At 41.7% G+C, this 72,089-nt stretch overlaps 2 long non-coding RNA genes across 2 annotated transcripts in view; both read right to left on the bottom strand.

The window, feature by feature from the left end:
• Positions 1-68, bottom strand: part of LOC131405407 (uncharacterized) — a 7,986-nt gene extending 7,918 nt beyond the window's left edge. Inside the window, exon 1 of the long non-coding RNA XR_009219963.1 lies at positions 1-68. This exon is cut by the window's left edge and continues 77 nt beyond it. This is a non-coding gene — a long non-coding RNA (uncharacterized LOC131405407).
• Positions 69-32,445: 32,377 nt separating this feature from the next.
• Positions 32,446-71,407, bottom strand: LOC131405406 (uncharacterized). The gene is made up of 3 exons (XR_009219962.1): positions 70,196-71,407; positions 33,440-33,533; positions 32,446-33,008 (listed from the first exon to the last, which is right to left on the bottom strand). It is a non-coding gene; the product is annotated as an uncharacterized LOC131405406 (long non-coding RNA).
• Between the last annotated feature and the right edge of the window lie 682 nt (positions 71,408-72,089).

The following is a 72,089-nucleotide window of genomic DNA, read 5'->3' as shown; positions in this document are numbered from 1 at the left end:
AGAGATTTCCTTCAGTTGCTGGGTGGGGGCTGGATCTGGTGAAAGTGTGATGCAATGCGTGACTCCCCAGGCCCTTCACACATGTGCATCTAAGATACAAGGATTATAGGCATAAACATAGTAGTGTTTGTTCTTACAGGAGAACCAGGCAGAAGTCAACTGCTTTTATTAAGTTGTGGGAGAGGGAGGGAGGGACTCAATGGGGTGACCTCACTGGTTCTCCAGCCAGCAGAATTTTTTGCCAAAAACAAGGGAACCATTGGAGGATAAGTCATATTGCCTAAAGGTCAACAGCATGGGCTTTGGCGTCACGCAGATCTGAGTTTGAACATCATCTCTACCACTCACTCATCACTTTGGGCAGTTTACTTAACCTTACTAAGCGTCAGCTACCTCATCTGTAAAATGGACAAAATAAGTAACTTCCTATGAGGATTGCCATAAGGATTAAATGAAATAGTTGTGTTAAGTACTTAAAACTGCCTAGGACATGGTAGGTGTTAAATAATAATAGTTTGGCAATGGCACCAATGGAGAGAGTCTTCAATGCCAGTTGTGGCTGCATGACCAATCTAGAAACAAGAGTTGTGGCCACCATCTGTATTTCAGATTTCTTGTCTTGCTACAGTATGTAAGAACTGGAAAAGTATCTTCTAATTCTGGTTTTTCTTTTCCCTTTTTAAAAAATGATATTTATTTTTTCATTCTAATTGTCTCAATCATATTCTGTTTTTCCTCCATTATTGTATACGAAGTGGGTAGGTGATAGAGTTACTGAATAGGCAATGGGTGGCAAATTTTTTCCATCTCAAATCAATGCCAATTGATTGGGGGTGGCTGCCTGGACCACTGTACTAGAAGAATGTTGATGCTAAATCCAAGCTTAGTGAAAAAGAGAGCTACAGTTGATTAGTAGTATCTTCAATGAGTGTTTGTCATGCCTCATTTTAATTCACAGATGGCAGAATGGTGAATAACAGGAGCAAGGCAGGATCACAATGGAACCAGGAGGAATGGACAGCAATGGTAGATTGTAGGTGGAGAGATTGATGAACACTCTTCACCAACTCTGAGACATCTTTTGATATAGTCGGTGTGTGTCTGTGCCAATTGCCCCTCCACATCCACCCTCTACCCTTCTCCTCCCAGCTCCCTCCTGGAGGCTGACCTGTATGCAGTATATAAATGGGCTGTGTGCCCTCTGGATCTGGTTGGTTTGGCCAGTGGGGAGCCCCAACAAGAGTTGTGAGTGAGGAAACAATGAGAGCAAGGTCATTATTTCCCTGGACCTCTCCTTGCAGGGTTGCCTCAGGCTGGCTACGTCCTTCGATTAGATGTCATTGATCCTCTCAAAGTAGTTGACTCTACATGATTCTTCTTCCAGGTTCCAAAACCATCCCCTCTTCCTATCCCTTTGCAACAAGAGGTGGTAGCCCCAATGCCACACGCTCTAGAGTACTGCACTGTCCTTAGTGGTTCTCCTCATCCACACTTTTATAAATAGCCCCTATATATATAAGTCTCATCAAACGATATTATTTTGAAATGATCACCTATCTCCTGTGGGAAGCCTGCCTGATACACTAGGCTGGCCTTTGGGTTGTCTTTATGTTGGAAGTGAAGTGAGCATCCACAGACATGCATGTGATAGAACATGTTAGGTAGGGCATCTTTGTACATCCAGGAAGAAGGGTGTGTGTCCGGCAGCCAGAGATGAGATGGACTGGAGATAGTAATACAGAGAACAATGTGGTCCTGCCTTTCCGATCATCTGCATTTTCCACCAAGCCTACCCTTCCTGTGGCCAAGTCCTATGATAGTTGGGGAAATAAATGCATCTCTGGTCTTTATTTTTTTTTTAAAAAAAGTAATACACTGTTTACCACCCCCTCAGTGATATAAGAACCAATATTTCATGATTAACGGTGCAGATAAAATCAGGACAGGAGAAGTGAGCCTGCAAATGTGACCTCTCCACCCTCAAGGTAAAAATGCTTATCCTTGAGTGTCTCATCCAGTGATGTTGTGAATCTTGCACTAGGCAATCACACCTGAAAACCCACATCTGGACTAAGATGATCCCACTCCTTGGTAGGAGGCAGACCCCTCAGAACCATTAAGCTTTCTCCCAGTGTCCAGCATCCAGAGATAAGCCAGGGCAAGCACAGGCAAGGCAAAGAACTACAGCTCTGACTTTCTCCTATAGAAAAGAAGGTGATAAGGCATCCCAAGAGAAAAGGTAAAGTGGGATACTGCGGAGAAGACAGGTTGTGAGAGAGCAATCAAAACACTATTTAGGGGAACAAAAAGGAGAGAAATTAGGGCCAAAGAGGGCTACAGGCCTCTGCCCCTTCTGCTGGGAGGACAGTAAACCTCACCCCCATTCTATTTCAGTAAGACTCTTTTTAAACTTCTCCAACTCTTCAATTCACTGTCTTCAATTGCCTTTTCATCTCTCAAGGTCCAGATCAAATGCCTCCTCTTCTGTGGAGCTTCCGTGACCCCAACTCTTCCCACTCTCAGTCAAAATTAACCATGTCTTTCTCTACACTCAACGCACACTAACCCTCTCTTGAGCACTTTTTACTTGGTAAGATATGAACATGTTTGCCTCTCCCAAATGATTTGTGAGCTTGCTAATGGCAAGGATCTGTCTTAATGATTTCTGAATAAAAACAGTCCCTGGATCATGCTGGAAGAGTATTAAATGTTCACTGAGTTTGACAATGACAGACTTTTGTTATCAATAGGAAATTGGACAGCCCTCCTTCACCCACCCCACTCTCATCTTTTTCCAAGTATGTCAATGGGGGAAAAGTAAAGGAATCTTTAATGCATATAGAGAATTTTCACCCTGTCTTAGCCTGGGTTCCCCCAAAAAGAGGGGCCTGAGACAAGGACTTCTGGGAACAGAAGTGGGGGTAAAGGGTGAAGAGTGGAACAGGGAAGGAAGAAAAGCCAAAATAAGATGTGTTATCAAGCTGGTCCCCTCTTGGGCAACTGGCGTTCTCTCCCACTGGGAACACCCTAAAGAGCCATGTAGAATGTACTCCAGATTTGTCCCCTCCAGGGAAAGAAGATGGGAGAGTTTATCCAAATGCTCCCATTACCCATTGGTCAGGGGTTGCCAAAGGCTCTTATTCTTCTCATACTTGAGGTGAGTGCTATGTCAGAATGGACTAAGCAGATTTCTGCAGGTGTCTCGGGTAATGGTAACAGAGATGCCTCAAGACAGTAAGCAAGTGATAAATGGTGCAGTTTCAGTGAGGTGGGATCAGGTTACACCTGAGCACAGCTGGTTGCCATGGCAATAACTAGACCAGAAAGGTGAGCCAAGAGGATGTGAGGCAGGCACAAGATGCGTCTGATACACTCACCTTATCATCATTTTTATCGGCCCTTTCTAATTTCTATGCACCTTAAAGAGTAAGTCGCACTAATCCTAGCATTAATCATTGTTCAATTGTTAACAAAAAGAAAGTGTTGGGTGATAGAACTGGAATTTTCCCAAGCTTCACCAGGCTGTGGGTAGAGAATCATAGTAAATACCCAAATTTCCATGGCTCTAACCCTCTAGCTTCCAACTAGCTCTAGCTTCTAGCTTTAGTCCTGGAGCTTCCTGTAAGCTGCTCCCCACTCCGAGCTTCCTGAAGGCAACTCACACATACTTAGAAATCAATCTGTCAGCTGTGGTCACCCTGTGGCATCTTCTATGTTCTTCTTCTTCAGCTCCAGAGCTCCTTCTGTCTGTCCTTCTGCAAGAAGCTCCTCCCTACCACCTCTGCTGCCCATGCCCACCATAAGTCTATACTGAGCGTGTTACCCTCCTTGCTCCCAAAGTCGCCAAACCCTCCGGATGCCAAGATGATACATCCTTCCATTCTCCATGTGCCAGAGCCATGCTGTAGCTCACACAGAAATAGGAAGATGCTTCTTTCTCCCCAGGTCACACTTTGAGCCAGGAGAGTACAAGCAGTGCTGCTTCAGACCCAGTGGCTTGGTCACTGAAGACAGCTTCCTCAACTTTAGCTCTGGTTCAAGGAATAATCTTCCTCTCTCCCACGTTCTCTCTCCCCACCCTCCACCATCACCACCAACGCAGCTCACACAAAATGGCCTCCTTCCTCCTTCAGTCAAAAATATATGCCCTCATGCAAATAAACTCAAAAAAGCCAGGAGCCTGAAGCCCACCCCAGCAGTGCACTGGACATGCCCAGGCAGGCCTGAACTCCAGCAGTGCCCACAGCCTTGGCACAGGCCATATCCTCACGCCTGTGAGATCTTCTATATGCCAGTGATTATGGCACTGAGGCTTAGAATCACGAGGATGGCAACAGTTTGGCACCAAAACTCCGAAGGGTTTTGTGGGGGTTTTTTCCTACTGCTACAAAATGAAATCTCACCAGATGTCCTAAATATGTTTTTATCCTGGCATTCTCGCACATCACTTCGCTTCAAAGAGAGAGTTTTTTTGGTTGACAAAGGTACCTAACCTCTAAGTGACCTACCCTCCAAGATCCATGTGGTATAAGCAACTCTAGTGCGCAAAAAGTTTCCCTGGATATATTTTTAAATGACAAAGTTCCCTACAAGTGAACTTAACAGACATACAGCATCAGTCCTTAATTGCGCCTATAGAAAAAATTGTTTTCACAATGTGCTCCAGCTTGGTCCAGCTCTTTGAAGAACAATGGCTGATGAAAGCCAAGAGCAAAAGAAAATGGCAATAAAATAAGGTGGCATATTGACAGTTGAGATCTAGTGCGACATCTGTGGGTGGTTCTGTGGCTCCAGGATTAGATTGTTCTCACTTCAAAAGAGCCATCCGTGAACTCTGTCAATCAGCAACTCCTTCCCCCACACCCTCCTCAAAAAAAAATCCTTAAAGACGATGCTAAGAAAACAATGTATAGATCCCATGAGTTTAGTGAAAGGCAACATTTTTCTCCTTGACTAATTGACCAAGTGAGCTTGAATTTTCATCCAACCTTTACCGTGCCTCACTTTTACAAAAGGAATTCAATTTATTATTCTCCTTGGACTTCCAATAAAAGAGTAACATCAAAGTCGAACAGAAAATGAAAGCTCTGGTTCAGACATTATTTTGTTTTCCTCTCCGAGTAAATATTTGCACTTGCTGGAGGAGCTTATGCTGATGTGTCTATAAACTGAACATATATTTTTATGAGATGGTAAGTAACCAGGAACAAAAGGATACAAAGCAAAGTTCCCCTGCGCTTTTTTCCAAGTGACCTCCAGCCGACTGTGCAGATGACATGTTTAGAAGGAAGACGATTTGGTCTCCATGGAAGCTCAGTTTGTGGGCTCTGCTTTGGCAGACTGACAGCTGTGCTAAATGATGTTGAAATTACATGTAATAGATTTTAGATTATGACTATTGTCCAGTAAGGACTGAAGAGCCCCATGCAGTGAGAAGGGGCTCTGTTTGGTTATCTTCTTAAGCTTCATTGCAGAGTGAAAAGGCATGGGCTTTTCTTATTCTAAATTGGCCCTTTTGTTTGTTGGGGGTGGTGGTCAGCACCAAAGCAGTTTCACTAATTAGAAGCTACAGGCCCAGAATCACCACTGTCACTCTTTTCTAGAATGAAACACAACCATGCTCAACACATTTCTGGACACAACTCCACCCCAATTTAAAGCTAGGAATAAATGAAATGCTCGAGTTTTCAGTGTCAGGATAGCACATTATTGTAGAATTAGCCCAAACTGGCATTTGAAGTTTGATTCTTTGCAGGACTGGTAGGCTGCTGACTTTCTCCAGATATTTATTTATTAATATGTGTGATTTTCTGTTTTGTTTTGTTTATGTAAAGGAGACTGGGGTTAGTGTGAGGATGTCCGGGAGAGAGGAAAGCAATGGAAATGCTGCAGGTGTCAACCCCCAAGGAAATGGAGCAGATGAGCCAGAACAGGCTTAACCTGAGCACAATTGAAATGGGCCCCCTGGACTCCCAGAAATGACCGAGGAGGAACTGAATGTCTGTATGAGAAGGCAGAAGTGTAATATCTGAGAAACATGGATTTTAAAACATTACTATATTTGTTCCCAAAGACTGAAAGCTGGGGGACACAGATTACCCTAAGTATCTGGCTTTAAACAGCATTCCCTTTGTCATAGTACACCATGACAGAGGTCATGCCCTACCTTTTTCTTTTTAGAGCAAAGTTGGTGTGTTGCTCAGTAATTAACATCCCTGCTCAAATGACTTGAATATTTTGCAAAAAACAAGCAGTTGAAGCCATTGGATAGAGAAGTAGGAAGGGAACAGGAGGAGAAAATAAGTGAGAAAGATATTTTACACTTCATCAAAACATGAAATAGCATTTCATGCTTATTTCCTCCAGCATTCTATTACCACCACCCTCCAAAATGAAGCATCAGCCATATGGAAACAAGCTCTTTTTCTGAACTAAACAGACCACTTTAGACAAGTATGTGTATTGGTTCCAAAAAGACATATCAGGAACTGTGGTCTGAAGTTCATTCAGTGGCAAGAGAGACTGTCCACGATGCCGTCTAGTCACGCCACAAGTTGTCTGGGGTCCTGCTACTAATGTGTGGCCCAGGACCAGCAGCCTCAGCATCACCTAGGAGCCTATTAGAAATGCAGAATCACAGCCCCACCTAAGACCTACTACACTGGCCTTTTTACAAGATCACAAGTGATTCATATGCACATTAAAATTCACAACCAGCTTAGATGACCAATCTTCACCCTTTAAAGGCACTGGGAGAGGGGCCAGCCCGGTCCCGCAAGGGGTAAGTACGTGTGCTCCGCTGCCGCAGCCCGGGGTTCACAGGTTCAGATCCCAGGCAAGCACCAACGCACTGCTTGGCAAGCCATGCTGTGGCGGCGTCTCATATAAAGTGGAGGAAGATGGGCATGGATGTTAGCCCACAGCAGTTTTCCTCAGCAGAAAGAGGAGGATTGGCAGATATTAGCTCAGGGCCGATCTTCCTCACAAAAAAATAAAAGAAAATAAAGGCACTGGGAGAGACAAAAAAGGAGAATTTCAAAAAAAAATTCTGAAAATAGTGAAAGTGGTATCTCACCCTTTCTTTCTTGCCTTTCCCATTAAGAAAGAAGCTTCCCAAGATACAAAAGAGCATATTTTGTGTAAGAAAGAAAGGGAAATTAAAAAAATATATACACACACACGTGCAGGCACACACACATACACCTACACAAAAAGAAATACAGGACAGATAAGATAGAAAACAACAAATCTGGTTACTAACAAGTTGTGAGGAGAGAACAGGGTAGAAGGGATATGAGGGAGTGACACCTCTCTATGCATAGCATTTGGTGTAGTTTTGACTTACGGAAGCATGTTAATATTCTGCATATACAAAAAATAAATGAGATCAACAATGATGGGAAGAGAAAACAAAAATCCTAAAACTCAAAAGCAAATTAAAACAAATGAACCAATTGTATTCCAAGTGAATTCTATAACCACAGTAAAAGGAAAAAAAAAAAACAAAGAACTTATCCAAGTTACTAATGAGCATAGTATTTAATTGTATACCCCCAGTCTTGGGTAAGAATGAGTGATGATGAGCGCTGCCAATCCTGAACTCTTAATTCATTTGTTTCTTGTAGAGGTATTGGCAAAGCAATTCTGAAACTATTTTAAATGTATTATAGGATTAAACAAATAAGTAAATGTATTGACGTTGTTGGTAGCCAAGGACCAGTGCCTGCTTGAGACACACACCAACGGCTACGGGGTAAGAGCCGTTCCCCTGAGCTCAGCATCAGTTATGATTTACATGAGAATCAAGACACATAATAAGAGACAGGCAGAGGGAGTTCCAGATAGAGGAGGAGGCAGAGTTCCAGAGAAGAAGGCAGTGTAAAGATAGAAGCAGAAACATAAGGCAGCCATAGTCCAAAAAACACCTGCAGCCACCACAAGCAGGAAGGGAGAGGAAGATTCACCCCTAGACCCTCCAGCAGGAATACGGCCCTGCCCACACCTTGATTTCAGACTTTCAGCCTCCAGAATTGGAGAGAATTAGTTTCTGTTGTTTTAGGCCACCAAATTTGTGGTAATTTGTTACAGCATCCCTAGGAAACCCGCAAAGTTGGTGTATTATTATCTCCACTTTCCAGATAAGGAAATAGAGGCACAAAGAGTTCAAGTAACTTGCTCCAAGTCCAGAACTAGTAAATAGTAGAGACAGTATGTTAACCCAGGAAACATGATTCTAAAGACAGCCCTTTATGACCTTTATTTCATACTCCTTCTACCATGTAGTCATTAAAGAAAACTATATAGAGTAGACATCTTTCCACATCAAAACATGATTGTATAGAAAAGCAAGTTTCAGAACTATATGTAGGGATGCTTTGGTAAGCAAATATAGAACCTCAGCTCAGGAAAAGTTCATAGAAGTGCTGGGTAAGGAACTAAAAGAAATAAATACCAAGCTGAGACTAAAAGAAAGGAAAATCCTCAAGTGCCAGAAATGAAAAAGGAACATAAAGGCAAAGCGATAAGCTTGCGAGCAAGGTCTGGGATTTAACATCCATGAAGGGGCGAGAAACTTAATCTTAGAATGCAGAAAGTAGAGAAGCCAGCCCCATGGCCTAGTGGCTAAGTTTGGCACGCTCCGCTTCAGCGGCCTAGGTTCAGTTCTCAGGCACAGACCTACACCACTCATCAGCAGCCATGCTGTGGTGGCAACTCACACACAAAATAGAGAAAGATTGGCACAGATGTTAGCTCAGGGCGAATCTTCCTCAGCAAAAAAAAATAATAATAATAATAGAATGTAGAAAGTAGGGAGTAGGGACTCTTGAAAGACTAACCCTCACTAAAGTGGGACCAAACGTAAGCTCCACACATCAGCTCAGGGAAAGTGTAAGAAAGCTTGTCTGTGCCCTGTATATGGGGAAAGGTCTCCGATTAGAAATAGCAGGCCCAGGCCTGTTCCACACATGTACGACGTGGGGTCTAAATTTATACAACCCGTGTAATATGGGAATGTCCAGCCAAGAAATTATTGTAAAAATGGGCCCCAAATAAGTGAAACCACTGGGGCTTCCAGCAAAAGCAAACATAAAACTGTTTAGAAACAAGTCTTCTAAATCCCAAAGCGTACAGAATATTCTAAGGCACACAAACACACGTACAAATAAATATATTCTGGCTGAAAATGAGCTCACAATAAAATATTATGAAACAGAAGAAAAGGAGTCACCATGAGGAAGAGTCAAGTCACTGCTGTTGGGGGAAGAGGGAGAATCCCCATCTGCCCCTTCCCTTAAGGTTCTTATGGCTGGCCAAATAATTAACAAGACAGGTTAGCAGGAGAAAATAATACCAAGTTTAATAACATGTATACATGGGAGAAACCAGGGACACTGCGTTTCTCAACACAATAGCAGAAATTCTCGTCTTAAATACCATGTTCAGCAAATGACAAAGGAGGATGTTGGGGGTGGGGGGAGTCAGTTACAGGAGATTACCACTAAAGCACAGTAAACAAGAGTAAGGTTATTATGCAGATTTAAGGCCTCACCTTCCACATTGATAAGTTTCTAGAAATGAGGTCATCCCCCCTCTTCCCAATACAGAGAGGGAGATACCTTTACAAATGGACATTTCCCTTATAAATGTAAATGTTTGTCCGGCAGCTCCTCACAGGGCCATCCAGAGAATGTGGCCAGAGAGACAGAACTTCTGATAAGGTAGGCTTGTTGGTGCCTTTCCTATTGTAACATCTATTTTACATTATATTACAGCCATCAGATAGAAGATCTGTTCCAAGGAGTTACTATGTCAAATTCTTTAGGCAGTTAGTGGGGGAGGTCAAATGTCCATCAGAGAAAACAATCCAGGTAAAGAGATATGTTTCAGGGTGGCCAGATCTTGATCTCCCACACTGCAAACAGGAAGATTTGCATGGTCAATAATATAACAACCTGAGAGAAACTATTAAATAATTATGTTTCAAAAGATAAAATTAAAAGACTTGAAACCCTAAGAAAAGAACAGGCATTGTGCAAAAGAACTGGCAGATCTGAAAATGACCAAACAGAACTTCCAGAAGTGAAAATGTAAAATTCAAAAGGTAAAAGAGTAGATGAGAGATGGCTGATGAAAATGTAGATGTGAGAAAATCATTGGAGAACCAGCGAAAGATAAAGAGATGAAAAAATACGAGAGAGAGGTTAAGAGAGATGAGAAATTTAAAAATATGTCTGATTGGACTTCCAGGAGAGAAACTAGTAGAACCAATAATCAAAATATAATGGCTGAGAAATTGTAAGAATTGATGAAAGAAGAGGGTATCAGTCAGGATGTAGGCAGAAAACAGGCAGCATTCTCAAACTAAGTAATTGAGAAAAGTTTAATAAAGCAGCTATTTACAAAGGTGAGAGCCAGCAGCAGTCATGGAAATTAACAAGGAGAAACACCCAGGAGCTAGTAAAAGTGAAAGCCCTTAAGTCTGAAAGGGCAAAGTGAGGGAGAGGTTACAGAACTCAAAGAGCTGTGAAGAAGGTTGCCAGAACAGTAGCTGTGCCTTCAGTGGAGGGACGCAGGCAACCCCTGATAAATCATCATGGAGGGAGCCTACAGAATAAACACATCGCCCTCACTCTGGCCCTTGGAGCTTCTGCTGGTCCCTCCCATTGACAGAACTCTACTGGAAGCCAAAGGGCAAGGGAAGATGCAACCCACCCATTAGCCTTCCCAGTTCAGAGCCTTCAGGTGAAGGAGTAGTAACAGCTCCCCACTGTAGCCCCAGGCTACTTTATCAGTTTTCCTAAACCCTGCCCCCCATCTTCCTAAATAGTCCCTAGGCAGTGTGCTTACTGCTTCCTGCCAGAACCTTGACAGCCTTTACTGGTAGGTGTGTGTGTGTGTGTTTTAAGTAGAAAGGAGACAGGGGGGAGAAAAAAACAGAGAGTCTAGAAGTAAATATACCATAATGCTAGCATTTTGGTGATTTGGGTTTTTTCTTTTTACTGACTACATTTTCTAATTCTTCTACAGTGAACATAGAGCACAAAGATGCAAAAGAACAATCTTTTAATAATGCTAAGAGTCTATAGAAAATATAGATTCTTAATGAATTCATTCCCCAGTAGACTGACATCATCCCTAATCCAGACTCCCTGCCTGATATCAGAGCTAGAGATGCAAACCAATGATGTAGCTGGAAAAAAAGAAGAAAAAAAAAAAAAGAGGGAGGATTCAAATCAGGTATTGAGTAATGGTTTGTAAACAGTGATTTTCTGACAGAGAGGGTTATATGTGGCCTTGCTTAAACTCGGTAAAACATAATTTCCCAAATAGGGCATGGCTAGTTTGCAGGGCTGACATCCAGGCCTGTTAAAGGAAAGAAGTCCTATGAAACCTAAGTTGTGTCTTAGGTTTCATAGATGGAGGAATAAATTTTTGTGTTTAAAAAGACAACAACGAAATTGCATCTCTGACTTTCTAGAAAGCTTCAAGAAATAGGTGAGTCTTCACCTCAGCCAAAATTAAAGCTTGAAGTTATATGTATAAATGCTTGCTAGATATTTTTATTAATCTACCCACATAGCTAATAACTGCTTGAAATTCAAATACCTGTATGCTGAAGCTTAGGGTGAAATCTGGCTTTTGATGGATTAGCAGGCAGGTCCTCATGTCATCTCTTGCTTCTGAATGTTGCTACCTAGAATGTGACATGCCCCTCGTCCGACTGCCGTACAGTCAACTGGCTTGGATTCAGAGGAAAGAGCGCCATCTACTGCAACGCCGCTCAAATCTAACAGTTCACTGTGCTTTCCCCGCAAGTCCTTCCACTTGATTGTTCCAGCTCAGACTAACTTTTGAGAATTAACAAGATTTCAGCTGCGGGCTGGAGGGAAGGGAACCTCTGGCCACAGATCAACACTTAACTGTATTAAAAATTCCAAGTCTTTGGCGAGAACGATTTGTTATTAACATTGTAATGCTATTAGGCAAGGATAATGATTGATGGAAGTCATTTTACTAGGGAGTCAGATACAAGTGCCAATTTCTTGGAGTTTCCATGAGAAATGACATCATCAGCACAATTCTCTGGTGAGGAGTGCAGAAGGATATAAAAGCCAGTAGAGCCAGCTGTAAGCCTTTTGGTCCTCAACAGGAGCCACTACTTCCTGACATCCATACCTGCTCCCCTGGAGAGAATACTCCCGTCCTCCTTTCATCCTTTGTCTGAGATAGAAAAGCACCTTCAGGTGAAGGAGACAGGAGGAGGCAACTACACCTATGGTGATCCTGCATTCTGCAAAAAGTAGACTTTTGTACATCTCAAGCAGAGCAGAATAACAGGCTTAAGCTTAGAGAGCAGGCAAGCAATGGGACTTCGTGGGTCAGGCAGGAGCACAGAAGATTCCACCAATTCTTGACAGAAAGGTTCACGAGGGAACAGCACTCAGTTCCCTATGAAATGAAATGCAAGTACAGCTGTCTTTGGGCTACAACTCAAACCCTGATTGGGATGCAAATGAACATATACCCCTTCCAGCTCTAAAATTCTATGGCAACTTACACCCACATTAAACCATGTGATAAAACATGGCTCAGAGGGGCACCAAGAGTCCCCTAAAATGCAAATCAGAACCACAATGAGATATCACCTCACACCTATTAGAATGTCTGTTATCAAAAAGACAAGAGATAACAGACGCTGACAAGGATGGTCAGAAAAGGGAACCCTTGATGAGAATGGAAATTGGTATGGCTGTATGTCAAAAAATTAAAACTAGAACTACCAAATGATCCAGCAATCCCACTTCTGGGTATATATTCTAAAGAAATGAAATCAATTTCTCAAAGAGATATCTGCACCCTCATGTTCATTGCAGCATTATTCACAATAGCCAAGATATGGAAATAACCTAAGTGTTAGGATTAACCTGCCATCTGTGACAACATGGATGAACCTGGAGAGCATTTTGTTAAGTGAAGTAAGTCAGACAGAAAAAAACAAAAGTTGTATGATATCACTTGTATGTGGAATGTAAAAAAAAGTCAAATTCATAGAAACAGAAAGTAGAATTGTGGTTTCCAGGGACAGGGGTTGGGTGTGGGGGGCAGGACAGGGAATGGGGAGAGGTTGGTCAAAGGGTACAAACTTCCAGTTATACGATGAATAAGTTCTGGGGAATCTAATGTGCAGCATGGTGACTATAGTTAATAGTACTGTGTTGTATAGTTGAAATTTGCTAAAAGAGTAGATCTTAGGCATTCTCACCAAAAAAAAAAAGGTAACAATGTGAGCTGATGGATGTGTTACCTTGATTGTGGAAATCTTTTCACAATGTATACATATATCAAATAATCATGTTGTACACTTTAAATATATTACAATTTTAGTTGTCAATTATACCTCAATAAAGCTGGGAGAGAAAAACAGAGTCCCCCAGCCCTTCTTACTGCTTCATGAATTACTACCCCATTACCCAAAAGGCTGGAGGAGTTTCCTCTTCAATAGCCATGGCTTTGGGTCTATAGTGGTCCCCTGGCTGTGTTACTTCTCTCATCAGATCCTCTTTATTATAGAAGTGAGAACTTAGGGTTTGGAAAAAAAATTATCTCAGTGCCTCCACAAAGAAAACTAATGTATATTTGCTTTGTATTTCATTCTTCTTGCCCAGTTAAGAGTCACCTCACCACTCACACTTTCACCCACTCATTTGTTGGGTTTTGCAGCCATCTGTGTGGAATTCTACCATCTGGCTGTCTTAGAGTGCAATGACCTAATAGCTGGGTTTTATGGATTTCCAACAGAGTGAAATACTCTCTACTATTTCAGCAAAGTTTTAGTACTATGAGTTGGCAGTATGCTTGCAACTTTTTTAAACTTATTTTTGGTAATTTTACCTGGGATTAGACTTTGAAGAGTCTGTCACACATACCCAGCGAATCCCCAGCGTGGCTCAGTGATGCTGCACCTTTCCATTCCACATCAGGACCGTCAGAGGGAGAAGCACACACACTTTTGCAGGGTGGGGAAGCATAAATTCAAAAGCCTTCTACTTTCCATGGTGCTTTGCAACCCTTCTATGTGTCCCATTCTCATTGTTCACATTAGCAATTTCTAAACTTTATCTCCCTTCCTAAGTCCCCTGTCTCACCGTCTCTCCTCCTTCTGCACAAAGAGAAAAATGGCAACATGAGGAATGAACTCCTTTAATTTCCTGCTCCCCATCTCCACCTCTTTGCCTCCATACCTCTGTCCCTGTCAGATGTTCCTTCTCTTGTCCAGGATTAATCTTTCCAGCTGAGCTTTCATCCCAACCATTCCCACTCCATCAGAGACCTTACTCTGTGAAAGAAAGAGAGAAAGAGAGAGACAAAGAGACAGAGACACAGAGACACGGAGAGAGACGGAGGGAGGGAGGGAAGGGAAGAAAGATGAAATGCAAGGGGAAGGGAAGGAAAGGAAAAACTCCCTGGAGTCAACATCCCTCTGATTTTCACTCAATCTCTTTCCTCCCCACACAAACTATCCATAAGAGAGTGCTCTCTACTTGTATCTCCATTTCCCCACCAACTACTCTTCCATCAACTCAATGCAGTCTGGATCCAGCCTCCACCACTTCAGTGAACCCTAATTGAACTATACTTGTGCCGTTGTACGTGTGGTGCATCGCACAGTGCCTGGCATATGGTGAAAGCTCAGTAATAAACTTCTCTGGCCAATCTCCCCAAATTGGTAAACTAGATGAGAACTTCCCATTTCTTCCTTTACTTGACATTTCTCCGTCAGTGATGCCTCCTTCTCTGAAATCTCCCCCATTGTCTTCCAGGTCCCTTCCCTCTCCTGGAGTTTCTCCTACCTCTGAATACTCCTTATGTCTCCTTTTCAGGCTCCTATCTCCCTATGCCTTAAATTAGGACCACTTTTAGTCTTCATCTCTTGGCTGTATACTCTTGCTGGGTGACTCATCAACTCCCATAAAATCACCTATTATCTATATGATCATAAATGTAATATGGTGTCATGATGACTAACAGGTCTATACTTGCGTCCCAGAGCTTTACTATTTTCATTCATTTGACAAATACATTATGAGTTCCTAACATGTGCCAGTTCTCTAGTCCTCGCTACTGGACATCTCCACTGGAATGATTCACAGGCATCTAAACTCAGCATGTCCAAAACTGAAATTGTCTCCCTAAACACACACACACACATACACACACACACACACACACAATTATTCCTCCCTCTCTATTTCCTATTTAAGTAAATGACACTACCCATCCACCAAATCAGCCAAGTGAGAAACTTAGTAATAATCTTAAAATTGCTTTTCACCCACCCCCACATCCAAAGAGTCACCATGTCCTATGGATTTTACCTCCTAAATTCTTTAGAATCACTTCCTTCCTCTCCAGTCCACTGGCCCTGCCTCAGTTCACACTTCATACTTTCTCGTCTGAATTACTGCAACCACATCTTAACTGGCCTCCCATTTTAGTTTTAGTCCCTGTCAAGCCACTCTCCACAAAGGCCTTTCTAAAGCATTGTCTAATAATAGCACTTCTCTGTCTGAAAAAATTTAGTGGATCTTACTGCCCCAGGATAAAATCGAAACCCGCTAAAGTGCCAATGATCTGGCTCCCAGCTACCTATCCAGTATCACATCTCAACACCCACCCTCCTACCCATGTTCAGTGCCTGTGGTTTCCCATGCCTTCTCATTCCTCCATGACTCTGTACATGTTAGTACCTCTACTCAGACCTCTTCACCCTTCTCCTTGTCTGTCCAGGTTTGCTCACATTTCCAGACTCAGGTCTGCTATCATCTCATCCCTTCTGCCCTTCTCCTCACTTCCCCAGTCTGAATTGGGTGCTGTTTTCTTGGGAATCCCAAAGCATTCTGTACTTCCCTCAACCGTATAAGTTATCATACTTTTGTGATTATTTATTTACTTGTTCATATCCTCTACATTTTAAGCTACATTGTAAGCTCCTCAAGGCCAGGGATCATTGATATTCAGTATCAACAGTACCTATCACAGTGCCTGAAACACAGTACGTATTCAATAAGTGTATGTTGAATAAACGTTTGTAGAAGTGAAAGAATTACAGAGCTTCCCCAGGCCTCACCAGCTATGGCACCAATGAAGTCATATTAACAATAATAACTCAAAGTCCAATGAATCTAGGCCTCATCTTTCATGTTAGATCTCAGACTCTGCAAATACCCACTCACACGCACATGCACACACACACAGTAAAATGTGCTCAGGAAATTGCTTACACATGATTCACTTAGCCTGCAGGCGCTCCGTGTTCCACCTGACCTCACCATGGTCTCCATCAGTCACAGATGCCCCTTTCTGGCACCTCACTGATGCCCCAAAGCCTTCATGATGGTGGTCCTTGGCAAAGGAGGAGGAGAGGAAGTAAGCAGACAAAGCCTATCTCCTCCGTTAAAGGTGCCCCCAAATAATACAGCTTGTGCCACAATTTTATTACACATCTGTGGATAAAACATCTTTTTACCACCACTTTGCACACCCCTGCTCTGCATGGAGCCCCAGGAAGGATCAGTAGGTGTTGATGGCTGAGAGAAATCTGAGTGGTAGACACTGAGCTGACTCAGTTACTTTTCCTTTCCAATAGTTAGGGCATTCTTCACAGAGGAAGCTGGTCTGCCTGGCTCTTCTATCCCTCTGTCCTGCCCCAGTGGTTCCCTGGATATGGCTGATTCTCACCTACACCAAACAGGGACAACTGTCCTCACCACACCATGCATCAGACACTGTGTTGGTATTGGGCACAAATGGTCAACAGTAGACATGCCATCATGGAGGCAACAGGGCATTAGGTGAAAGGCACGGGTGCTGGAGCTAGACTGCCTGGGTTCACATCGTGGCTCTGCCACTTTCTAGCTTGTGTGACTTTGAGCAAGATACTTTACCTCTCTATGCCTCAGTTTCTCCATCTGTAAAGTGGTGATAATATAGCACCTACTTTACAGGGTTGTTGTGATGAACAAGTTAATTCATGTTAAATACCACTGCCTGGCACATAGCAAGTACTCTACAAAAGTTATCTACTATTATTACAGTCTAGTGGGAGATAAACAGTAAAATTAACAGACATAAGCCAAATAATTACTGATTGTAATATGTGCTAAGAAGGAAATAGAGAAGCATAACAGACAATAACAGGAGCTACGAAAGTGGGTATTTTAGATGGGACCAAAGAAGACTCTCCAAGGAGATAATTTAACCTGAGACCTGAAGGTTGGGAAGAAGCCAGCCACAAGAATAGCTGGGAGAACAAAATTCCTGGCAGGGAGATGGAAGGAAGAGCAGTACAGAGTCCCTGAGACAGAAAGGAGTTTGGTGAATCCTAACACTGCAAGAGGGCCAGTGACTGAGCAGAGTGAGCCACGCAGAACGGCAAGGGAGGAGAGAGGGAAGATCAGATTGTGCAGGGCTGATGGGCTGCAGGAGAAAATTTCAATTTCATTCTATGCTAAGTGGAAAGCCATTGGAGAATTTTAAACCAGGGAGTGATGTTATCTAATCTACGTGTTTAAGATTACTCTGACTAATGGATTGAAGGGTAAGCAAGAGCAGAAACAGAAAGATAATTAGAAGGCTATTGCATCGTCCAGGATAGAGATGATGGTGGCTGGCACTAGGAGGTAGCAGTGGAAATACAATGAACCAATGGTTTAGAGTGTTATCTGCAGAGAAAATGCAGTGGTCTCTGCAACAGGGCAGAGCTGGCTGCAGCATTAAAGGTTAAGAGGAGGTGAACTAACTTCTCTACTATAACCTGAAAGGGAGAGAGGCCTTTATTTGTAAACACGATTTTCCATGGAAGACATACCATCATATTGCACACAACACAAAGCAATGATTCACTGAAAGCCCACATGGAATATAGCTCTCGGGTTGGTAGAAATGATTTTTTCCAGGATGGATGCACAGACACCTTCTTTTTCTTCCTGATACATGTCCCTACAACCACTGTTTTTTACGTCATCAAAATTATTTTTATAAATCTTCTGAATAATAAAAAAGCAAACAAAATAGGTATTAGCTGTAATAATCATGAAAGAATTAATTGACGTTTTAGGTCATTTATAAAGCAGTAGGTTTATATTTGATAGGTTATGTGTGTTTTGTAGTTCTCTGTGGGCTCCTATGTAGTAAATATATATGGTATATTTATGCATATTTTTTAGAAATTGGAATATAATTTTATTTTAAATTAGATTGATTTTATAATATTTTCCTTTGTAAATATTGATGACCATATACATGACTGTTTTTTATGTTACACTCTTAGTCAAGAATGTAGGCCCAAAGAGGGGAATGAAATTTCCTTGAGGAGAGTTTTTAGAAACCCACTCTGGCAACAGCGGGGCCTGCCTGTGGTCTCGATTTACTTTTTCCTGGCTCAGAGTCAAACATAGCAGAGGTTTTAAAGTCATCATTTAGTATCTTCTTTTCTCTGCTTCCAAATAATCGAAGATCTCTCTCTCATAATCTCTTTTGTCACTAAAAAAATCAAATCCATGTATGAAATGTATTACCAAAATATTCCAAGTAAAAGAAAAAATAATCAAATCAAATCTACATGTATTTATCAAATAACTAATACTTGAACTCCCTTCTCTATATATTTCATTTCCAAACTCCATTATTTCATCCCAACTAAAAATAAAGCACGTGTAGTACTGGGCCACCTAATAAAGTAAATAGTTTCTTAAATAGAGTGGGATAGAGCTATAGTCAGTGACAAACAAACGAAAATAAAAGAAAACCACCCAAACTTAAGGGCTACTGGCTCCCTGTCCGCTTCTCTCAGGATGGCTCTCAAGATAAATAAGCTCAAGGGAATTAACATTTGTTGAGTGTATAAACTTGGGGAACACTAAGCTAATGACCTTCTGAAGAAGGTCATATTTCTTACCATCCAGAGAATAGGCAAATTCAGCAAATGGGAAGAATGACACAATGAAGAGAATAAGCAGATCCAGCACTGGGAGACAGGACAGAGTTTGTGAGAAGTCAAGCCAATTTTAATTTGTTCAGACAATGCATGGATGAAGATTTGCAGATGGGAAGCCAGCCAAGGGACTCAAGGTTAAAATGTATACTTTAAGTTAACCATTATGCAAACAATAACAGACAAGCATTTGGCTGTTTAAAAATGTCTGAACTAGAAGGTTCTCAAATCCATTGCTGAGCTAGGAATTCTACATACTAAGTTTATAAACATATAAGAGGGAGGACAGAGGGGCAAGGCAGGGAGAGACTGCATGACTCCAAAATGGTCATCCTTCATGTTTATGTGTGGAGGACAATCTGCTTCTTGGCTGGCTGAGTTGATGTTGAAGGATCCCTTTCACCCATTTGGTCAATATCCAAGATGGCAGGCCTAACTGATTGTCTCAGACACTGACTCCTAGGGCCAGACTGGAAAATGGCCAAAAGCGCAGGGAAATTATCAAATCTAAATGAAAGCAGATTCAAAATGCTATTTTTAAGTGGGACACATGATTTTTGAAGGCCAAGAAAAAAATCAGGTTAGGGAAGGAGAGTAGGAGTGCAGAGGAATGTAGCATTGTTAGAAATCCCAACAGAATAACAGGATGCCCTTTCCCCAAAAAGTTTGAAGAAAGACCCAAGTGGTCTCCCTGCTTTTGCTCTTGTGCCCCTGCAATCTATTCTCAACACAGAATCGAAGTAATCCTATTAAACACAAATCAGATCACGTCCCTCATATCCTCTAAACCTTCCAATGACTTCTGACCTCATTCAGAGTAATTGCCAAATCCTGGAGGGCCCCATGTGATGCTAAATGGTGAGGACCAGAGCAGAAAGCTCCACGGAACATTTCCCCCTCTTTTAGCTCCCCAGCATCTGTACACCCTTCTAGGTTGGGGGAAATCCCCCCATGGTATGGTACTTAGTAGGAGGCAGGGCCTACAGCAGTGGAAGAGGAACTGTTTCCTGTCCCCATTCTTTAACCATCAGAGCAATCACATGAGCCAGACTAGGCCAGTCTAGTCTGTGTTTTTGCATCACTCCTTCAAGATTTAAAGACAGAAACTATTTGCAATGATGGAATCAAGGATGCAGGGACTGTCATGTTGCAAACGGTGGCGGCAGCACCACCAACAGCAAGTTGTCCGTCTCCATTGATGCCCACAGGAGCATCCCACCAGACCAATCGTGTGCATGACCCTGGTGACATCTGGCCTGCTGAGCTTTCTCTGGCTCCTGTCCATTTTCTGAGCCTAGTTCTACAGCCGCTCCTCTGATTCTGAGAGTTACTATGGCCTTCTAATAAATTCCTTTTTTGCTTAGATTAGCCAGAGTCATTTTCTGTTCTTTACAACCAAGAATCATGATCAGTAAGATGAGCTTTGTTGCACGTTGATGAATCTTTGAATATGGAAAGGAAGGACTAGAGTCTAGTAGGGTGCAGAGAGCCAACTTGCTCTACATAATGAAGTGGACGGAACTGAGTTTCTTGGGGCATGGGAGGGGAGGTGGCCGGGGGTGCAGTCTTGAAGGAGAAAGAAGTGTGAGTAGGAGGGCTGAGGAGCCTATGAAAGAAAGGGACCGGGAAAAAATCCCAATGAGCCACAAGATGAACAGCAAAGGAAAGTGAAATGGTAAAGAAATACTTCGTCAAAAATCTTAATCTAAACAGCCTTACTGTTTAGAATCCTACCTCCTACCCTGCATCTTATCTGTCCATAGTTCCTTTTCTTACTGGAACACTCTTTGTGAGGTTTGCAGTTGCAAAGCCTTGGGTGAGATTTCATTTACTACAGCTGAATTTTTTAAAAAATCAAAACCTAAGTAAATCTGACAATAAAAAAATAAAATACAGTGGCGTATGGGGCATGCATTATGCTTCTACAGGACTATCAATGGGTTTTGTCGTTTGGTTGAGTAATTACTGTCTTTTATTGCTCTCTGGCCATTATTCAGAGGTTGATTCACTGAAACATGAAACTCTGGAAAAATCAACAAAGAATGCTATATGGATGAGGTTTATGAGGTGAGTAGTGATAGGAATTCCATAAGTCCCACATGGAAGTCACTGTATTATCCAATCTCACCTCCTGGATTCCTCTCTGTCCCTGTCTCTGTCTCTGTCTCTCTTTTCCTACTCTGTTCTCCATGTGTCTGTCTCTGTCTATGTGTGTCTGTCTGCATCTGTCTGTTTCTGCCTTTTCAATTCCTCATCTTACATTCAAAAGGGGTTTATTGCATCTCACAAATAAGCATACAATAGAACAAAATAACAGAGACTTCAGGTAGATGAGACAAGAAAGGAAAAACAAAAGAAAGACACAAGGGGTCAGAAATGAGACTAATACAAAAACGCATCCTATGAAGCCCTATTCATAAGCTATGGGGGCCATAAATTCTTTCTACACTCTCTAGCAGTCATTCCAAAGATGGAAATACAATTCAGTGTCCGTAAGATAAAATTATACCAATTGCTCAAGCTTCCTAAATCTGCATAGTAACATAATTTACGAAAACGATGCATCACAATGACATAATTTGTCAGAAAATTCCTCCACTCACAAATGGCTCTGCCACTCTTAATAAGCAGAAATAACTGGCAGAAAGTTCACTCACCTTCCCTGGCTGGAAGAGCTGGTTTCCCAGCGTGCTTGATGGGAGTATTACTTCACACAGCAGGTAATAAATTTGTGGAATTCATTACCCCCAGGAGAAGGTTCAGGCAGGAAATAGAAATGGATTCAAAAAGGGTTGGTCAAATTTATAAATGGTGAAGCCATAAATGGCTCTCATCTTGTTTGCATTTAATAACATTTTATACCGTGATTGACCCCATCCGCTTACCATCTATCCAAAAGTGCATCCTTACAGCATCTCTCCAGTGCATCTCTCCAGTAAGATTTCTGATGATATATATAACACTTAACATATACTTATTTATGTATAGAAATATTATACTTTTTATTCTTTGTTAGTAGAAATATATTTCAAATTTCAGTGGCTTTGTTTAAATATAGATAAGATGTTTTAACAGTCTTTACATTTTCAGTATATTTTATAACTCTACACGACACATAACTAAACTAATAATTCCAACTTATATCCTGCTTTAGAACAGATTAATTATGCTTTGACAACCCTACTGAAGTAAATCTGGCCCTGGGAATGTTTTGGAAACTTTCTTATTGCTCAAGGCCCAGAAGGAAGTGAGGAAGATAATTGGGATTGGATTAAGCTTGAGCAGCACTTTGCACGGGCAAGGATCAGTTGAGGTTCTGTCGTCTTCTGGAGCAGCTGGTGCCTCTCTATCCTATGGTCCTGCCTCCTGAAAGAGGGGAGATACATGGTCAGTCTTTGCAGCTAACCAGCACGGCTGCTGCTGGCACCACTCCAGGGGTCACCCATCAACGCACAGTGTGGCAGTTCCAGGAACCAGGCACTCTTCAGCCAGAGCTGGGCACTGGATATCCTCTCAGAAGTCTCTGAGCATAATAATGAGAGACAGGATTCTGCAGAGCTTCAGGTCACTTTCTTCTCATCAATTTGGGGAAATTCTAGAGAATTTACCAAGTTTAGAGTAGCTAGGAAAAGGTAGCCAGAAGCCACAGCGTCACTGGCTTTTTAGGGAAAGAACTTCTGGGCACCCAGGGAAGGAATCAATACCAGGTGTCTTGTTTATACCAGGAGGCACCGAGGCTCATGTTGCTGGGGTTCTTTGGCCATTCAGAATTCCAGGAGTTATTTGTTGGGATGATTTGGAGTATGAGGGAATGAGGGTGGTAAAAGTAGTTTTGCAGCAATAAAGATCTGCTCTTTGTTGTGTTGGGATTTCTTATAACTGTTACCAACACAGTAGAGGCAGTTCTCATGACATAGGTACAAGCCAAGGAAAAGTAGCTGAGTGCCCTCCTGCTCTACCTTCCCCTTACTCCTGCTGGGGCTTGCTCTGAGCCCCAGTGAATTGGAATATCACCTTGGACAAATTCCTTACCTGCTCTCCATCTTTTTCCCTCATCCATAAAATTGAACAGTTAGACCAGGTTATCTTGAAGACCCCTTCCAGCTCCAAGCTCCTGTCCCTTTGGCCTGGGCTCATGGTTCTGTTGGTGTAAACAGCAGTGCTAAGTCTCCTGTAAAGGGTGCTCCTGCCTGCTACCTGCTAAACTCACATGATGCTCCTAAGTACTGATTTTTCTCCTGTATCCATCTCACCAGAATATTCCTGATTAACTGTAACAGCATGTTTATATACACTAACATATGTACAAAGCAATAATTGTTCGAAGGTTTTCAGGGACCTACCAGGCGAGAGTTGGGAAAGCAAATGCAAGCTACTTTCTCTTTAAAAGAAGGATGAAAAGGACACCTATCTCAAGGCATTACAAAGATTAAATGAAATCATATTTAGCTACCACAGTGTCCTGTGTACACAGGGCTATGAATACAATGGTGAGTGCTACTGTGACATGGCCATGATTATCTTTGCATAGAAGAAAAAACTAAGGTTCAGAGATGTGAAGAAAATTCCCCAAGGTTATGTAATTAGAACATGGTTTTTAAACACACAAATACTTGACTCTAGAACTCATGCTCTTAACCAGTATATTTATGAGTTGTTGGCTTTGCAGTCCTCAATGTGTGTGGACTTTGGAGACAGACAGAGATTTAAAAGCTGATTCTCCCACTCACAAGTGGTGACTCTAGACAACTCAACTAATTTTGCCGGGTCTTAGTTTCCTCATCTGTGAGGATTAAATGAGAATATATATGCAAAGCACGTAACAGATAGGAGGCTTTCAGCAGATGGTGGTTTTGGTCCTGTCGGAGTTTGTAAGTCCCTAAAGCAGACCCTGAGAAAAGAGTTTGGATGCAATAGTTTATCTGGGAGGTGATCCTCAGAAGTGCAAATGAGGAAGCGGGGAAAGCAAGACAGGGAAGGGAGAAGAGTCAATAAAGGGTATTTTAGTGGCCAGGTAACTGCTGAGAGCAACTGGGGCTCAAACCCATCTAGACCATCTGAGAAAACGTGTGGAAGCCAGCTCAGAACCATCTCACTAAAGCAGCAGTTCTCAAATTAAGGACACAGCAGAAGCTCCTGGAGGGCTTGTTAACACAGATTGCTGGGCTTCATTCCCAGAGTGTCCGGTTCAGTAGGTGCGGGGTGGGGCCCAAGAATTTGCATTTGTAACAAGTTCCCAGGTGTTGCCATGTTGCTGGTCCAGGGGCCGCACTTTGAGAACCACTGCACAAAAAGATGGGAGGGTGGGGCATCAAGCCACTGACCTGTCTCCTACTGATTGAGATGTCCCATTGTTTGAGGATGTAACTCCCACACACACATTTCCAGTTTGGCTTATAGTGGTGAAGTAAATTTGAGCAGCAACAAATCAAGTTTTCAGGCAGAGCAAAAGAGAAACAGGTGCTTAGAGGTAGGAAGTACTGTCTCTCACATCAGTTGATGAACCCAAGTAAGCTGAGGGGTAGGGGCAGGGCATCAATAGTATCTGCTATATTTTCTCTTCCCTATTGTGGCTGCTTTTGTGGCCATTATTAGTCTCCAAGCTAAAGGGCTGTGGTCTCAAGGTCATTGGTGGAGGAATCTCTGAACCCAGTGGTTGTGAAGGTGGAAAACTCCCTCAGTGTGAAGCTAATAGCACCCATGGAGGCATCTTCCCTGGTCAGTAATTTCTTCAGCCAACCAAGGGAATGAGGAGGAGAGAAATGAAGCCAAGACCAGAGCAGTTAACAGTGAGCGACTCTGCAGTGACCAGCAGATCCACTGTGACCCAAGGCAAACTCCTGACCCCAAGAAGGCACTTCCAGGCTGCAAAGAGGACACATTTTACATGCCAATCATGCAGAGCACAGAGCTCTCCCATATGCTCTTTGTGCCCTGTGGAGATAAAGGCTAACACTGGTGATAAAATGGGACTGCCCCATTATTCTATTTCACAGGTACATTTAATTGTCAACATTGCAATAGCTTTAACTGCAAATAAGCACAATCTTGTTGCCCATCAATTATTTGATGGGAGGAAAACAGGCCATTTGGAGATGATTTTGAGATGAGAAACATCATTATTATGTTTTTGTATGAGATTTTGTTTTCATTCTTCACTTCCCTCACCCTCTCCTCAGTGATTATATTTTTCCACAAATTCAACATCAAAATACTACAGCCAATAAAAATATTCCAGCATTCATCTGAGTCCCAAGCATTTCATTTACTAATTCCAGATATCTGTAGTAGTATTTTTTTTCTTTTCTCAAAACACTTTTATATCTCTTAATCCATTCATCCTCATAACAATGCCTTGAGCTTAGGGAGTTGACAGGAACACTACTTGCAAATGAGGAAACTGAGGCACAGAATAGCAAATTGACTTGTCTAGGAACTGACTGGCAGCGATAGAGCTGATTCCCACTAACCTACAGAGTGTCGTATTCGATTTTGTTCATGTAGTTAGAAAATCTTTGGACACATTAATCAATGAGTATAGAGAATTCCCCATAGTTTCTATTCTCTTTATTCAAGCTAGTAACAGAGCTTCCTGCCCAGTGCCTCAGGGAAGGTATGTGGTTCAAAAAATAAAATTAGCCCTGGAGAATTCCATGAGTCTGGAGGAAATAAGAAGGAAAGTAGAAGAGCAAAGATGGGGTGTGGAAAGGTGCTGTAGAGACATGAGAGAATGGAGAAACGTGGAAGAAGGAGATTTCCCCAGACTAGTAAAGGACTCCCTGAGACTTGGGAAGAGTGGAAAGAGAGGGTCGTGTCCCAAATCAGCAGCAATCCAGACCCCACTTCCTGGCATTGTCATCAGGGAGTGGACAAGAGCCTGAGAGGAAGTGCTATGGGTGCAAGACCCTCTAGGTACAGACTCTGGACTCAGTAATGATTTTCAGAGCCCCGGCATGTTCACAAAGTCACGATGTCCCAACACCTGAAAGGACCATGAGGACAAAGACATAGGATGTCTCAGCTTAGAGACAGATGACCGATCACCAGAGGTCCCCCAAATTCCCCCCATGCCCTGAACTTGGCCCTGAGTAATACCTGGAACATTGACCCATGTCCATGAGGCAGAGGCTGGGGATGGGGGATGTGTAAAGGGAAATCCTCAGAATGACTGAGTATTAATCTATCTGAGGACAAGTGCCTCTGAATTATAGGATATAAAATAAGTGATATTTCACACCTGAGTTTGGAGCTGAGCTTCAAACCTGTTATGCTTATTTTGGCACCAGCAACATTCTTGAACCAAGGAGAGTCTTAGGTAAAAGTGAAGATTCCCCTGGACTCCTCCATCCTGAATGCTGGTGCCCCCTCCAGATCTTTCTTCTGCTGCCTCCTGGTTCCAGGGCTGCATCTTCCTGGATGCTTGCTCAAGACACATCTTCCACTACCATCACCAAAACACCACCCTGTAGAACCAACTAGATTATCTAATCATCAGCAGCAGTCTTCTCCCCACCGAACCACACACACAGCACAACTTCCATCAGAAAGAGCAGATCACTGCAGAAATTCTCAGATGAGGAAGTAGGAGTGGGGAATGCAGGGATCTAAATAGAACGTTAGGAAGAGAGGTGAGGTCTGAGCTTCTCATGTTTACCAAAATGGACATGGGTTTGAACGCTATCATCCTAGCACAAGAAGAACATCTTCAAAATCTGAGCATGGCTGTTCGAATGCTGCAGACCTATGAGCCATGAAAGACAAAACGTATAGTACCACCGCATTTTGTTAACTCATAAGAGGCTCTGGACCTATGGAAAACCAGAAGAACAGGGTAGATGCAAGTTCCACCACTTACATCTGTGCGAATTAGGACAAGCACCTCAGAGAATTGTTATCTCACAGGGCTACACTAATAGTAGCAGCAGCAGCATCTCTTCGTCATCATCTCTACTACCAAAATTTACAGCTAATACTTACTGCGAATTTATCATGGAACAGCTATTGTTTTAAGTGCTTTTCAGCTTCACACAAACTGTTTGTAGCATTATTTTTATCCCTAGTTTCATATGAGTAAACTAAGGCGCAGAGAGGTTAAACGGCTTGCCCAGTAAGATAGTCAGTTGCAGACAGAGAGAGCAAACGCTGTAGTGTGAAGTGAGAGCTCTGAACCACTCTGCTATTCTGTGCATTGAGGTTTTAGGAGGATCATAGGAGACAATCCAGGACTGTGTTACATATGTTACAAAGCCATGCAGAGGGGATATAATCATGCGAAAACCAGGTTCCTTCCCAATTCATGGTGTACTGGTCAAGGTTCTTGATGGCAAATAGGCAACACATCTCTGGTAAACCTCTCCAGAAAGGGAATTTACCCAAAGGATACTGAGCGACTCGGAATCATAGAAAGTTTGGTAAACAAGACTTGGGTGGACAAAGGACGGTGAAGCATGGTGAGACCCTTCCATAAGAACAATCCACTCAGGAGCCACCTCCAGTTGACTCCAAACATTGACCATAGCTCTGCAGGGCTTTGCCACCCCAGACATTCTCTGCCATGCTGCCTGACTCTAACTCAGTCACAGCCACCATGAATAATGTCTGTCTGACTGCCCCCCATCTTTTGCCTGTCCTTCAACTTCTAAGGGCTCCATCAAAAGCAGTTGATTGGCCACAGTTAGGTCACAGGCTCACTTCTATCTTGCTAGAGATCTATAGTAGTCAGCTATTGCCACAATAATGCTGCATAACAAACTATCGCAAAACTCAAGAGCTTATAACAAGAAACATTTACTTTTCTAGCTCCCTACAGGGAGCTGGGGTAGCTCTGCTTCAGACTGCAGGTCAACTGGGATCAGGTCTGCTCCACGAGTCTGTCATCCTCCTTGGACCAGAGGCTGTAAGGGGCACGTTTTTGTTGTGTACAATATCATCTGGGCAACAGCATAAGCTGAAACACATGATGCCTCTTGAGACTTTGGCTTCAAACTAGCATTCTGCCACTTCCACCTATACTCCACTGGCCAAAGCAAGTCGGTGACCAATCCCAACATAATAGAGTAGGGAAATACACTCTCCTCACTCTAATGGGAGGGACTGCAAAGTCACACGACAAAGGGCATGGTTGTATATCATTCTAATGAGGGAGAGTGTAGTGAATTGTGAATTCACTCTATCATGTGACCAAAAAGAAAGAATGTGTTTCCATTCCACAAAAAGTAGAAAGAGTGTTCACCTTCTACTCAGCCAAGGTCAAGCAAGTCCACTACTCATTTCAAGGGAGAGGCCTCCTGGAGACAAGGGGATCAGACTGAGGAACCTCAGAAATGAAGAATCCTCCCACTTCACATAGTGAGTTACAATCACAACACAAGGTCCAGCTTAGGGTCCAGATTCTATTCCAAGTTTTTGAAGACGTGTACTTAATCGGTATGTTTCAGCCTGTGATATCCATCAATCAGGTTATTTCCCTGGATGATTTTTTTCAATTTTTATTAGAAATGACAGCTCTTTTATTAAAAACCAGGAAATATTATATTGAAGAAAAATACAAGCAACAGTAATCAGGTTCTAAAGGATATGAAAGTCCTATCTTGTGATAGAGAAGAACTAACTACATCTTTAGAGGATTTGCAGTTTGAGTGGTTTATTAAACCTGACACCATGCCTGCAATTACCACCAATTATTTGGTCATAGTGTCAGTTCCATTTAAAGTGAGAAAGTTAGTGATGGCAACAGCTTATTTTTAATAACTGATTTCAGAGAAAACCATTTTGTGTCCAATTGCTACTTCCTGACCTCCTGATCTCCAAATAAAAGACTTGCACCTGTGGTGTTACTGGGGTGAACCCCAACCCAGGAGAGCAGTCACAGATGCTATTACATGTTGACAGTAAGTTATATATTCACTCAACTGCTCATCCACCCTACAAACACATAGGTGCAGCCACCAGGTGCTAGCCCTGCAATAAATTCCTTCTAAACAAGCTGCATTCAACTAAAATGTTGAACTTGAAATATCCTACCCATATTACTAAGATGGTCTTCATCCTCTAAGCAGGAAAAGATTTCATAGTTTCCTGTGCTGTGGTGATTATGTGTAAGGAAATGCATCCTTCTAGGTCTATAAATCAACCCCCTCTTTACTCATTTAATAGAGTTAGGTGGATTTGTTTGATCCCTTCCATTTTAATTCGTGGTCCTTGAGATGAATGAATGGCTCTCAAGTGCCAGGAACACTGGCAGGACAGCATTTTACCCCTCACAGTTTAGCCCATGCCATTGGGGGAGTAATTCCAAATATAAAGTCGCCAGACTTAAATGAAGTCACTTTTTAAAAATCCACATTTCTTTCTATTTCAAGGCACAATCTCCCACAAATTACAACAAATTTATGTAATGTAGGGACTAAGTATTTGAGATCTTAAATCTTTCTCTTCTACTTCTAGGTACTTGTGTTGAACATTATGTTCAAACCTCCTCCCTCCCCAGGTTTTTTGCTTCATTTGGCTTATTTTTCTCCATATTCCCTTAACTTACTATTATGATCCTGGAATCTAAGCAATAGCCACCACAAAAACCCAGAAAGCATAAGTTTAAGATGTTTTAACCCTCCAATCAACCAAGGTGTCTAGATAAATAAAGTCTTTAGATTCAGCTTTGGCATAAAGAGTGACTACTGGTAAGAGACTAGACTGAGGTCAAATTTTTTAAATTTTGTCAGTTTTGATGGAGTAGGACACATGGGGGAAGAAGGAGTACTTCTTCTGAGAATTCTATATATTCTTATTTAGACAGACAAGCAAACAAAGACTGAGAGGACCTTTAAACCTTTTGGTAAAGGCTTCTCACTTGAGGCAACACATGTCACCGTCTGTCTCTGTCTCAAGCTCTGAGCCTCTCTTCAGCATGAACACAGCTGCTTTAGGAGACGGAGACTGAAATAGAAAACCAGCCATGGTGATGAAATGTGACAACTTGCTCGAGAAAAGACACTTTTGATGTGTTTTCCAACTGGATGTTTCTAAAATTTATGGCAGTTTCAGACAAGATTTCCAAAGAAATCCTTTCTCTTACTCATTTCAAGCCTCTAAATCTATAATGCCCTTATCACTGCTGCAGGGAGGCACCAAAGACAAAGTTCCTTCCCAACCGGTTTCGCAAATTACACTTCAGTCTTCAGAAGACGTGTCTCTCCTCGGCAAATTCAGGTCTCTCTCTCAGATCGCTCTCTGTGTTCCCCAGCGACGCCACCCCTTATTGTAGGTAAATTACTTGCTTCCTCAAGACCTCAGTTTTTTCACCTGTGCAATGAAAAGGTTCAGCTAAATAATCTTTAATGCCCCTTCAACATGTAACATTCACAGATCCAGATTTTACCGCAAGCCTGAAGGCACTTTGAAGGGCACATTGCATAATAGTGAGGAGAGGGACATTCTAAAAACATGACGAGGAAAAACGAAAAGATGTTTTAAAACAAGGGCTGAGCTTCTAGTAATAGCCAAGTAAACATCCTGATCCGTGCAGGATAAAACCTACACAGGTAGCTCTATGAAATATGGACATATACAAAGAGCAGCTACATGGAGGCATAAGAGTGTGAAGAAAAGTAGATTCCAGTGAGGTGTCGTCTACATATGAGGGAGGGCATTATGTAGAGTTAGTACTCCATTTTGCTGCTTCTCTTCTAGCCTGAGAGCAGGCTCAGTTCTCATACACAAAGCATCAAGCATGGGTGGAAAATCACAATTTTTCTGGCCTAGGGAATCAGAGTACTGAGTCCAGGGCAACTACAGTCACTGGAAAAAGGGAAAATTTTGGGAGGAAAAGCCCCAGAAAGGTGACACCCAAATTCTGCTCCCTGCATGTCTGTCTGACTCCTGAACCATGCATGCATGGAGCAGACTCAAAGCTCCTCACCTTAAGGTAAAATATCTGAACTGAATTGAGTTTGGAACTGGGAAAAAAAAGAGTTTGGAACTCATATCCAACCAAGTTTGCTAGAATGAAAAAACATGACTCATCAGAGGAAATTAAAAGCATCCAGGGTCTCTACAACATGACGATCATAATGTGCATGACACAACCCAAATTACTCAAAATATAACAAATCAGGAAAATGGGGAGCTTAATATGACAGAGTGAGATTGGAGAGGAAGGCTATGATATTGACTTCCTCGTCTCCCTTCCTATGAGGTCTGGCTGTGTCAGACCATCCCATAATATTTTAAATTTTCACCCCCTTCATACTCTTCAATCCCAAGAGCCATTTTATTTCTCTAAACTTTGTATCCAATGAACTCTTCATTCCAGATGATAGTAAGGGATTTTTTTCACCACCGCATGCCCTGAGCTGCCAGAAGACTATCCCCTAATACAAAGGGATTTTTACTGCCTTTTTCCCCAATTAGCAAGCCCAGATTCCTTCATCTTCCTTGAGGATCTGTTGCTTACAATCTGCTCCCAGTACCAATATTTTACCAGTCAAGGTTGTTGATTACAAACCATAGAATTGACCTCTAGCTGATTAAACAGAGAAAGAAATTTACAGGAGTGTGATAAACAACAACAACAACAAATAAACAAACACATAGATACAGAGACTAGATTGGTTACCAGAGGGGAAAGGGGGAGGGAGATGGCAAAAGGGATAAAGGGACACATTTGTACGGTGACAGATAGCAACTAGACTTTGGTGGTGAACATGATGCAGTCTACACAGAAGTTGAAATATAATGATGTACACCTGAAATTTATATAATGTTATAAACCAATGTTACCTCAATAAAAAAAAAGAAGAAGAGGGGCAAAAAAAAAAATTACAGAAAGGAATAAGGTAGTTCAGAAAAGTAACAGGAAGGCAAATTCTGCTTCCAGCCATGGTAGAGTATCAAGAAAGCCACTTTAAAAATAAAGATACAGATAACTTAAAATAAGAGGATGAGAAAATATACCATGCAAACACTAAGCATAAAAAAGCTAGAGTGATCACATGAGGACACAGCAAGGAGGCGGCTGTCTGTAAGTCAAGAAGAGAGGCCTCAGGAGAACCTGCTGGCACCTTGATCTTGGACTTCCAGTCTCCAGAACTGTGAAAAAATAAATTTCTGTTGTTTAAGCCAAAAAAAAAAAAAAGTATTTTAAGATGGTGACAGCAGAGCGTGAAACCAAGAGCAGAAACCTCTGTGACTACACAGGTTGCACACCCACAAAGCACATCTACAAAGCCGGCATGCCCATGAAGACATATGTCCATGAAGGTTACTTGTCAATCATAAAAGCCATTCTGCACAAGGAAAGTCCTGTACATATAATTTGGGGGTTTTTATTATAATATTCTTTGTATTATTTTATAGCACTTCTGATGCTATTTCTCTTTGTGTGTTCAAGAATGATTGAAAAGACTAACTCATGCCATTTTTTGTAATTTTATTGAGGCATAGTTGAAGTCAACTAAAGTGTACATAGTTTAAGTGTAAAACTTCACAATTTTCAACATATGCATACACCCAAGAAACCATCACCACAATAAAGTTAACAAATATTTCCCTCACCTCCCCACAAGAAAAGCTAGAGTAACCATATCAATATCAGACAAGGTAGATTTCAGAACAAAGAATATTTCAAGATATAAAGAGGGACATTTCATAATTATAAAAGGATCAATTCACAAAGATGTTACAGGGAGGCTGAAGAACCAGGCTTAGAATACAGGCAGGAACCACAAGAGACTTGGTAGCAAAGAGCAAAGACACAGTCAGCCAGGGCAGCAGCTGGGGCCACCTGCATGAGGTACTCACCAGTGCCACTGTTTCTACTCCCATGGTGACCACTGCCACTGCACTTGCAATTCTGCCATCTCATTCCACTGTGTGTAATCTCTGTCACTCACAGCTTCAGATCCATATTCCTCTCAGGTTCCAGTCCGAGACAAGAACGTCCAATGGCAAAATTGGCTTCATGTACCCAAGTGTTTGTTCGTAGGGAGCAGAGAGGAAATATTTGGTTCCTTCATTTCTACAGTGATAAGCAGGGTCTTACGTAACACCAAGACTCAGACTTTTAGGGATACCCATAACAGGAATGACATTCAGATGCTGAGCTTTCAAAAACAAATAGCAAATGACTACCTACAATATATATTTCACATTGGAAGGCAATTTGGATATATATCAACAGACTGACATTATTTTCCTTTCATTTTTGACCAAGTAATTCTATTTTTAGAAGTTATCCTTCTAAAAAAATCAGAAATTAGTACCAGTATCTAGGCACAAGAATGTTCAGCTGAAATATTATTTATACTAACGTAACCCCAGGAAATTATTAAACTGTGGTGTATATCAGTTGGGTTCTTAACAGGAAAAGATGACACACTCAAAATAGGATATTCAAGTGGCTATTTACAAAGGTGTGTGTAGGAAAACCACAACAAATAGTGTACTAACCTTGGCTGAGGGGAGGGAATAATTACTGGATCCAGAAGGAGAGAACCCTGTAGACTCGTCCTTTGGTGGAAGGACACAGCCAACCTGAGGTGACCTGCCAGGGAGAGTCAAAGTAATAAAATACCTGCCCTTTATCTCCTCCCTCACTCCCCTCTCTCCCATCTCCTACCAGGGCTTCCCATTGACCAACCCCAATGGGAAGCCAAAGGGCCCAGGAACCCCATGATATGGTCCATGAGATCAGCCTCCAGAGGCAGAGAGTAAGGTGGAGAAGAGTAGACAGTGGATCTGGACGGGCAAATGAAAGATAACATATTCCATATGATGAACTTTTCTGCAGGCTTTCACTTAAAATTATTCTAGAAGAATATTTAATGGTAAGGGGGAAGATTTCCAATATAACGACAAGTGGAAAATAGGATCCAAACCGTCTAGATATTATGATACCAAATTAAAAAAAAAATAAGCAAACAGTGTTAATGTGTGAAATTGTTTTATTTCCTTTTTAATTTTTTCTGTTTTTCAAAATATCTATAAGTAATACATATTTTTGTAATCAGAGAAAATGTAGTTAACTAAAACTATATCTCAACTAATAAACCCACAAACAATGATAAGAACGAAGACTCTTACGAAAAGGGAGAAAAATGTAAATAGCATGTTTTCATGGATGTACCAGACTTGAATAAACAAGCAGCTATTGACCCTTTGCCACACGCCAGGCACTATTCTGGGTCCTAGGGACACAGTGGTGGAAGAATTTGTCTTCAGGGAGCTCACCTTCACTCAGGTAGTGAAACTGAGCTGGAGTGCGGAATTGGGAGGGGAAGGACAGTGGCTGGAGCGTGGCTGTCCACAATGGCATTCAATGCACGTTATGGAGGTTTATGGTGTGCATAAACCTCACTGAGACACACAGAGTCAGATAAGAGCTAGGGGCAGCTGGCTGGAGCATGTGCTGAGACTCTGTCTCTTAGTTGCAAAAAACAGAAGGATTGGAAATGGTTTCAGCACTATTGCTGTTCTGGGATCTAAACCAGAAGTGTTACATCTGACCACAGTATAACAAACAGGGCGACCAATCTTCTAGTAGAGATTCTTACAGAATGAGTACATGATATCGGGGGAGTAGGGGTAGACAGACAGGATTAAATTTATGTACCTCTCACATAATAGGTGTTCAATATATTTGATATTGAGAAAAACAGCAAATAAACTAAACCTATTATACTTGTTTTTGTTAAAAAAAAAAAAAAAGGATGGTAAGTATAACTGTTCTCCTAGGATTAAGATGTTCTATAAACGTGATTAGTTACCTGAAAAGTTTCAACACCATGAATTAGATATATTTTTACAAAAATTATAAGCTATAGAACCTTTATGGCAAAAGCATCAGGAAGAAATTAAGCAATGAGTCATAGCACTGTGTAAAGACAATCAACCAGAACCAATTTTCAGGCTTCTGTCGGGGCTGCATTTATGGTATGTTATAGCTGGGTCAGTCCTCTTCGAATAAGGGCCATGCGCTAAGTCCTAATTACCATTCCCATATGCCTTAAGCAGGACCCAGATCAGCTAGGCAATCAAGTGATGCCATGATTATGTTGAAGAGCTGGTGCAGAAAAGGCCTGAGGAAATGAGGCCAGGTTGGACTTTAATGAAAGGAAGGACACGTGGCTCTCATTTCTCCTGGGTACCGCACATCACTTTCAGTCTTTAAGTCAAGAAACCAATGACACAAGGCATGTGGCTTCAACTGAAAGGATGCTTAAATAGGTCTATAATCATACCGAGCACAAGAACTTCACAGGTATCTTTTCTATATCGTGTGAAGTTTGTTTTCAATCTGGATTTTTACACTGTTAACAAAAAAATTCCATAAACAATGTAAACTTTTTGAAAACTATGTGAGTTGATAAATATTTCTTAGTAGGCTCTAGATTTTTTTAAAGAAGATACATTTTTTAAATCTTGAGTTGATTTTGTTTAAAATATAGCATAGATGTGTTATAGCTCTGGAGCCAAACCAACTGAGGTTAAAGTCCATTTAAGAGTAGCAGCGCAACCTTGGGGAAATTATGACTGCTCTGTGCCTCAGATTCTTCACCTGAAAAATGAAAAGCGTAATAGTAACCTCCGCATGGAGTTGTTATGAGGACCAAATGAGTGAATACATTTAAAGTGCCTGGCATATAGTAGGTAATTTTAAAATATCAGCTATAACTATTATTATTTAAAAGTCATACGCCAGAGAAACCACAAGACATCAGTATCTCAAAATATATTTTTATATATAATACAGTCTTTATATTAAAAAGCATTATCTTTCATATGTCTTAGAACATTTTAAAAGACCTCAATTTTCAACCAGGTTGAGATTGGCTTTCATCATCTTAAAGAGCCCAGCAAATGATAACATTGTGCATCCAAATCTAATTTGATTTGAGAAAAATGAGGGAGGAATTCCTATAATTAATGTTTTATAGGACTTTTAAAATAGATTTTAAGCTACTCCTACTCATAGGTAATAGAGATAATAATCTGTGATAAAATTCAAGAGACCTCCAAAAACCTGTCTTCAAAATGTCTCATACATTTATTCAAAAGCATTTATACAAAACTGAATGTGATGTGGCCTTGCCCTTGAGGAAATCATGAGCCAGGGGAGCCCAATCTACAGGGCTGGTGGTCATTTCCCCAGTGCCAAAATTATAGTTAGAAATTGGAGTACCCCAATACACAAGGGGACATGGGGCAGGGAAGGTGGAGATTAGTGCTACTCCTAAAGCTCTAAAGGATCACGGGGTAGTTGCCCCCATAATATCTCCACTTAATTCACCAGTCTGGCCCCTCAGAGAGTGAATTAGTGTATTATTAATGTAAACCAGGGGTCAGCATACTTTTTCTATAAAGGGCCAGATAGCAAATATTTTAGGCTTTGTGGTCCATATAGTCTCTATCACAATTCAACTCTCCCATTGTGATGTGAAAGACAATATGCGCGTGAGTGGGCATGGCTATGTGTTCCAATAAAACTTCATTTACAAAAACATGCAGCAGGCTGCATTTGGCCCACAGGCTATATAGTGTGCTAACCCCTAATGTAGACTACCAAAGCCGGGTAGCTGAGGGTCACTGTAGACATTCAATAAGAATGTGATTGCCTTCCAACCTTGTTCCTAACACAGACATAGATGAATCTTGTCAATTTGTTGTTTTCTTGTTCAACTTGAGGGGTGGCTCAGAGATCACGAGGATTTGTGAGCTTGTTTTGCAGAAGAAAGAGAATGCCTTTGGGGAGGTTGCTATCACCGGATGGCCGGCCCCCCCAGCAGCCATTGATGCCCAGAAGTCAGATTGCCCAGCGGCTTATCGAGAGTGACCCCTTTATTTCTCTGAAGCACCTCCTGCCAAGCCCCTTAGCTCTATAAAACCACCCTGCTTTCTGCTCTTGTTAAGGTGGATTTGAGAGAACCTATGCTCCCACCTTCTCATTTTGGCCAATTCAAATAAAGCTTTCTCCATCTCCAAGCACCGACGTCTCAGTGATTGGCTTGCTGTGGATCAGGCACACGAACTTGAGATTAAGAGGTTTGGTATCAATACCACAAGTCCTACCAAACAGTAGCCCAACTGGAGCGACTATATCTGATGTGGTATCCTCTAGAGCAAATTAACACAGCATCGGGTACATGGTATATGGCTATTGATTTGGTGAATGAATCAGAGATGAGAATCATATACAATCTGCATTTGTGTGAGATGGGGATTATTTATTTAGTTTTCCCGAGGACTATGTTAACTGTCTGTACTTTGTCATACTATAATCCAAAAACGTCTGGACCCCTGGACATTCCATATTACGTTGATCCACCACATTAATAAAATCATGCTGATTGTACTAGATACAAAAGAGGTAGCTATCACTTAGACTTTGTAAGACACACACAGTCCAGAGGGTAGGAGATAAACTCTATGAAGATTCATAAAGTGATTCATAAAATGGGGCTGCCACTTTAGTAAAAGTTTTAGGGTCTAGTGGCCAGGACTGTGCTGGACATCCCCTCCAATAATTTATTTAAAAAGAAAGTATTGTTGCTTGGACTTCTTACAACAAAGAAGACAGGACAACACATGATGGGCCTTTTTGGATTCTGGAAGCGGTATATCCTACATCTGCAATGTCCAGTAAAGTAGCCATTAGCCACACATAGATACTTAAGCTTAAATTTAAATTAAATTGAAATTTCAGTTCCTCAGTTGTACTAGTCACATTTCAAGTGCTCAATAGCCACATGTAGCTAGTGACTACCATATTGATAACACAAGTATAGAACATTTACACTAGTGCAGAAAGTTCTGTTGGAAAGCACTGTACACCTAGGAATAAGGAATATTGTTCTGATCCATATACCTGGTGGCCAAAAAGCAGCCAGCTTCCAGTGAAGCCCAGAGCAGGAAAGAGTTCTGCAGCAGGTCCAAGCTATAGTGAAAGCAGCCTTACCACTTAGGCCATATGAGCCAGCAGACTACGATAATGGAAGTATCAACGGTGGACAGATTCTTGTTGGAGTTTGTTGTAAGCTCCAGTGAGAGAATCACAATGTAGGTCTAGAGCAAGGTTATAACATCTATCCTGGAGGTGAGTGGTAAGGTTAGAGTTGGGATATGAACTGGGAAGGGGTACTGTTACAACAGTGGTAGGTGCCGTGGTCTGGGGTTCTTCAAGGCCATGCCATCTGCCATGGAGAATTAGATGCTATTTGAAAAACAATTCCTGGCATGCTACAGAGCCTTGGAAGAGCCAGAATGCCTCTTAGACCTGCTCATGCTCATTCCTGGATGTACTACTTCCATATAACAATAGATGGCTGGGCCCACTTGGTCTTCTTTTGGTAGATCTGATAGGACCCACTCATGAAAGGAATATCCAGATGCATGGTCACTTGGTGTTTCATGGTAAGACTTTCCTTCTGTGCCCGGATTAGGAGTGGGTCCGTGATCACAAAATATGTTGGTCATATCCTATTCCACAACACTCAGAGCTGCAGACCTGATAGTGTTGGATAAGCCTACTGAAGGCACAGAGGAAATGTCATCTCAGAAGCAATGCTCTGACAGAATGAGATGCCATCCTCCAGGACATAGTACAGACATTGAATGAAACATCACTTGGCACTGTGTCCCCAGTAGAAAGAATACATTGGTCTGGGAACCAGGGGGTTGAAGTAGGAATAACCTCATTCACCATCACTCCCAATGATACACTTAGGAAATTTGTGTTTCCTATCCCCACAACTTTGTGGGATAGAGATCTGGTCCCCAGAGAGGGAACTTCTACCACAGAACCAGCAAAATCCCCATTGCACTGTAAGCTGCTGCCTGGTCACTTTGGCTCCTTGTGTCCAAGGGCCAGCAGGCAATAAGAGGAGTCACCATCTCAGCAGAGTAATTATTCTCAATCATGAGAATATGGTAGGACTATTGTTACACAATGAGGGCAAAGAGGAATATAGGTGGCACTCAGGTAATTCATTTGGGCACCTATTGGTCCTCTCTTGCCCAATTAAGCTGTAAATGAACAGATACAACAACTTTGCCTGAGAAGGGCATGGTTACCAAGGTCTCAGACCCCTCAGGGTCTGGGTCAAGCCACTACTTAAGCCACTGAGACTAGCAGACCTAGTCACTGAAGGTAAGAGGAATCTAGAATGGACAGTAGAAGAGGGAGACAATGAATGTCAATTGCAGCCCAAGACCAACTGCAGCTACAGTTCGTCACACTAACCTCTCTCTTCTAAGTTTTCTATTAGGAAGAGGGTCCCATTGGTATCCTGGAGAAGCTGCCCCCCAAAGATATATGGAGAAGTGGAGCCAAGGGAACTGTGGACTGTGGTAGACCAGAGAGGCACCACGCAGATCTCTCTTCAGGGAAGGACTTGCTGCCCAACTTCAGGGAGAGTGAGGACACTTTCAGAGTGTGTCTTAGCTATGGAGAGCTGCCTTGCTCAAGGTCATGTCCTTCCCTGGGGCAGCCCACATTCAGGGACTGAGTGAAACAGGGATATAAAGGCTCAGACATTTCAGCCCAACATGGGACAATCCTGATGGGCAATACTCACTCCAGAGCTCCCCAATGGGCTGGCTGAGGCTTTGTCAGGCCTGCACCACAGTTCAACTTCTCCCTTTCCCCAGTACTCCTGCTTCTTACACCTTTCTTTCCCAGGGGTTGATCCCCAATAAACATCTAATATCCCATACTCCTTCTTAGTTTCTGCTTCTAAAGAACCCAGCCTGCAACTGTGTCTGTGTGTGTGTGTGTGTGTGTGTGTGTGTGTGTGTGTGGGAGCCCAGACCAATGGTACAACCTCAGCTGAATGTAATAATGTAGGAAAAATACCTTCCTCTTTTGCTTCAAACAGCATCCTGAGAAATTATTCCTGAACTAGCATGTGCATCATTCCAAAAAGCACTTTCTTCAGTGGTCAGCGACTATCCAGACTGCAGGACCAGCAGTGCCAACGACAAGTGTGCCCACATCACCACAGATCTTTTGGGAGCACTCAGGAACAACACTGAAACAACATCAAGTGGCAGCAAGAACAACAACAGCCAAGAGAATGGGTTGTTCAGCTGACTACACAAGTTTTCTAGTCCTTTCTCCATGGCAGGACAGTGACCAAGACTGAGTCCTAGGGTTAAGTAAATACTCTCGGGTTTTTTAACTTACTGCGTGAGCTAAAATTCTGAGACGATAGATAGATAGACAGATAGACAAAGAGAGAGATGAGAGATATTCTTGTGTATTGGAGCCACAAGTTAATTTGGCTTGAATACTAAAAGTAATGTGAACTCATTTTGTACCTCCAAATGGGTGAAACAAAACATACTGACTATAACTATTATATGAAAAAAGCAGATTATAGAATAGTACACTTAATATGAACCCACTATTATGAAATATACATCAATATGTTCACAGGAAAAAAAGATCGAAGACCAAAATGTTGTTAGCAGTAGTTATGTCAGGATGGTGGATTTTTATTGCATTACATTATTTTCCTTATCTGTATTGTCTGAATTTTCCATGATGACTTTGTATTTTGGTAACAAGGAAAAAAGTTATTGTTTTAAATTCGCTGAAATAGTAAACCTATTTTCCCTCAACAGCCTTTTTTTTTTTAAGGAGTGATGTGCATTCTTTTCCTAAGAAATACAAACATTTCCCCTTTCTTTCATTTTAGATCATTAGAACAGGGCTGCCAGGTTGGAGACCACTTCAGATGTCAATCTACAAAGCAGTCTAGAAAGGCAGGAAATAAGCCATGGAACATTTTAATTGCCTTCATAACCTTGATTACAAAAAGGAGACATGTCCTTTGTGATTTCTGCTTCTGAGAGGAGGGTGTTATGGCCAAGGGCTCAGATGCTCACAGAATCTCCCATCCCCTTCCATTAGCATTATTAAAGAGAAGGTATAACACAGAGGAATTGTGAGAATAAACATGGTATCATTCCTGTGTTCTGTGAGCTCATCTAGCCCAAAGGCCAATCCCTTCTGCAAGATCACTAACAGCTGCCCGTGCAATGGCAGCTTGAACATCTCTGTAAGGAGAGATCAACCCTACTGGCAGTCCCACTGGATATACTACAGGTACCCCAAACACAAAGAATCCAAAACTAAATTTACCACCGTTTCTTCCCCGAAACAGTGCATTTTTATGTGTTCTACTGTTGCCCCTGCCCTGATCACCACCCCACTAGACTGTGAATAGTTCAGTGACCCTGTGTCCTTTCTCTATATTACCAGTGCCTAGAAGAGCACAGATAATACAGTAGTTGCTCAATATGCGCTTGATAATTACCATTGAAGGAATAACAGGTACCCCAATGATTTTCTTTAAAAACCCAAGTCCATTTTGTCTTTGATGAGCTCATCTATTCAATCTCTGCTGCCTTTCTTTTGATCGTGATCCTGTGCTATCTTGGAAGCAGCTGATTTCCTTCAATTCTCTTTTGCTAAATATCTCAGTGCCCAAATCCAAGGTCATCTGTTTCAAGGGTGTCAACATTCTACATATAGTCATATTCTTCTGTTAACCTTCCTAAATAAGATTTGACAGAAAAAGGCATTTTTGAAATTTAAGGGTAAAAGAGTAGCTCAATACAATAAAAGCTCAGTAATTTGAACAAAGTGCAGGGAAAGTCAGCCTGACAGTGAAAAGTACAAATTAAGAAATCTTTTTTTTTTTTAATAGAGAGTGACTGTTCTCACATATAGCAGGGTTATAGATGAAAATGTACCTTTAAAAAAATTGATGATATATTATGGTTGGGAAGAGAGAGGGAAAGGCAAAGGCAACCAGAAGCAGAAAGAGGCAACTGGGCTGGGGACACAGGACACCAGGAAAAAGCTAAACATTAAGACCATAGCCTTGGGGCCGGCCCCGTGGCTTAGCGGTTAAGTGCGCTGCTGGCGGCCCTAGTTTGGATCCTGGGCACGCCACTGATACACCACTTGTCCAGCCATGCTGAGGCGGCAGCCCACATACAGAAACTAGAAGGGTGTGCAACTATGACATACAACTATCTACTGGGGCTTTGGGGAGAAAAGGGGAAAAAAAAAGGAGGAGGATTGGCAATAGATGTTAGCTTAGGGCCAGTCTTCCTCAGCAAAAAGAGGAGGATTGGCATGGATGTTAACTCAGGGCTGATCTTCCTCACCAAAAAAAAAAAACAGAACATAGCCTCTCTGTAGAGGCTGCTGAACTATCCAGAAAGATGAGAGGCAGCTTAGGAAATATGAGGGAGAGAATGTCACCCATGTTTTGACCTGACCTGAAGTCATGACCAAACAGATGTAGGGTTCAAGGTGAAGCAGACTTCACTCACTGCAGAGGGCTGTCAATCAGCGGTGAGCATCTACTGGCCACCTAATGCAGGCCCCTGTGCTGGGCCGGGCTCTTGAAGGACCATACATGCCATACAAATTTCAAGCATAGGACCTAGGCCGCTCACCTAGGCCCAAACTCCTTGAGGATAAGTACCATCTCACATGAAACGCTGAAAGAACTAAGCAAGACCCTATGATAGCACATGATGGTGAGATACAGTCAGACTACGAAAATCATGCCTTTGTGGACCAGCAGAAACCATTATGGAGGACATGGATCTCAAATATAGTCGATGGGTAGGATTTGGTTAGACAGAGAAGAGGAGGGGAGCCGGTTCGGTGGGGAGAACAGTGTGAGCCCATCCCAGAAGTGAGGAGGAGTGTGGATTGCACTGGGGATGACAGCTGAGGAGACTGGCAGGTAAGAAGACCGCCCAGCTGAGGTGGGAGGGGATCGCTATGCAGTCACTGTGTGCCAGGTGCTCACAGCACCAAGGCTTACAGCCATGAACAAGACAAACAAGGCCCCCACCCTGAGGAACTTCTCAGGAATCACACCAGCTACCATTTAGTAGAAACAGATCTTATTGAAAAACTGGTAGTGAGATGAAAAAAGCACGCATAATAACAAGGGGAGAGGTACAAATAAATCCACCCGACACCCAAAAAACCACATGTTTTGTCTAGCTGACATTGGCCAGCGAGAGGGACGTGGTTACATAGACTGATGAGGGGCCAGCCCGGTGGCATAGCGGTTAAGTGCGCGCTCTCTGCTGCTGGCGGCCCGGGTTCAGATCGGGGCGCACACCTACGCACCGCTTGTCAGGCCATGCTGTGGCGGTGTCCCATAAAAGTGGAAGAAGATAGGCACAGATGTTAGCCCAGGGCCAGTCTTCCTCAGCAAAAAGAGGAGGATTGGCATGGATGTTAGCTCAAGGCTGATCTTCCTCACAAAAAAAATAAATAAATAAATACACAGACTGATGAAAACAACCAGCTGGGCCGCTGCATTTCCTTACAAGTCTGAGTCAGCTGGCAAGATGAGTGAATCCAAGTCAAAGAAAGGAGGAGGTAAAAGGTGGAGAAGAGCCTCCAAAATAATTACACCACTTTAAAGAGACCACCAAATCAGAATAAATATACTACTGATTCTTTTTTTGAGAAATGCTGACTCATACCTTAAATTATATCTCTATTTACTTACGAAATAATTAATATGTCCAATATTTGCAAATCACTCTAGTTTCTAGGAAGAATTTCAAGTTGAATGTTTTCTCGTTTGCATGGAAAAGCTCTTCATAGGATAAACAAAGTTGAGAAGAATAATATGTCTTTGAATATTTTTATTCCTATCTATTCCTTTTCTTCTTACCAAAATAAAGACAGGTTCATCTCAATTTGCGGATGCAAATATTATTTTAGAGAGCTGCCACCAAGTGTAAACATCTTCATTCACTTTCCCTTAAATTGCACTATTTTATTGAATAAATTATTCAGTGTCAGGGACCTAGACAAGGGACCATATTACTTTGAAAGAAGTAGAAATATTGTATTAGAGGCTGGCAAGCTGTCATGGCAAAATGGGCATGACCTACCACCCCCACTCCCACCCCTGGCCCCTACCATGTTCCTTAAGCTTCTGTGACTGAATCGTAAGTCTGGAAAACTCAATTTGGTAAGTGTGGGAAGACAGATCTTAATTGAAAAGTTCATTTCTAATGAAATGCGAGGTGGTAAAAGGTTGGGCTGGCAGGGTAGATCATTTGAGTCTTTGTTAATAACACCAATTCATTTTAATTCAGTGAAGCACATAATTGGCATCAAGCTTTTCAAGTTCACCACACATTCCTGTGCCTAGAATCCCTAATATTTTAAAAACTTTTCTTATTTGGTAATAGATGTTTTAAAAATATGCATTTTAACAAGAGGTTACTTGCAGCTGGCTTATACTAATTATAAGTGTGTTGAGTTTTACTAAGCCAGTGGCACCCACCGGCCAGTGACAAATCTTCCTAAGACTTAACTTGAATTCTCTGTAATTATTCTGCAGTCAGCTAAGACTCCAGCAAAGAGATGAATGAGGCCCCTTGAGATTACTGCCCCTTGAATAATCAGAGGCCAACAGTGGGGTCAATTACTGTCTCAGTTTGCTCCATAGCTGCTGTATGTAATTCCCTTTACTAGGAGCTTAGAGAAAGCCTTGACAGCATTTGTTTTATTGCCTTTATCTCTGCAACTGCAGCCATTCCGTGATGCAAGACTCCAAGGGCTCCAATGGACCATCTCCACGGGAAGCAAGGGTGATGCAGAGGGCTGTGTTTTTGAGAAAGAGACAAAAGAAAACTTTCTCTTATTCACAGGATGGAAAAGAGGCAGAATTGTTGGCTTTGTGAAAAGGACTTAGGACTAAAAGTCCAGAGACAAGAGTTTTCTAATCCTCCTTGGCTGAGATAACCAACTAGCCAATCACACCAAGACGAGTTTCTTCTTCTGACTTGTACTGTCATGCAATTCTCTACAGCAAGAAATACAAGGTGGAGTAGCAAAGGGAAAGAAGCAAGAGGAAGAAGTCTATCATGAAAGTAACAGCAAAAAAGTAAACAAGTAACCCATGAAGCTCTTATCAGTGTAAAATCTAACATACCGGCACCTTCACATGGGCTGAGTATATGTGCTCAATGTTTCTACTTTAATTTAATGATAATTTTTTAATACCCCCTGGATGTTATTGAGGTTATAAAGATATATAAGAATAGCCACTGCCCTCAATCTTACAAGCTTGTAGAATAAAAAGACATACACAAAGAACATTATTAGTAAGAAAATGGTGTGGATAAATATTGTTCACCCATAGGGTTCAATAATCTTGCAGGATTCAGGAAGTAAACTTTAGCACTCAGAGGTGTCCAAGCCTGGCTGTGCATTAGAATGATAGCACAAAGCTTTTTTTGAAAATACAGATGCCTGGGTCCCAATCCAAACTTCAGAAGGTAAACACCCGGAGTCTGTATGTTTAACCAGCCTCTTAGGTCATTCTTATTCAGTCACCCTGGAACCAGAAAAAGTTTAAATTTTGAAATAGTGCAGCCATTGTCATAGCTTTCCCGATCCTAAGAAAGAAAAAGCCACCTTCATCAACCCTCCAAAGAAATGGAAAAACTTTCTGAGTCAATCCAATGCATTTCAATTGCATCTCAGAACAGCTGGAAACATTTGGGAAGTAAAAGCAGCTAGTGTGTCTCTTAAAGCCTGGTAAAATGATTTTGCTATAAATGAGGAGCTCTACACAATGACCATGACTCTACTTGGTAATAACGACAGCACTAGGACCCTGATCCCTGAGGTCCCAGTAAGCTCTTTCCACAAGGCCTTCCCCGTCTCCCTTATTGGCTGCTGGCTGGCACTAATGGAAGTAAGGCACACACAGTCTAGTTCTCCTTCCAGGACACTTTTATAGGAAATGGATGACTATTAAACAGAGCATTCTCACTATGCACTTAAGATATATTGTCTTAAGGCTGTTCACTCACTTATCAGCAACCAGAAAGCTAAGAGTTCACATTTAGTGGTTCCCTTTCCCCTTAAAAATGTGCTTGTGGCTAATGAATACATACTGAAATAGTGAGTCACCATCCCTGGCCTCTGAATCAATTTAAAATTGGGGGAGACCAAGCCTGACTCCCTGGGCTGCTGGTGGCCATGGGACAGAATTGGTCCCACAGTGGGACCAATATGGAAAGCATAAGCTGAAAGAGTCCTTGGCCCAAGAAAAACAGGCAGAAGCAAACAGGCACATGTCCTAGGTCTGTGTCATCAACAGGGTGACAATCAAGATCAGGGGAAGCTCAGTGTGACAAGGCAAGGTGGATGCAGGGGCATCAAATTGCTGTGCTTGTATTTCCATTTTGTGGAAATTGGAACTCTCTTACATTGCTGGTGGGAAAGTAAAATGGTGCTGTCACTGTGGAAACCAAGCTGGCAGTTCCTCAAAAAGCTAAACATAGAATTACCACCAGACCTAGCAATTCCACTCCACTTCCAAAAGAATTGAAAACAGGTACTCAAACAAACACTTGTACACAAATGTTCATATGAGCACTATTTGCTATAGCCAAAAGGTGGAAACAGCCCAAATGTCCAGCAATGGACAAACAGATAAACAAAATACAGTATGTGTATATGTGTATATATATATATATATACACATATATATATATAATGGAATATTATTCAACCATAAAAAGGAATGAAGTACTGATATGTGCTACAACATGGATGAACCTCAGAAACATTATGCTAAGTGAAAGATGCAGACACAAAATGTCACTCACATACTACATGACTCTATTTATATGAAATATCCAGAAGAAGTATATCCATAGAGACAGAAAGCAGATTAGTGGTTACTGGGTGCTGGAGGGAGGGAGGATGGGGAGTGAGATGCTTAATAGGTATGGGGTTTTCCTTTGAGGTGATGAAAATATTGTGGAATTAGATAGAGGTCATGGTTTCACAATAATGTGAATGTACTGTTACTGAATTGTACACTTCAAAATGGTTAATTTTATGTTACATAAATTTTACCTCAATAAAAAAATCCATATGACCTGAGGGAAACCTAACTCTGCAAGTCTGCAAGTTACTGAGTACCGGATGTGCTGAAAGGGCAGTGTGACTTGGGAATGAGGACTCAAGGGCGAGGGTCTTTGGGTGAGGGTTGGGGCAGGAGAGTAGAGGGCAGAGTTAAGAAACTGGAGGTTTTCCAGGAGCTGTGTCTCTGAAACAGCACATGGTCTCCCCAAGAAAGATTCCTTTATAGAAATGACCAAAGTAGCTGACACATTGCCACAACTGGCAGGGGGAAACATGTAAGACAACATGTCATTAAAGGAACTAGATGGGGACAAGCAGTGTGTTACTGAAGCAAGGTCCACCTTAAGGACTTTCTGTCTTTTCACTTTTGCTTAAAAGATTTTAAAGGAAGGACTACAGTCTAATCTTGCAATTCCATAATAATTAATTAAGAAAAGAGCTAATCAGGGCTGGCCTGATGGTGTAGTGTTGAAGTTCAGCGCACTCTGCTTCAGCAGCCTGGGGTTCGCGGGTTCGGATCCTGGGAGCAGACCTACACCACTCATCAAGCCATGCTGTGGTGGTGTCCCACATGCAAAATAGAGGAAGACTGGCACAGATGTTAGCTTAGGGCCAATCTTCCTCAAGCAGAAAGAGGAGGATTGGCAACACGTGTTAGCTCAGGACCAATCTTCCTCACCAAAAAACAGAAAAGAAAGAAAAATAAAAGAGCTAATCTTTGGTGGAAGCTGAATAAACCACTACTCATCTGAAAATTTTAAGGTCACTAAGAAGACCCCCCCAAAAAACTCAAAAATACGTCCTCCAATACTGATTATTGTTCCTGTTTCCCACACATTAATTAGGTGACTATGAGCAAGTCATGTCACCTCTCTGACTGCAGAACTAGATGTCACCCAGTCCTACTCCACCATATTACAGATGAAGAAATCAACTAATTCGAACATTCTACCATGAGCAATCCATTCCTTTTGATTTCGAAGGCATTTTGTCCTAAGGAGACCATTTTAAAATGCAAATGTCCCTGGAAAGGTTGTATTATAATTACATTTTTGTTTTTCTCTGTGCAGTTTTCTGACATCCAGTTGAGAGGGAGGGATGTAATAGGATAGATAGATGGTCAATTCCCGGAGACAAGAGAGACATTCGAAAAGATGAGGAAAGGAAGAAGGAATATTGACAAAGAAGAGAACATGAATTGTCAGTGACTGACTTTGTTTCTGAAATTTCACTTATAGCTGGGACAACTAGGAAACTTCTCAGAATCAGCCTGACTTTCTGCAAGGAAAGTAGATTCAAAGAACCTATTACTTTTTTTTTTTAAGGTAGCAAATAAACAGCCTCCTTCAGTATGTGACAAAAGCCTTTTTTAAAAGTCAATATTCTCTAGAGACTAAGCTTCATAGATAAATAGGTAAATGGAACAGAATAGGAAGCCCAGAAACAGATACACACACATATGGACACTGATTTAAAATAGAGGTGGCACTGCAGAGCAATGGGGAAAGGACAACATTGTCACTAAAGGGTGCTGGGACAATGGAACGTCCATTTGGGAATCAATAAAATTTGGACTCCTACTTCATTCTAAGTAGGTACAATCTAGGTAGATTGTAATCCCAAATGTGAACGACAAAATAAACAACAACAGAAAAAGAAAATGTAAAGAGAATATAGGAGATTGTTGTCCTCCAAGTCACGAAAAGTTTTCTTAAACAGAACACAAAAAACACAAATAGTAAAAGGGAGGAAAGACAGGGGTGATATATTTGACTATCTCTGAATTAAGAACTTATGTTCATGAAAAGACTCTATAAACGAGTATAAAAGCAAACTAAAGTGTGGGAAAATACATTTGCAATACATTTTTCAACAAAGGGCTTTATTCAGAATATAAAAGGAACTGGTACAAATCAGTTTTTTAAAAAGTCAGATAACTGGTAGAAAAATGAGCAAGAGATTTGAACAAGCACATCTGAAAGAGAATATCCAGATGGCTCAAATAAACACATGAAGTGGTGTCAACTTTGACTTCATTGTTATTGGAGAAATGCAAAGTCAACCACGATGAAATACCAATGCACCCACCAGAATAGCTAATTTTTTTAAATGCCAAGTGTTAAAGAGAATGTGGAGCAAACAGGAACTCTCATGTACTGCAAGTGGGAGTGTCAATTAGAACAATCATCTTGGAAGAGTTTGGCACTATCTACTAAAGAGGAACATACACATACTTTATGATCCCACAAGTCCACTCCTAGGTATATATGCAAGAGAAATGTGCACACACACACACCAAGAAAGCACATACACTCATGATAATAGTAACATTATCCTTAGAAGTCCAAATGGTAATGACCCAAATTGTCCAACAACAGTAAAAAAGATAAATTATATATTTATACCATGAAATAATATACAATGAAAATGAGTGTACTATTTCTATGTTATACAATATGGTTGAATCTCACAAACAGAATATTGATTGAAAACAAACAGAGACAAAAGAATACCTACACTATGAATCTATTCATACAAAATTCAAAAACAGGCTAGTCTAGAGCATAGTGTTGAAAATCTGGATGGTGGTTACCTTTGGGGAGCAGGCAAGGTTGATGGTTGAGAGGGGACACAAGAGGAGGGCTTCTAGGAGATGGCACTGCTCTGTTTTCTGAGTGGGGTGGTGATTACATGAATATTTATGATGATTTGCTAAGCTGGACACAGATTTTGTATCCTTTTCTATAAGTTTTTCATACTTGACAATAAAAAACTTTTTTAAAAAGTGAATATCCTTTAACCCAGCAATTTTACTTCTAAAAATTTAACCTAAAGAAATAAAGTTGATATAAGATATAAAAAGATATTCATTGCAGTGTTATTGATATGGTGGAAAACTGGAAATAATCTAAAGATTCAACAATAGGGTACTGGTTCAGTAAATTAGACTATACTCACACAGTGGATATAATACAGCTATTAAAATTGTTGCTAAGATCTATATTTGTTCATGTGGAAGGGTGTCATGTTATATTAAGTGAGGAAAATGGTTTATAGAATAGGATAAGTAATCTAACCCTTATTTTGGAAATATACGCATAGAAAATTATGGTAAAATAATCAATATGTTAGCAGTTATTATTTCTATATAGTAGAATTTTGGTCATTGCTTTTCTAATTTTTCTACAAACATAGATTACTAAGGTTATAAATAATAATTTATTGAACACTGTGTGACAAATACTGAGAAAGATATTTTCCTTACTTAATCTCCACAAAAACTCAACAGGATTATGTGCATTTTGCAGCTAAAGAGACTGAGGAGAAGTAAATTGACAAAGTCAAAGAACAGAAAGTGGTCAAAGTATTTAACCAGGGTCTGGCTCCCCAGCAAACACTCCTTTCCACCACATCACACAGTAAGGTTGCATTAAGAGTTAGTTCCATAGCCAGGCTTTGAACCCAAAACTCTTCATTCTGTTTTAAAGCAAGAATTCCTATCAACTCATAAAGTAGCACACAAAGAACAGCTAAAAAAAATAAAACCTTGATAGATGCTAGTTGTGATGTAAATGAGGTATTATAATAATAAAAATAACTGCTACCATTTATTAAACGATCACAATGTGGTGAGTACTTGCTGAGTGTTATCCCATTTAAACTTCAGTATCCTGCAGTAGATCGATTGTATTAATGGTCCCAACTCTTCCTCACTCCTTTTATCCACATTCTCTGCATGTAAGTTTGTTGTGCCCTCCCATTCTGGAGGCTCAGTGCTCTCCCATTCTTAGGGCTCAGCTGCGTGATTTGCCTTGGCCAACAGAGTCTTAGCAACCATAAAGCAATCAGTGGCTTGAAAAGTGCTTCTGTGTTCCTGCTTGCTTGCTGTTCTTGCCCTCTGCCATCACCATGAGACTATGCCCAAGCCAGCCTGCTGAAGGAAGAAAGACACATGGGGCACAGTCAGTCACTCAAGTCATCCCAGATGAGGCCATCTTAGATCAACCAATAGCCAGTCGACACCCGGCCGAGTGATCAAGCCCAGTCAAAATCAGCAGAGCTGCCTAGCCCACATCCATGTGACTCCAGACACACGAACAATAAACACTTGTTCTATGCCACTGAGGTTTTGTGATTATTTGCTATGTGGCATTATTGTAGCAAAAGCCAACTGATACAAATCCCAGGAGGTGAATAGTACTATTACTAGCCCTATTTTACATAGGAGGAAACTGAGGCTCAGGAAAATCACATAGAGAGTAAGTGATGGAGCCAGGATTTGAACTCAGGTCTGTCTTAATCCCGAGGAATTGCTTTTAATTACCATACTATAATATATTGCCTCTACAAATGCATACTCAGCTATAATTTTAAATGGAGCTCCAGCAATGTGTGCGTGCATGCACACATGCACGCATGCAAGTATCTTTCCACAGCTGCTCACTGACTGAAAATTTAAAATTTGGAAGCAGTATTTCTAACTCAAATATCTGAGCTACATTTAGCACTTTTAAAAAGCTGACTGATCATAGTCCTTGTAGTTTAAACCACCAATTTTGTGCATGGGGACTCTGGTATTTTTCTCTCTCTCCCACATTCTCTTCTGTAGTTCATAGGCATTTCATTTCTCACAGATGTCTTCAGTGCTGACATGTATCCCAGTATTAATTTGTGTGCTTCAAAAATTTATCCTAAAAATGCTGAGGAGACCAATAGAAGATGTAAAATTTGACCTTCACTTACACAGTGATTGACATTGACTATAATTCCTTACGAGATTTCACATAATCAACAAGCTGATGTGTGCAGCTAGAGTACATAATCTGTTGTTCTGTATCAAAAATCATCTTGCAGTGGGGGCGAGGAAACAAATTCTCATATTTAATGGTCAGTAGAATGAGTTATTAGATATAAAGCTAACTTTCAATAGTCCATATTAAGGATGTGCAGAAGTAATAAATGGATAAATGATATACCCACCCAAAGTTTTGCTTTCTAACCAGAAACCCTTGAAATAGAGGGATCTCATAGCAGAGAGTTTGCTGGTGGTTTGGGGCTAGATGCTGTGAACTCAACTCTCTTCTCTGGAGGAAAGCATGGTATGTGGACAAGTAGTGAGAGAGGAATCTGGAGATGTGACCTCTAGTCCCAACCACACCTCAGACTGATGGGTGTAGCAGACATCCCTCTTTGCTTCCCAGATCACTCTCCAGCCTTGCCCAACCTACTCCATGCCAGGGGATTGACAAGTATAGACTTCCTTGCCACAGGCTTCCTGATGGGTTTGCTGGATAGTGAGACCTGGCAAAAAATCAAATAGATGGAGGAGAAGGAAGAGGAGGTATTTATTCCCCTGCTTTTCCCCTGTGGTGTCTCAAACGGGTGTTTATGTCCCCCCACAAAGGTCTCAGCTCTTTCAGGTGGCCCCCTCCAGACATCCCTCCCTACCTCCAGGTTCTGCTAATCGCTTCATGCCTTCAGATCTAGAAGTAGTAGCAGCTCTACTGTTTACAGCTCTAGGATTCTGCACTCTCTCTTATGACTTTTCCCTACACCATGTGCAAACCTTTGTAAGTAAGTCTCTTCATTAAACCTTCCTTGAATTATCCTGTTTTGAGTGTGCTGGGACTGATCCAACCTGTGACCCTAGGAAAGTCCTCTCACCATGTGTCATCTTCCTGATCTACAGAGTAGAGAAAATCTCTCCTTTTAAGTAAGGTGGGCAGATTCAATATGAAAAGAAACAAGGAAGGGATGAGAAGGAGCAGAAATTAGACTTTATCTGAACTACTAGTCTTTGTATGATCAGTTCTGATAGTGAATCAGATGTCCTACCCACCTTCTTGCATCACCATCTCCTACTAAAAGTCCATTCAGGGAAGTCTTTGCTTTGTTAAAAATTAAGGTATGTTAGACTTGCTGACATAAAAGATGGATATACTTGATGCTGAAAGTCTGGATGAAAAGTTAAGACTTCACTCAGATCAACACTTGTTGACACTATGCCCCATACTTCCTCCTCACACTCCATCTGACCTAGGGGCCTGGTCCATATCCCTAAAATTGTGCCCAACTGGCTTTTCACATCATGATGTTAATTGACAGATAAGTTGTTAATTTTTAATAAAATTTATTTCCTCATTCGGCCTTGTTTATTAAACACCCTCTCAAAGATAGACCATATGTTGGGAAACAAAACAAGTCTCAATAAATTTAAGAGGATTGAAATCATATCAATCATCTTTTATGACCACAATGGTATGAAACTAGAAATCAACTACAAGAAGAAAGCTGGAAAAGTCACAAATATGTGGAGACTAAACAACATGCTACTGAACAACAATTGGATCAATAAAGAAATCAAAGAAGATATGAAAAAATACCTGGAGACAAGTGAAAATGAAAACAGAACATACCAAAACCTAAGGGATGCAGCAAAAATGGTACTAAGATGGAAGTCTATAGCACAGGCCTACCTCAACAGACAAGAAAAATCTCAAATAAACCATCTAACACTACACCTAGAAGAACTAGAAAAAGAACAAATGAAGTCCAAAGTCATTAGAAAGAAGAAAATAATAAAACTCAGAGCAGAAACAAATGAAATAGAAACTAAAAAGACAATAGACAGGATCAATGAAACTAAGAGCTCGTTCTTTGAAAAGATAAACAAAATTGACAAACCCTTAGCTAGACTAAGAAAAAAAGAGAAGCCTCAAACAAATAAAATCAGAAATGAAAAAGGAGAAATTAACAATGGATACCACAGAAATACCACAAAGGATTATATGAGAATACTTTAAAAAACTATAGGCCAACAAATTGGATAACCTAGAAGAAATGGATAAATTCTTAGACTCATACAGGCTTCCAAAACTGAATCAAGAAGAAATAGAGAATTTGAATAGACTAATCACCAGTAAGGAGATCGAAACAGTAATCAAAAACCTCCCCAAAAATAAAAGTCCAGGACTAGACGGCTTCCCTGGTGAAATCTACCAAACATTCAAAGAAGGCTTAATACCTACCCTTCTCAAACTCTTCCAAAAAATTGAAGAGGAGGGAAAGCTTCCTAACTCATTCTATGAAGCCAACATTATTACCCTGATACCAAAACCAGACAAGGATAACATAAAAAAAGAAAATTATAGGCCAATATCACTGATGAACATTGATGCAAAAATCTTCAACAAAATACTAGCAAATTGAATACAACAATACATTAAAAAGATTATACACCATGATCAAGTGGGATTTATTCCAGGGATGCAGGGATGGTTCAACATCTGCAAATCAATCAACGTGATACACCACATTAACAAAATGAAGAATAAAAATCACAGGATCATTTCAATAGATGCAGAGAAAATATTTGAAAAATTCAACATCCATTTCTGATTAAAAACTCTCAATAAAATTGGTATAGAAGGAAAGTACTCCAACATTATAAAGGCCATATATGACAAACCCACAGCCAACATCATACACAATGGTGAAAAACTGAAAGCTATTCATTTAAGAACAGGAACAAGATGAGGATGCCCACTCTTGCCACTCTTATTCAACATGGTATTGGAAGTCCTAGCCAGAGCAATAAGTCAAGAAAAAGAAATAAAAGGTATCCAAACTGAAAAAGAAGAAGTAAAACTGTCACTATTTGTGGATTCTATAAACAGAAAACCCTAAAGAATCCACCAAAAAACTATTAGAAATAATTAACAAATACAGTCAAGTTGCAGAGTATAAAATCAATATACAAAAATCAGTCACATTCCTATACACTAAAAACTAATTAGCAGAAAGGGAAATCAAAGATACAATCTCATTTACAATCACAACAAAAAGAATAAAATGCCTAGGAATACATTTAACCAAGGAGGTGAAAGATCTATACACAGAAAATTGTAAGACATTTTTGAAGGAAATTGAAGAAGATATAAAGAAATGGAAAGATATTCCGTGCTCACAGATTGGAAGAATTAACACAGTTAAACTGTCCATATTACCTAAAGCAATCTACAGATTAAATGCAATCCCAATGACAATTTCAAGGAAACAGAACAAAGAATCCTAAACTTTATATGGAACAACAAAAGACCCTGAATAGTCACAGCAACCTTGAAACAAAAGAATAAAGCTGGAGGTATCATACTCCCTGATTTCAAAATATACTACAAAGCTGTAGTAATCAGAACAGCATGGTACTGGCACAAAAACAGACACACAGATCAATGGAACAGAACTGAGAGCCCAGATATAAACCCACACATCTATCGACAGCTAATTTTCAATGAAGGAGCCAAGAACACACAATGGAGAAAGGAAAGTCTCTTCAACAAATGATGTTGGGAAAACTGGACAGTTACATGCAAAAGAATGAAAGTAGACCATTATCTTACACTGTACACAAAAATTAACTCAAAATGGATTAAAGACATGAATGTAAGACCTGAAACTATAAAACTTCCAGAAGAAAATACAGGCAGTATGCTCTCTGACATCAGTATTAACATATCATTTTGAATATCATGTCTCCTCAGGCAAGGAAAACAAAAGAAAAAATTAAAAAATGAGACTACATCAAACTAGAAAGCTTCTGCATGGCAAAGGAAACCATCAACAAAATGAAAAGACAACCCATCAACTGGGAGAAAATATTTGCAAATCATATATCCAATAAGGGGTTAATATTCAAAATATATAAAGACCTCATACAACTCAACAACAACAGCAAACAACCCAATCAAAAAATGGGCAGAGGATATGAATAGACATTTTTCCGAAGAAGATATACAGATGGCCAATAGGCACATGAAATATGTTCAACAACACTAATTATTAGGAAAAGGCAAATCAATATAATGAGATATCATCTCACACCTGTTAGAAGGGTTATTATTAAAAAGACAAGAAATAAGTGTTGGCGAGGATGTGGAGAAAAGGGGACCTTCCTACACTCCTGGTGGGAATGTAACTTGGTCCAGCCATTATGGAAAACAGAATGGAGATTTCTCAAAAAGTTAAAAATAGAAATACCACGCGATCCAACTGTTCCACTTCTGGATATGGAAGTGAACATAAGTAAGGCTGTCTTGTAAGTGAACATAAGTGACGCCATCTTACTTAGTTGAAACCTCTCTAGAATGTGATCATTATAAATTGCTGCACGCTCTCATGATTTTATGGCCCTGGTCCCGTGCACATACTCCTGCTGAGGTACTCTGATAGCTTTGTTCTTAACAATTTTAATGAATTTTCCCAGGGAATGAGAAGGCCTCCAGGAAGAAAGAGCACCTGTAGAATATTCATCATCATCGACAGAAGAAAGGAACAATGAGAGATCCTGGAGTCTGTCATGTGCATCTCTGAACCTCCTCCTTACTGCCCATTTTTCCTGTATAACTGCCTCAAAATCCTGTAATCTTTGAAGATGGGTTTTTGAGACATGAGTCATCTGTCTTCCGATTTGCCGGCTAATCTAATTAAACTTTGTTTCTTGATCTCTAACTCGTTGTGATTAATTGGCTAAGATCGTGGCGAGCAGAGCGAGCCTGTTGCTCCGTATCAGGTATTTATCCAAAGAATGTGAAAACACTAATTTGAAAAGACATATGTACCCTATGTTCATTGCAGCATTATTCACAATAGCCAAGACTTGGAGGCAACCTAAGTGCCCATCAACAGATGAATGGATAAAGAAGATGTGGTATATATATATATACAACTGAATACTACTCAGCCATAAAAAAGATGAGATTGTGCCATTTGCAACAACATGAATGGACCTTGAGGGTATTATGCTAAGTGAAATAAGTCAGATGGAGAAAGACAACTACAGTATGACTTCACTCATATGTGGAAGATAAATACACAAAGACACAGATACAGAGAACAGATTGGGGGTTACCAGAGGGGAAGGGGGCGGGAGGAGGGCGAAAGCGGTAAAGGGGTACAGGTGTATGCGACAGATAAAAACTAGACTTTTGATGGTGAACATGATGTAGTCTATATAGAAGGTGAAATATAATGATGTAACCTGAAATTTATATAATGTTATAAACTAATGTGAGTTAAATAAATAAATAAAATCCTTTTTTGTGAATGTTAGTAAGAAAGATTTTACTTTTCTTTTTCTTCCCAAAATCAGGTTGGCAGTTGGTCCAGCACTTCACACTGTAGAGGTCTGTGCTTTTCTAGGACTTGAAACTCGAAGACGAACCTGGGTCTGGGTCTATACGTTCCATGACCTACCCCTGCTTCATTCCTCACATCTCTACTTACTTTAGTATATGTATTGACACCTGGCACAGTAAATTCCATTTTGATGCAAAAAAAAAGAAAAAACACTCACTATGCGCCAGGAACTCTCCTAGGCAGTGGTAAACAAGAAGGACAAGATTCTTGTTCTCTTAGAGTCTATATTCGCGTGCCATAACCCAAGGGGTATGTATACTTTTAAAAGAAAATCTTAGAGAGGGAAAATCAAAGCACTAATATTAGTTTACAGTACCCTTTACATACATGCACAAACATAAGAGACTATTGAGTGTTCAAAAATAGAATTTCAGATCACTAAATCCAACCCCAAAGCCCTCAAACTCCCACCCCACTCCACTCCTCACACACAGAAATTACAAATGAGAATACAGACTGTGTGACCTTGAACAAATATCACAACCTCTCTGTTCCTTAATAAGTGGCAGAACCAGCACTAGAATCCAGGCCTCCTGAATCCCACCATGCTAATCTCCCGAGGGCTAACTTCTCTTGGTGTTTCCTGCTGTTGCTACTCTGGTGACAGCTGGGAGATCATCTCAGAAAGGCATCTCCCCTGGGAGCCTTCACACCTGTTGTTTTCTCTACCAGGCCATCCTCACTCCTCCTTCCAGGCTGGCCAGGGAGGCTTCTCAGAACTTCCAGACCCTGCTGATTCCCCAGTCACATGCATCTGAAGTAAGTCAACCTCCCCCGTCAGCATTGCTCATCACTCATAATGACTAGTACCTGACTGTCTTCCCCTACTAGGCTGTAAGGTCTGTGCGGCCCAAACCTGTCTCTGCCCTGTGCCCTCAGATGGCAGGCATGCTGAAAGGATTTGTGAATAAATGCAACTCTTATTTAATTCATAAGGGAAGCCAGTGAGAAAACTGAAATGTGTGCACAGAATTTTACATGGTAGAAAACTCCTAAGAATGCAACAGCTCTACACCTTAATTTTTTTAAGTAATAATAATAAATTTAATCATGGTTTTGAATAAGAGAAAATAGAAGGCTACCCTCTCTGGTCTTACTAAGTGAGGAATAAGGTTCTCCTTCCCACTCTTTTATTCCATTCCCTTATAGTGGCCCTGCCAGACATCACTACCTTCTCTTGTGCCAATGGTAATTAACACAAAACAGTCCCTTTCCTTCTCTTTACCCAGAACAGTGCAGAAAACGTGTCTTCCAGCTTAGGAAAAAGCAATTTCCTCCTGGAGTCTAAACGGGAGGAGAATAGAGGATTCAAAGGGAGGGAGCCTTTTCTCTATAAGCCCAAGGATTGCACAGTCCTCGGGGTGGCGGAAAGACTACAGAGAAACACAGATGGCATGCTGGCAGTTAGGTGAATTAATGTGATTGCATCAGGGTAATGTCTCAAGTGAGATATTCATGTAATTCATGCAAATTCAGAAATAATTAAGGCTCATGTTTCTAGGATAAAGTCATGGCATTTTGCTTTTACCTGAACCACCCCCAAAAAGGGTCATTTTTATTATTCCATATTCAATTATTCATAACCACACACTCATGGATTTTAGAACCATGAAAGGTCAGCCTCTTTGGTTCTGCGAATGTTTTCTTCTGAAGTCAGGAAGCGGTCCATGAATATGCACGTGCACACAATCCTGACACTTCCCTCACTGTTCATTAACAGTGTGTTCACTGTATATTTCAAAGTCAAACAAATAATACCTGTCATGAACATGAATTTTTAATACCTCCTATATTTCATTTTAAATGAAATGTCAAAATGATGGAAAATATTTCCACGGAAGTTTGGAAAGGGCAGCGTCTCACCAACGCTGCCTTGTGAAATTCGGCACTGGTGCAAAAACATCGTTGAAACAGTGCCACTGCCGCTGGAATCAGATTATTTTTTAGTATTTTACTGCCTTTGTCATTCCCGGGAAATGTCAATGTGAAATCTGTTTGCCGAGTCAATATGCTTTTGGGGGCTGACGGGACCCGCCGTTCTCTTCAAAATGGATGCCGTTTGTTTACAGCCCGTTTCAATTCCCTGCTTTTTGCCTTGAACTGCATTTTATTTGCATGTGATGCCCCTCTTAGCATATGTGCCCTTTGTCCCTCTTCATTCTTTAAAGGCTACTTCCCATTCTTAATTGTGGGGAAATCAAACAGCTCTGACCTCTCTTTTCTCTCCAGCCCTCAATCAGAATTTCTTAATTTCAAGCTCCCATCTACTCTCCCAGAAAATAGCCTATTTCTTTCCCTAGAAATTGTTCCCTGGAGATTGGGATAGGGCAAGGTCAGAACACAGCTAAGATGGGATAAGGGAGTGAGAGCTTGTGGTGTCAAGAGATGACCAGGAAGGTCTACAGCAGTGTCTCAACCTCAGCACTATTGGTATTTGGGGCCAGATAATTCTTTGCTGTGGGGCTGTCCTGTGCGTTATAGGATGTTGAGCAGCATCCCTGGCCTCTACCAACCAGTGCCAATAACACACACCAAAATGTGTTTCAGTTGTGACAACCAAAAATGTCCAGGAACATGCCAAGTGTGCCTGGGGGTGAGGGTGGGGGCACCCCTAGTGAACCACTGATCTAGGAGTACGACCAGAAATGATCATTTCCCGGAATTGTTTTCTCCTCTCAGTGCAAAAGAAGGCAAGAGCCCCAGGAACTCCCGCAAACTGCACCAGAACTGAAATGCGCAGCTCTCTGATACCCTGAGAAGCAGAGGTTTTCTCTTCTCCACCACTTGGAGAGTTTCTAATTTGGCCAGGAAGACGTGGACTGAGACTATGGCTGTGACCATCTGCCACCCTCACCCTTTTGGCCAAAAGCAGCTTTCTGGTCTCCCATCTAGGAACGTTTACCCCAGCAAATAAGAGACTCTTGTCTTTAATGTATTTGTGTGTCCCTACCCTTCCACTGCCCCGGCCCTCTAAAGAAGACTTGTCCATCCACAAGCTCTTCTGCCTGAGTCATGGGGAAGGGGTAAGGTGGGGTAGGGTGAAAGCAAGGAAATTGAGAACAACGAATTTTGTCCTCTTCGGGGTGTTCAAGATATACAAGCAAAGGACCTAAGTTGGTCTCTCAGTTGTGTGGACCGTGTTTTTTCATCTCAATGCTGCTCTAGAACTGAACTACATGGATCATGGATTTTATAGTTACTACACTTTTATTTAGAGGGGATTTAACTTATGCAAAGAGTCTCTGCAAAACATTATCTGAGATGGAGTAGAAAAAAGAGATATTGTAATCCCAATTTTACTGATCAGGAAATTGAGGCCCAAAGAAGTCAAAGGACACACTACAAGTAAACTTCAACACCCTTGTTCTCATTTCCAAGTCTGCTCTTTCCACTTAAAGCACCATATTGGAGCCAAACGTTTCTCAGGCACACAGCTGAGCTTGTGGTATCTTTTTGTGCTTTGTAAATGATCTGTTTATGTACGTTAAATAAGCATGTCTAATGTGATGGAAAAGTTCTCTTTTCATAAGGAGAGAAGACTCAGCCTCAGCAGCCTCAGTTTACCCATTAATAAGCTCCTCCATGAGGGACAATGTGTTGGGAAGCCTGCTGCCGTTCCACTGGGCAGTTTGCAGAGCCTGGACTCTTAAGGAGAGAAAAGGTACCGATGGGTGTGGTGGTGAATGGGGCTGGGACACTGAGCCAAGCCTGGGTCTCCAGACAGCAACACTTCTTCATAGCAGTAAGCCTGGGGGGTACGAACCCAGCCTCGCCGCAGGAGGTGCAAGAGAAAAGAGAGGTGCAAAGAGAAAAGGCTGCTTGTTTTGTCAAAGCATCAGTGAGCTCACCCCACAATAACTGAATGTGATTGTCAGACACAAAATAAAGGCAAGAGAGATGGGTAAGAATAGCATTTTCAAATTATTCCACAGCAGTGCATTGCTTTCTGAGAATCAGGAGGACATAGATGCTAGTCTAGCCTCTGCAACTGACTTTGATCAAATCACTTCTTGTACACATTCCACAGGTAAGATTTAGAAAAGGTGATGCCCACCCCAGTTGTCTCACAGGGAGGGGCTCAAGTTAGATATCAGATGTAAAAGCCCTTGCAAATGGTAAGGTATTTTATAAAGCATGATGATATTGTCAAGGGGATGAAGGATGGACTTTCAGAGGAAAGGAGGCACATGCTAGGTTGACCACCCTAGCGGGTTGAAGAGTGCCCCACAAAATTCATGTCCACCCAGGACATCACAATGTGACCTTATTTGGAAATAAGTTCTTTGCAGATGTAATTAAGGTAAGGATGGAGATGAGATCATTCTGGATTAGAGTGGGTCCTAAATCCAATGAGAGTGTCCTAATAAGAAACAGGAAGGGGCCGGCCCCGTGGCTTAGCGGTTAAGTGCATGCGCTCCGCTGCTGGCGGCCCAGGTTCGGATCCCGGGCGCGCACGGACGCACCGCTTCTCCAGCCATGAGGCCGTGTCCCACATACAGCAACTAGAAGGATGTGCAGCTATGACATACAACTATCTACTGGGCCTTTGGGGGGAAAAAAATAAATAAATAAAATCTTTAAAAAAAAAAAAAGAAACAGAAAGGACACACAGAGACACAGAGAACAAGGTGATATGAAGATGGAGGCAGAGATTCAAGCAGGGCTTCTATAAACCAAAGAATGCCAAGGACTGTGGGCAAGCACCAGAAGCAAGGAGAAAGGCCTGGGACTCCCTCGGCGCCGCCAGAGGAATCAGCCCTGCCAACAATTTGATCTCTGACTTCTGGCCTCCTCAACCGTGAGAGAATAAATTTTTGTTGTCTTAAGCCACCTAGTTTGTGGTAATTTGTATGGAAGCCCTAAAAAACTAGTACAACCATTTTGTATCTAAGGGACTAGGACTTTAATTTTTCCTCTAATTTGGGAGGACTGGAGCATCTTGGGCCAAACTGTCCCTACCCTCATAGTGTGGATTAGGGGTAGCCACTAACAAACCCCAAACCCCCTAAAAGGAATCAAGCGCATCGAAGAAGGCTTGATCCTTCAGCCCAGGGAGGATCACAATTAAACAGCCACAGCAATAGTCTGAGGATGCTAAAGGTTTCACTGGGAACCCAGATTTTTTTTTTTTTTTGAGGAAGATTGGCCCTGAGCTAACATCTGCTGCCAATCTTCCTCCTTTTTTGGTTTTTTTCACCCCAAAGCCCCAGTAGATGGTTGTATATTATAGTTGTACGTTCTTCTAGTTTCTCTATGTGGGACACCACCTCAGCATGGCTTGATGAGCAGTGCATAGGTCCATGGCCAGGATCTGAACTGGAGAACCCCAGGCCGCTGAAGTGGATCACAAGAACTTAACCCCTATGCCACCGGGCCAGCACCACGTGAACACACATTTTCAGACAGGGTTTCTCTTTCCACTTTCTAACTTCTAGATTACCGACATGTGGGAGTCCTTCCCTAACCGCATCAGACCAAGGGGTCCAGAGGGAAGCGCCTCAGCTTTTATAAGAGAGTTAAACTGCCAGCAAAATCCCAATTGTCCTTTGTATGCTGCCACCCACTCACCTGTGGACAGACACCTTTAGGAATGCTTAGGACGGGTCCGCAAATGTGTATGTGCCTATTTTCCCCCATCCAACTCCCACCATAGCAGAAGACTGTGAGTAGCTACAAGATTATTCTGTGCCCTAATAACATGACCTCACATGGAAAGACTGAAATGAGATTTGTTCTGCATGGGAAGTCAGCGTGAAAGGTAGAAAGAGATAAACATTTACTTAGCAACTAGCCTTTGCAGGGAACTTTGCACGTGAGCCAGCACAGGGCCTAGAACATCGAAGGGGCTCTGCAGTAGTAGAACCATTGTAAAGGAGAAACACTGACAGAGCAGGGCTGGAGGGGAAGGTTGGGAGGCAGAGCAGCAGGAGCAGGAGCCATGGAAACGTATGTGGAGGGAGAGAAGCAGATCACCCACAGATGGCTGGAGAAAGCAGCAGATGGTAAATGAAGATGATGGAGAAAAAAGCCAGAGACCCAAAGAGTCCTGTGTCGACAAAGCTACAGGGGGACTGGTCCACGTTCACTTAATGAGAACCTGATGATTAAATGTTCATCAAGGAAAATTAAAATATTCTGCTCTTCTGAAACAAAAGTCTCCCTCTTGATTTAATGATTTAAAGAAGAGTTCCATCAGGAGGCAGCCAGCTGCCACCCATCTGCACAGCCCACAGGGACAGATGCCATTTAGCTGGGCAGTGAGGCACAGGGAATGAGTGGCCACCTGGTTTCAGAGAATGTGGGAGACAGAGTCGTGTCCACAGGGGTTCCCAGTCTATTTCTAAGGACTTCTCATAAATCCCCCCTACCCAACACTATGTTTGGACAGTATTTTTGGCCAAGCAAACTACATTTGTTGGGTCATCAATTACTTGTTTCCCCCATTTTTCTATTAATTATTGATACACCTTAGAACCACACAAAGCTTCTGATCAATGTTGGATATTCACTGTTCTCACACTCAAGCAATAGAATCCCAGGCGAAAGCAAAGAGATGTGTGTTCTTGCTAGCCCATACAGCCATTTCAGAGGGAGATGCATGATCTCCACCTGACCTTCAGAGATTCAGAAGATTGCTCACGGAGTTCCAGCACAATATGCATTGACCTCTAGGGTCAAAGGATCCAAGGCTGGAAACCACTGATTCACTATGATTTTGTCTATAGGCTGGTTGACCCCCTGGTAAACCTGTAGAGTGGGTTCCCTCTAAGTTTCTATGGCTTTTTCTCTTCCTGTCAGCTCCCTTCCAACCACCATTTAGACATCTAATATCTCCCAACCATGTCAGAACTTTGATCAAATCAATTTATTCTTTTCCCTTGTTGATAACATTATTACATAGGTCAGATTATACTACAGAATAATCCAAGAGACATTCAAATTCTTAAAACTTGGAGATGGTTGTTTTCTGTATCATAATCCTTTTTTTCAGTTGTGATAATTATAGACCGTGCCTCAGTCTTCAGATGTCAGGAATGTCACATTTGTTTTTCTCAAGACTGGTCCAAGTCCAGCATTACCTTCTAGGAGCTCCCCACTCTCCCTTGGATGGTGCAGGGCCCCCAGGAACTTACACAGTCCAGAAAGAAAGCCCTTTCAACCTCCTCTCTGGGCAAAGAGGAACCCTGGTGTCTGTTTCAGCGGCCTTCCCTGCCCTCACCCCTCTCTGCCTCACAGTGGTGCTGCGAGCCTTCTTCAGCCACTGCTGGTCCACGTAGCTTTGCTTATCCCAGCTCCACACCCTCCATGGTAAGCAATCTGGGCTCTAAACACCACCACAATTAGTTACCAATCACTTGTAACTGCTCCTCCTCTCTCAGGGGTGTCTTTTTCCCCCCGACCAAAATGTCCTACCATTACCTTAATAAGATTGTAGAAACACGGAGGCTTGTTTATCACTGTGAATTTCAAAGGGTGCAAAGAGGAAGAGGAGGTTGGTGGGCAAGGAGGAATTCCTTACACCTCTTCCTAATGAGGTACCCACAGACAGGAGAACACACACTAGGTATAGATAACCTACTGCCCCAAATTTGTGAAATTATAAATATATATTCACTGTAGGAATTTAGAAAATAGAGAAAATTAAAATAGCCTTATGTAACTCTTATGATTCAATAACACAAGGAGGCATCGATTAGCATCAAGAAGATCAAAATGAGGTTTGCCGTTGAAGCCATGCTAAGGAGATGCCACTGGACAGCAAGAGGACTATGATTCACGTATAGGTTTACAGTCCCTCGTCCAGAATTCTGACATCCAAAACCAGAATCTTTTCTGTAATTCATTTGGTAGCAAAACCTGACCTGAACTGACATGTGGCTCTTTATGGTCTTTATTTATCCCAGTTAGTCTGAATATTAGTATTTTTCTATAGAAATACATATTGGTATAGTTGGTTATTAGACAGTACTGGAGGTGTTTCATAATATATATGTTGCATTTCCAAAATTCAAACGATTCTGAATTCTGAAACCTATCTGCTCCAAGTTTTGGGATAAAGGATTATGAGCCTATAATATCCTAGTCTTTGAGTAATAACTTCTGCCAGGAGAAGTAGGACTAAGAACACTCATTTCTTTAAGATCTTAAACAGGATATTTTGTTTTAACATTGGGTCACTTCACAGGCCTAAAATTTAAGCTATTAAAATGCAAGCCTGGGCCGGCCCCGTGGCTTGGCGGTTAAGTTCACGCGCTCCGCTGCTGGCGGCCCGGGTTCGGATCCCGGGCGCGCACCGACGCACCGCTTCTCCAGCCATGCTGAGGCCGCGTCCCACATACAGCAACTAGAAGGCTGTGCAACTACGACATACAACTATCTACTGGGGCTTTGGGGGAAAAAATAAATAAATAAAATAAATTAAAATGCAAGCCTTTTTATCACCAAGATTTGTGCCCTATAGACATTCTTATGTCATCTCTAAACTCCTCTTACCTCTGGGGAGTCTTGGGGATAGGGTAACATTCAGGGATAGAATGATGATGGGAGCTTGAAAGTCGGGGATGGAGTGAGGGTTAAAGACATCACTTGATTTTTTTTTTTTTAAGTTCAGTAGTTATTTTTTTAAGGTCATAAAATAGATCTGAATATCACTACAGCAACCAAATGGCTATATCAAAATGTCACGAACCCCATGAGAGAAAGAAGGAAATCTTTATAGCTACTAAAGGAGAAACTGTAGCTGCTCCCAGGAGGCCTAAGACCCCTGAGAGATAAATGGCACCCAGAAATCCAGCCAATGCAACACCATAAGCACATAGGGCGGAACTGGAAAGCACAGGCCTGCTTTGTTTAGATGGCGTGGCATTGATCCTCACAGGCTTTATTTTATTTTGTTTAATGTGAATAGCTTGCCACCATTAAAACTTAGAAGTTTTCATATAAATACCTGGTATCTGTCTTCTGTTGAACAACCTAAAGACCTGGCAACACCGGGCCCACGTTCATAATGGCAACAGTCGTCTTGAGCTGAGGATAAGTTGTTGCACCATTTTAGACAGGCGTGACCTCTCCATTTCACCGCAGCCCCCACATTCTCCTGGGAGCTCCACATGGTCCCTGCCAGTACTTGGGAGTGAGACACATGCTTTGGCCACCCCAGGACCTCTGGGGTACACACCTTGGATTCTGAGACGTACCAGTGACACGTTGGGTCACACATGAGTGTGGACAAGCTGGGAAAAAGGGTTTTCTCTGCAGGGAGGACTGACAGCCTTGCTCCAAAACACTCATTTGTGGAATAATAAGTAGTAAAATGATCCAGAGAAATCCCAAAGGGAAGCGCTGAGTGGAACTGAGAAGTCCATGAAGATTTTTGCCGAAGTAAAATAACAAGACTGGGAAGCAGTGGATGCAGGCGCTCTTAGCTGAAAAGACCCTCAGGGAACAACTAATATAATTATTTTCACTAATGAGCAATTTGTTGCATTTCTCCCAGGCAGATACAAACATGCCTGATATTTATAGGATACCTACTAAGCACAGGTGTTTTACATACGCTGCCTCATTTACTCGTTAAAACAGCCCTGGGAGGCAGGTACTATGATGTCGATTTTAGAAATAAAGAAATGAGCCCTAGAGATTTTAAGTAACTTACTCAAGGACACTAGCTTATAATTGTTATAACCAAGATTCAAACTTAGGTTTTTATGACCCCCAAATTAATTCGCTTTTCATTATACCACTAGACCAAAAGCAAATGTTTATCTTCGCCACCAAGAAAGTAATTACTCAAATAATAGAGTATCGTTTTAACTATTTCCTCTCTTCTTTTAATAAAAATTACTCTCAGGACCTAACCTAGGCCTGTTATACCTTAATGTGAATTTAAATCATTTTGGAGTCTTAATGGAACCTGAAAGACTTTTCACCCAAACGAAAAGAGATAAATACTGTAGGGAAGAAGGGCACTTGCTGGTCTCAATAAAGTCCGACAGCCTCTTTAATCTTACTTAAGCCCTCTCCAAACTTGCAATTATGACCTGGGAGGCGTGCTCAGAAGCCCTGTGTTTAAGTTTTCCCTATTAAGCCCTGATCGGTGCAGTCACAACCTCCTGGCAAGGAGACAATATGGAGAAGGATGAAACACGGATTTTTCAGGCAGTGCAAAAATCTCTGGCATCCAGGTACCTACCGCATGATCTCAGAAAACTCAATTATTAATATGACCATATGAACATCATTTTATTGTGATTAGATTTCACTTTAATTTAAATTTTGTTAAAGCCACAAGGGAGCAAAGAAGCAGTCTCGTGAAATAAATGAGTCAGTCTCAGTTTTATTTTTCATGTTTGCAAACCAGGGTTATCGGCAAATCTTATCAGTCAGGCAGCAAATTACCAAGAACTGCATTAAAAATGTGTATAGTCATTTTCATTTTTGAAAGATTCAAGACTATAAATAATTAAATGCGTTAGACATCTGTTATTTATGAGCTGAAATGACAGTTTTAATTTAGTTCTTCATTTAGCTGAGCCTGACGTATTGTGACTCTAAAGGAAAGCACAAGAAATATCTAAAAATGACATCTTCCAGAGCCTGCAGTGACCATAGGTGCAAATCAAAGCCTGGGTGTTTTCACTTCCCTTCAAGGCCTGTCAGGACACAATCTTCCTTCGTGACCTTGTGTTGTCTGTCCTCGGGAATTCTGATTGGCTGACAGACCAGCCTGCGTCTGCTAGTTTCATCGTGTGAATCAGGCAGCTTAGTAAGAGCTATAAACACATTCTCAATTAATTATACACACGGAACTAAGTCACTAGATCAGATCTACGGACCGCTTCAGGGAAATGCTAAAGAATTCATACTGCCTGCCCTTTCCTTTTCTCATGCTAGAGAAGGGTTGTTATTTGGGTTTCCCAAAGATGTGCAAAACCTCATGGATTATGGAAAGGAAGAGGCAAGAAACAGATATAGGAGTCGTGATTCAGAATCCAAGGGACAATATGTTAATAGTTCAGATGCACTGCAGTCGCAAACTCAAGTCAGAAAATGACAGAATCATTTTTGGAAATGAAGGATCCCTAACCACACGGCCCCACAAACTCACACACATCAGCCATGTGCCCCGTGATGACACTCCTTTGGATTCCTGGCTCAGAGGAAGTGTGATTTTCTGCAGCTTGGAGTGTTCCGGAACTGCGGTGAATCCTGAAGTGACCCCAGCCATAGGTGATGGGGAATCACAACACCTAGGCCCCTGTCAGAGCTGCTGCAAGTGTGGCAGGTCACATTACCTGTGCTCAGCCAGCTAAGAAGTGTGACATTTGATTGAGCATGTCAAACATTGGCCCCAGCCTAGGCTATAGTTTGGAAATTACTGCAATATTGAATGTTTGCTAACTGATTCCAATCCATAGGTTGATTGATTGATTTGCAGTTTGTCGATTTTAAACAATTGGCCTTGTGAATTTTTGTCTATGTGTTTGCGCTTCAGGCGTGTAATGCATAAAGCACTCGGACTCCTGAGGAAAAGGACTTCTGAGGAAAATTCACCTGCAGAATTAGGTGAATTCTGAGTGCCTAGAATTGCTTAACAGGTTAACATGGATGTACGGTTCAAGATCATTTGCAACCACATTCTCTTTGGGGAAAGGAGGACCAATATGTTGTTTCCAATACAGAAAATATAAATCAGGGAGCAAACCAATGCTTTCCAGCAGAACTGGTGCACATAAGGTAAAGACTCCTGTGTTCCCCACTCCTGCGTCTTTCCAAACCCCCAGCTGGGGCCACTTTGCCCTCCCTCAGCACTGGGGCTGATCCTGCAGTCAGAGAAATAGAAGGACCCCTGGAGCTCAGGGACTTGCATCCATAGAGACTGGGGTGCTCCTGCCCTGACCCTGGATCCAGTACTAGGACTCCTTCTTACAACAAAAACCTGTCTTATCTACCATTGTCCATGATGTCCCCAGAATTCCCAAGTCCTTGCCTTGATCTCCTTTAATTCCTCTGGGAGCTGGAATCAGCCTTGCTTGACCTTCTATGTTAGTTCCCTAGAAACTACTGTCCTATCCTTTAAACCTACTGCTAATACTCAGGTCAGACTCTGTGATGCGGCCAGTCTAAATGCCTACCATGACATTCCTGAGGCTCCCCAGGCCACCAGCCAGGACAGCCACTGGTTGCCTCTGCTGAAACTCCCCAGCATCTGTTTCATCTCCTTTCTTCCTCACCTGCTCCACCCAGGTGGGCCTCCTAGCCTCCAAGGCTGGCCCATTCTCACAATGGCATCCTAGATCTGATAACTAGGCGTTTATCTTTTCCCTCTGCTCCAGCCAACAAGCCTGATTGACAGCTTTTTGGGGATTTCTGACTTCCCCCAGCTGCTAATCCTGCTCCTCACCCAGCTCTGTATTCTCCTGCTCAAATTAATCTAGGCAGGAGCTGATTTGGCTTGTAATGTGAGGTTAATTATGGAAGATGATAACATTTCTAAATAAAATGAGCTTCTTGCTTTTAAAAATCCAAATTAAAATAAAACCAGAAGAAAATCATTTTTGGTTACAAACCACAGCCCCAGTTCCCGACTCTTGTGAGCACTTCTGCCAGCAAAACTTGCTCTTTTCAGCCTCGTGGATGTACAACCTGAGCATCACACAGGGCCGCACCTTCAGAAGGGCCCTGCACTTGGTTTAATGCTCTGCTGTTGCTGCCGAGCTTAATTTTACCTTTGACCTTGTGTTTCATAAATGAAGCCCAATGAAACAATGAGGCATGCACCTGAGCAGAGGCAATATGCTTGGTATGCATAGTTCCCATAGTTCCTTGCTGCCCCGCTGGCATAGAGCGTTCGATGCCCCGTGAGCCTAGAATTCCAGTGGACCCACGATGTGTTAGCAAGACTCAAAGGGACTACAAGGTACCTGTTACATCTACAACTGAGTGTGCAGGGACACTGACAGCCCCAGGAGGCCACACTCTCCATTCAGTCCAGAACTTGCTTCGAACACAGAAAGAAGACAGTGGTGTTCTAAGACACATGAATGCCCAAGGAGCCCCATCACATCCTTTCTTACTTGCTTGTGTTCCTGCCGGGTACTTCCAACCACTTCCATTGAAAATGATGATGTACGAGAAAAGACAGAGCAACCCATAGTTCCCTTCCTTGCAGTCCTTCTTACTCCTCAGTAGGCAAAGGTAGAGAGTGTTGGTAGAACATGCACATATCAAGAAGTGAAATAAAAACAGCTGAGTTAGTTTTGTGCAATGTTTCCACTGTTCTGGTCAGAACAAAATACATATGCATGTGTTTTATATGAAATACAAATTGTGTAATTTCAGTGATTCTACATATGAGTAGAATGTTCTTACATTTGCATTTAAAATGGACATTGCACAATATAAAGTTGAACAGTAAAATTCATGCTACCAATCTAAAATTTCAATTTATCTTTACCTAGAATGACATTAAATAACAAATAAAAATCACCATGACAAGTTGTAAGAGAGACCATAGAAGAGAGGAAAAAGCTTTATATTTTAGCACATTTAGTTTCAATTTTTCCTGCTTTTTGAACAAGGAGCCTCACATTTTGATTCCTCACTAGGTCCCACAAATTATATGGCTGGGAGCACGCTCGTTGGGCCAGCAGGGAGGAACTTCCTTGTGCAGCCCAGACTGGCCGGAGGGCAGTCCAGGGGCGGCCTGCCTCTCCAAGCCTATGTGTTCATCTCTGTGTTTGCATCTTCCTTCTGAGACCCCAGTGCTGTGGTTCTTCTGCCCCAGAGTTGGGTTCTAATTCTGACCTGATGGACTGACCTTGAGTCCTACATAGCTGACTTGGGTGTGGCACAATTTTGGCCACTGACACCTGAGGCCCAAGCCCCTCATCACCTCTCCACCTCTACTCACCAGGATATTCCTGCTCACCTGCTCAACACTGTTCTTCCACGTCCTCCAGCTTAGCAACCTCACTCTGTCGCTCTGCCTCCCCCAACAGTTCTGTCTTCTCACCAAGGTCCTCTGTCCAACCAGCTGGGCCAGTTCTTGGCCACATGAAGCCCCCTTTATTGGTTCAACTCCTCTCTTGGGTTTCCCGTCACCAGGGATCTGCCACTTGGTACTGCCAGACTCTCTATCAAACGGCTGACCCCTGCAGATGATTGGAGTGCAGAGGACCAAGGAGCAGTGCTGGCTGAGGCCAATTACCACGACGGAGGGAGGGAAGCCCTGCCCCATGAAAGCAACCTCATAGCTCCCTCAGATGTTACTTGGTTGTCTGATAGAACCGAAGTCCAATCATTCAAGACCACATACATCAGACATTGTCCGTCTCTGTTCATTAAAACCACCTGAGGAGCTTTTAATAAAAACCGATGCTGGACACCCAAACCGAGTTCTAGTTGGATTGGTCTGGTGTCCAGCCCAATACTGGTATATTTTTTACACCTTCTTCAGAGGACTTCAGTGTGAAGCCACACAGAGATCCAGCCATCACATAAAGAGCTGAGCTAGGGCTAAGGAGCAGAGCTAAGAATGGATGACAGGACCAACGTGGTTACCTCGAGATCACCTCCTACTTCCACCTCTTGAGTGGCTCTGGATGAATCACTTTTGTCACTGAATATCGCTTTCTTCCTGTGCAAAACAGAAATAATTTTATATAATCCTGCCATCGATGCTGTAAAATAAGATTAGAACAATAATACATTCCTCACATTTGCCTAGTAATTCACAATTTCTAGCACTCTTTCAGTCATCAGACCCTAAGATAATCAGGGCACACTTGGGAGACATTGGGTGGTGCTCTAGACTGAATGTTTGTGTCCCCCCAGAATTCATATGTTGAAACCTAATCCTCAGTGTGATGGTATTTGAAGGTGGGACCTTCAGGAGGTGATTAGGTCATGAGGGTCCCGCCCTATAAAAGAGACTCCAGAGAGCTGTCTTGCACCTTCAGCCAAGTGAGG

The sequence above is a fragment of the Diceros bicornis genome, chromosome 5, assembly GCF_020826845.1.
Source record: "Diceros bicornis minor isolate mBicDic1 chromosome 5, mDicBic1.mat.cur, whole genome shotgun sequence".
Classification (NCBI taxonomy): domain Eukaryota; kingdom Metazoa; phylum Chordata; class Mammalia; order Perissodactyla; family Rhinocerotidae; genus Diceros; species Diceros bicornis.
The sequence above is the reverse complement of the archived record's forward strand: the minus strand, read 5'-3'. Positions and strand labels throughout refer to the sequence as shown.